At 46.5% G+C, this 72,089-nt stretch overlaps 1 protein-coding gene and 1 long non-coding RNA gene across 3 annotated transcripts; both read right to left on the bottom strand.

Annotated features, from left to right (window-relative positions):
- Window positions 1-38,270: 38,270 nt before the first annotated feature.
- On the bottom strand, window positions 38,271-38,923 carry LOC141042380 (uncharacterized). The gene is made up of 2 exons (XR_012204906.1): window positions 38,700-38,923; window positions 38,271-38,589 (listed from the first exon to the last, which is right to left on the bottom strand). It is a non-coding gene; the product is annotated as an uncharacterized lncRNA (long non-coding RNA).
- Window positions 38,924-39,690: 767 nt separating this feature from the next.
- Window positions 39,691-45,135, bottom strand: LOC109757362 (pentatricopeptide repeat-containing protein At1g10910, chloroplastic). 2 transcript variants are annotated; one of them, XM_020316181.4, is made up of 11 exons: window positions 44,702-45,135; window positions 44,473-44,557; window positions 44,142-44,405; window positions 43,725-44,027; window positions 42,307-42,411; window positions 42,110-42,209; window positions 41,537-41,856; window positions 41,138-41,314; window positions 40,925-41,053; window positions 40,302-40,691; window positions 39,691-40,216 (listed from the first exon to the last, which is right to left on the bottom strand). In XM_020316181.4, the coding sequence occupies exons 1-10, from the start codon at window positions 44,914-44,916 to the stop codon at window positions 40,467-40,469; spliced, it is 1,923 nt and encodes a 640-aa protein (XP_020171770.1). In that variant the 5' UTR covers window positions 44,917-45,135; the 3' UTR covers window positions 39,691-40,216; window positions 40,302-40,466. The 2 variants fall into 2 exon arrangements, with proteins under 2 accessions (XP_020171770.1, XP_040259827.1); XM_040403893.3 differs by having other exon boundaries at window positions 39,691-40,212.
- Window positions 45,136-72,089: the final 26,954 nt, after the last annotated feature.

Below are 72,089 nucleotides of genomic sequence, written 5' to 3'. Positions count from 1 at the left end.
CCCTCCTCCGATGTCCTTCGACAGCTAAAACCAAGTCGGACCCCCAATGAATGTCAGATCGTCCTCCCGGCTTCCCCTCATTGGATCTGATGTTTCAATTTTTTCTGAATTTTAAGGCACCTGTTTTAGGGCATCTAGAAAAGCAAACAAATGGTTACGGCTAATTTGGTACCAGCGGAATCAAAACCGGGGCAGCAAACCATAGCCGGGGGAATTTTCATGGCATATGAGATCCCCTTCCTCCACAGGGAGATTTCCCTAATTTCTTCTATATCATTTGAACGTTAGGGGACGAGGAGGCAACGCTCCAAGTCGCTAAGGGCATGTACAATGGTTCTATCTTAGAAATGCCACGTAGGATAAATGATGAGGTGTAGGAGAGAGAAATCATAAGAAAAGGGTTGTATTTTCTTAGGGCATGTACGATGGTTGATAAGATAGTCTTATCTTAAGTCTTGCATGTAATTTAAAGATGACAAAAAAAATGTCTACAGTGAGTCATTTCTTAGCCTTATCTTCAATAACTAGCTATTCCTAAAAATGCAGTGAGACATATTGTGATAAGAGATCATCTCTTGTCTTCTCTTAAGGGCATGTACAATGGTGCTATCTTATAATTGCCACGTAGGATAAATGATGAGGTGGAGGAGAGAGAACTCATAAGAAAAGGCTTGTCTTCGAAAAACTAGCGCATCGTTTGGTCGTTTGCAGCTGGGGGACTTTCTTGCGCAATCCTACTCGTTTCCCTCAGAGAGAAAATCCACGCATGGGCTTCTCTCATGTGATTGATGTCCACTTAGGGCATATACAATGGTTGATAAGATAGTCTTATCTTAAGTCTTGCATGTAATTTAGAGATGACAAAAAAACATTTCTACAGTGAGTCATCTCTTAGCCTTATCTTCAATAACTAGCTATTCCTAAAAACGGTGAGACATATTGTGCTAAGAGATCATCTCTTGTCTCTCTTAAATAAGGGCATGTACAATGGTTCTATCTTAGGAATGCTACGTAGGATAAATGATGATGTGGAGGAGAGAGAAATCATAAGAAAAGGGTTGTCTTCTCTTATTTAGGGCATGTACAATGGTTGATAAGACAGTCTTATCTTAAGTCTTGCATGTAATTGATGACAAACAAAATTGTGTACAATGGGTCATCTCTTAGCCTTATCTTCAACAACTAGCTATTCCTAAAAACGTGGTGAGACATATTGTGCTAAGAGATCATCTCTTGTCCATGTTTTTAGGAATAGCTAGTCGTTGAAGATAAGGCTAAGAGAAGACAAGAAGCATCTCCAACCATGTATGTGACACTAATTTTCTCACTGCTTATGTGGTACTGGTGGAGGGCTCGCCTTGGTGGCTTTTGGTAGTCTATGGGACGCAAGAGGACCACGACAATATTCTGTTCATGGAGGAACTATCCGCACGACGCCTGCTCTGTCCGGGCCCGTGGCTAGTCATTGGAGACTTTAACCTCATTTTGCAAGCATCAGACAAGAACAATGCAAACCTCGACAGCAGAATAATGAGCAAGTTTAGGAGATTCGTTGACTCCAATGGCCTCAAGGAGCTGTATTTGTATGGGTGCGCTTTCACCTGGAGCAATGAGCGAGAGGTTCCCACGCTCACGAAGATCGACAGAGCTTTTGTCTCGTTGGACTGGGAACTAGATCATCCTGACTGCATGCTGCAGGCCCTGTCCATAGCCACGTCTGACCACTGCCCACCTGCACCTCGCTTTGGACGCTCCCTTGCAGCTGCATTGGCGGTTTCGTTTCGAACTACTCTAGACTAAACTCGAATGTTTTGAGGAAGCAGTGGAGGAGGCTTGGACTTGCAACTCTAGCATCACGGATCCCTTCCTCAGGGTGGACATTTTACTGTGGAAAACCGCACATGATCTCATGGTTTGGGGACAGAGAAAGGCGGGTAACATCAAGCTGCAGATTGCTATAGCCAACTGGATCATTTTGCACCTGGATCGGGCTATGGATCATAGGGTTCTCTCTGCGGGTGAACATTGGCTGCGCAACACACCGAAGCTGACATCCCTGGGACTGGCGTCGCTAGAACGCACAATCACTAGAAAATGATCGCGGATTCGCTGGCTTGCTGAAGGAGACGCCGACACAAAATTGTTTCACCTGGTGGCTGATGTCGCTTGAAGCTATGTCGGTATTTTCCCAAAGAGGAAGGGATGATAAAGCACAGCGGCGGTAGGTATTTCCCTCAGAAATGAAACCAAGGTTATCGAACCAAGCAACACAACGTAAACAGCCGCTACACACAAATAACAACACCTCGCAACCCGACGTGTTAAAGGGGTTGTCAATCCCTTTCGGGGTACAGCGCCAGAAATTGCGTGTTGACGGGAGAAAATTGTAATAGATTAAAATAATAGATCGCAAATAAAATAAAGTGCAACAAAGTATTTTTGTATTTTTGGTTTAATAGATCTGAATAAAAAGTGCAAATAAAAAATATCGCAAAGCAAATATATGAGAAAGAAGACCCGGGGGCCGTAGGTTTCACTAGTGGCTTCTCTCGAGAAAAATAGCAAATGGTGGGTAAACAAATTACTGTTGGGAAATTGATAGAACTTCAAATAAATATGACGATATCCAGGCAATGATCATTACATAGGCATCACGTCCAAGATTAGTAGACCGACTCCTGCCTGCATCTACTACTATTACTCAACACATCGACCGCTATCAAATATGCATCTAGTGTATTAAGTTCATGGAAAAACAGACTAATGCAATAAGAACGATGACATGATGTAGACAAGACCCGTTTATCTATACGGCGGTAGATATAGATCTCGTCTTTTTATCCTTAGTAGCAACGATACATACATGTCGGTTCCCTTTCTGTCACTGGGATCGAGCACCGTAAGATCGAACCCACTATTGGGCACCTCTTCCCATTGCAAGATAAATAGATCAAGTTGGCCAAACAAAACCCAAATATCGGAGAAGAAATACGAGGCTATAAGAGATCATGCATATAAGAGATCAAAGAAACTCAAATAACTCATGGATATAAAAAGATAACTCGAAGTTCATCGGATCCCAACAAACACACCGCAAAGGAGTTACATCATATGGATCTCCAAGAGACCATTGTATTGAGAATTCAGTGAGAGAGAGAGAGAGCCATCGAGCAACTAACTACGGACCCGAAGGTCTACAGGGAACTACTCACGCATCATCGGAGAGGCACCAATGGAGGTGGTGAACCCCATCTGAGATGGTGTCTAGATTGGATCTGGTGGTTCTGGACTCTGCGCGGCTGGATGAATATTTCGACGACTCCCCTAGGGTTCTCGTATTTTTGGGGTATTTATAGAGCAAAGAGGCGGTCCGGGGGCAGCCGAGGTGGGCACAACCCACCAGGGCATGCCTGGGCCTCCTGGCGCACCCTGGTGGGTTGTGCCCCCCTCGGGGCACCCCCCAGGTGCAACCAGGGCCCATTGCCTTCCTTCTGGCCCATAAAAAATCATCATGGAGTTTCATGGCATTTGGACTTCATCTGATATTGATTTCCTGTGATGTAAAAAACATGGAAAAAAACAGCAACTGGCACTTGGCACTATGTCAATAGGTTAGTACCAAAAAATGATATAAGATGACTATAAAATGATTAGAAAACATCCAAGATTGATAATAAAACAACATGGAACAATCAAAAATTAAAGATACGTTGGAGACGTATCAGCATACCCAAGCTTAACTCCTACTCATCCTCGAGTAGGTAAGTGATAAAAACAGATTTTTTGATGTGGAGTGTTGTTCATCATGTCATATCATATTATTTTCTTTATAGCATGGACATTTGGACTTTTATGTGATTCAAAGCAATAGTCTAGTTTTGACATAATAATTTAGATACTCAAGCATATCAACAACCAACCACGTCTTTCAAAATATCAACGCTAAAATAAGTTATCCCTAGCCCATCATGCTCAAACATTGTCCATTCATGAAACACACTCGAATATTAACTAAACCCAATACTTAAGTACGATCATATTGCCTCCTAGTTGGTGCTTTTTATGAGAGAAGATGGAGACTCAAATTTCAAAATAAAAATTGCATAAATTAAAAGAAAGGCCCTTCGCAGAGGGAAGTAGGGATTTGTAGAGGTGCCAGAGCTCAAAGCGAAAGATTAGAGATAAAAAAACATTTTGGGAGGTGTATCCATCCCACCAACGAAAACGACTCAGAGTTCCAAACAGTTTCCATGCTAGATATGCCATAGGTGGTTCCCAAACAGAAAATAAAGTTTATTCCTTTTTCCACCATTCTTTCACTTTCCATGGCTAACCGTATACACAGGTGCCCTCCATACCAACACTTTTCAAAGAATTTATTATTTGACAACATAAAGTAAATTCATTTTTTTTTGCATTTCGGGACTGGGCATCCCTAAGACCCTTGCCTTACTTTCGTGCAATGACAAGTGAATAAACACTCATCTTGAGAATAACACATCCAGCATGGAAATTATTAGCCACCCGTTACCGTTCTGCGAGGGAAACAAACACACAAAAGAGAAGTTTATTTTGAAAATTAGAGATGGCACATGAAAATTTGCTTAGAATGACAAAAGAATACCGCATATAGGTAGATATAGTGGACTCATGTGGCAAAACTGGTTTAAAGGATTTTGGATGCACAAGTAGAGGTCATACTTAGTGCAAAGTGAAGGCTAGCAAAAGATTGGGAAGCGACCAACCAAGAAACGAATAATGTCATAAGCAAGCATTAAGCATAACTAACACCGAATAATGCACCACAAGTAGGATATAATTTTCATTGCATGATTATTGACTTTCGCGCATGCATAGGGAATCACAAACCTTAACACCAATATTCCTACTAGAGCACAATTACTCATCAACATAACTCACATATCACATCATCATATCTCAAAACTATTACTAAGAATCAAGTTTATTTTGTCCAATGATCTTCATGACATTTTTTCTTTATTTATTTATCCTTCTTGGATATCTATCACTTTGGGACTAATTTTCATGTGTTGCTTTTCACAAGCGCAAACAAATATAAGTGAAGATCATGAGCATAGCAAATTTTCTTTCTCTCAAAATAATTTCAGTGAAGCAAGAGAGAATTTCTTCAAAATTTTACCAACTCTCAAATAAATCTAAGTGAAGCAAGAGAGCATTTCTTCAAAAATAACAAAGCACACCGTACTAAAAAATATATAAGTGAAGCAGTAGAGCAAGTCATAGCTCATAAAAGATTTAAGTGAAGCATAGAGAGCAATTCTAACAAGTCATGATATAATTTTGGCTCTCTCAAATAGGTGTGTCCAGCAAGGATTGATGACTTAAACCACAAAATAAAACAAGCAAAGACACATATCATACAACACGCTCCAAGCAAAACACATATCATGTGACGAATAAAAATATAGCCTCGAGTAAAATACCGATGGTTGTTGGAAGAAAGCGGGGATGCCACTCGGGGGCATCCCCAAACTTGGTTGGTTGCTCATTTTTGGATAATAGCTTGGGGTGCCGGGGCATCCCCAAGCTTAGGCTCTTACATCCTTCCTTCATCCATCGTAAGATAACCCAAAACTTGAAAACTTCAATCACAGAAAACTCAACAAAACCTTCGTGAGATCCGTTAGTGTAAGAAAAATAAACCACTACTATAAGTGCTGTATCAAACCAATTCTTATTTTGTTTATGTATTATATCTACTGTATTCCAACTTTTCTATGGAAAAAAATAAATCAAAGAAAAACCATAGAGCCATCAAAATAATCACACAACACAAATAAAACAGAATCTGTCAAAACAGAACAGTCTGTATCAATCTGATTTGTTCGAATACTTCTGGAACTCCAACAATTCTGAAAAACTTGGAAAACCTGGATAATTTGTATATTGATTTTCTGCAAAAAGAATTAGCATTTTATCACGTTCTGGTGAATTTTAACAATTATTTTTGTGAGCACAAAGTTTCTGTCTTTTTCAGCAAGATCAAACAACTATCACCCAAGAAGATCCTATTGGTTCTACTTGGCACAAACACTAATTAAAACATTAAAAAACACAATCATAATAGTAGCATAATTGTGCTAACACTCAAGAACAGAAAGCAAAAAACCAAAAATAAATTTTATTCATTGGGTTGCCTCCCAACAAGCGCTATAGTTTTATGCCCTTAAATAGGCATAAAGCAAGGATCTAAGTTTTGTCATCCTTCTTCTTATTAATTTTCTTAGGGGTATTTTTATAAGGAGGTTTTGTAAACACAACATAAAACATGTTATCCATAGAAACTTTAGCATTCCTTAGTTGGTTTTCATCATAACCCCTTTGATTTCCCGCAACAATCCAAGAATAGTGTTGATTAACATTATTAAAAACTTGTTGGATTATTTCTAGAACGGGGACCTCCTTTTTAAGATTCTCATCAAAGATATTATTTCCCCAAGCAAATGCCTTAGTGCATAGTCACTATTGTAAAGAATTTCATCTATCACGGGTTTTTCATGATTCATACCATAAAAGTCAAAGATTTCCCTAGCTTCCCGAATTATGTAGTCAAACTCGTTCATAAGAACGAGAGTGGCCAACTTTTTGGCTCTAGGATTGTTTATTTTGGGAAGCTCAAAAAACAATCTTTGCGAAGTAGGATGAGTGCGGATAAATTTACTTTCAAGTTTCAGAACTAGTGCTGAAATAGCATCCGCATAAGATCTAGTAGTTTTAAGTATAGGAGCATCATCAAGACTTAGATTCCCAACACAATTAAAAAATTCTTGGATACGTTCTTTTCCCATAACGTTCCCTTGCCCCAAGATAAAAGTTTTATCATCCAGATTGCCCATACGTCCAATCTTAGGAGTCAGGCCATCATCTGTCGGTGCCATACCGAAATCACTCATGATTGCAAGCAAAGGATAGATCTGACCAGAAAACGGCGAACGGAAAAAGAGAGGCGAATAAAACGGCAATTTTTTGTGAAGTGGGGGAGAGGAAAACGAGTGGAAAATGGCGAATAATGTAAATTGCAAGGAGATGAGATTTGTGATTAGGAACCTGGTTATGTTGAAGATCCTCCTCGGCAACGGCACCAGAAATTCCTTTTGATGTCACTTGAAGCTAAGTCGGTATTTCCCCAAAGAGGAAGGGATGATGCAGCATAGCGGCGGTAGGTATTTCCCTCAGAAATGAAACCAAGGTTATCGAACCAGTAGGAGAACCAAGCAACACAACGTAAACAGCCCCTGCACACAAATAACAACACCTCGCAACCCAACGTGTTAAAGGGGTTGTCAATCCCTTTCGGGGTACGGCGCCAGAAATTGCGTGTTGACGGGAGAAAATTGTAATAGATTAAAATAATATATCACAAATAAAATAAAGTGCAGCAAAGTATTTTTGTATTTTTGGTTTAATAGATCTGAATAAAAAGTGCAAATAAAATAGATCGCAAAGCAAATATATGAGAAAGAAGACCCGGGGGCCGTAGGTTTCACTAGTGGCTTCTCTCGAGAAAAATAGCAAACGGTGGGTAAACAAATTAATGTTGGGCAATTGATAGAACTTCAAATAATTATGACGATATCCAGGCAATGATCATTACACAGACATCACGTCCAAGATTAGTAGTCCGACTCCTGCCTAGATCTACTATTATTAGTCCACACATCGACCGCTATCCAGCATGCATCTAGTGTATTAAGTTCATGGAAAAACGGACTAATGCAATAAGAACGATGACATGATGCAGACAAGATCCGTTTATCTATATGGCGGTAGATATAGATCTCGTCTTTTTATCCTTAGTAGCAACGATACATACGTGTCGGTTCCCTTTCTGTCACTGGGGTCAAGCATCGTACGATCGAACCCACTACCGGGCACCTCTTCCCATTGCAAGATAAATATATCAAGTTGGCCAAACAAAACCCAAATATCGAAGAAGAAATACGAGGCTATAAGAGATCATGCATATAAGAGATCAAAGAAACTAAAATAACTTTCATGGATACAAAAAGATATAACTGATCATAAACTCGAAGTTCATCAGATCCCAACAAACACACCACAAATGAGTTACATCATATGGATCTCCAAGAGACCATTGTATTGAGAATTCAGCAAGAGAGAGAGAGAGCCATCTAGCTACTAACTACGGATCCGAAGGTCTACAAGGAACTACTCACGCATCATCGGAGAGGCACCAATGGAGGTGGTGAACCCCATCCGAGATGGTGTCTAGATTGGATTTGGTGGTTCTGGACTCTACGGCGGCTGGATGAATATTTCGACGACTCCCCTAGGGTTCTAATATTTTTGGGGTATTTATAGAGCAAAGAGGTGGTCCGAGGGGCACCCGAGGTGGGCACAACCCACCAGGGCGCGCCTGGGCCTCCTGGCGCGCCCTGGTGGGTTGTGCCCCCATCAGGGAACCCCCCAGGTGCAACCAGGGCCCATTGTCTTCCTTCTGGCCCATAAAAAATCACCATGGAGTTTCGTGGCATTTGGACTTCATCTGATATTGATTTCCTGCGATGTAAAAAACATGGGAAAAAGCGCAACTGGCACTTGGCATTATGTCAATAGGTTAGTACAAAAAATGATATAAAATGACTATAAAATGAATATAAAACATCCAAGATTGATAATAAAACAGCATGGAACAATCAAAAATTAAATATACGTTGGAGACGTATGAGCGGCCAATGGCTGGAAACTGCGGAACTTCATACTGGCACTACACCATGGATATGTGGTCATCATAGAGCAAAGTGCCAAGGAAGAGGCCTTCTATGCTGCTTACAAAGAGCTTCTTGGCACGTGCCATTCTAGAGAACATTCCATCGACTTGGATTTTCTTGGAATTACCCCGCTGGACCTTTGCGAACTGGGCGAGATATACACCGAGGAGGAGGTGTTTGTTGTGGTTAAAACCGTGCCGGCTGACCGCGCGCCCGGGCCGGACGAGTTTATTGGATTGTTCTTCCACAGAGCTTGGAATATCATCAAAGGAGACGGGATGGCTGCTATTCACAAATTACAGCTTGGAAATGGACGTGGCTTTGGTAGATGAAATCAGGCGATTATCACCCTTATACCGAAGAAGCAGGATGCTTGCCGTATCGGAGACTTTCGGACGATTAGCCTACTCCATAGTTGTTGGGGAACACGGTAATTTCAATAATTTCCTACGATCACGCAAGATCTATCTAGGAGAAGCATAGCAACGAGCAGGGAGAGTGTGTCCATGTACCCTCGTAGACCGAAAGCGGAAGCATTTTATCAACGCGGTTGATGTAGTCGTACATCTTCATGATCCGACCGATCCTAGCACCGAACGTACGGCACCTCCGTGTTCAGCACATGTTCAGCTCGATGACGTCCCTCGTACTCTTGATCCAGTTGAGGCCGAGGGAGATTTCCGTCAGCACGACGGCATGGCGACGGTGATGATGAAGTTACCAGCGCAGGGCTTCGCCTAAGCACTACAACGATATGACCGAGGTGTGTAACTGTGGAGGGGGGCACCGCACACGACTAAGACAAATCTTGGAGTGCCTTTGGGGTGCCCCCTGCCCACGTATATAAAGGAGGGAGGAAGAGGAGGCCGGCCCTTGAGGGGGCGCGCCAAGGGGGGAGTCCTACTTGGACTCCCAGTCCAACTAGGATTCGGCCCCCCCTTTCCTATTCCAACAAGGAGAAGGAAGGGAAGGAGGAAGAGGGGAGAAGGAAGGAGGGGGCGCCGCCCCCTCCTAGTCCAATTCGGACCAGCCCAAGGGGGGGCGCACAGCGACCCCTTGAGGCCCTTCTCTCCTTTCCCGTATTGCCCATTAAGGCTCACTACTTCCCCCGGCGAATTCCCGTAACTCTCCGGTACTCTGAAAAATACCCGAATCACTCGTAAACTTTCCGATGTCCGAATATAGCCTTCCAATATATCGATCTTTACCTCTCGACCATTTCGAGACTCCTCTTCATGTCCGTGATCTCATCCAGGACTCTGAACAAACTTCGGTCATCAAATCACATAACTCATAATACAAATCATCATCGAACGTTAAGCGTGCGGACCCTACGTGTTCGAGAACTATGTAGAGATGACCGAGACACATCTCCGATCAATAACCAATAGCAGAACCTTGATGCTCATATTGGCGCCTACATATTCTACGAAGATCTTTATCGGTCAAACCGCATAACAACATACGTTGTTCCCTTTGTCATCGGTATATTACTTGCCCGAGATTCGATCGTCGGTATCATCATACCTAGTTCAATCTCGTTACCGGCAAGTCTCTTTACTCGTTCCGTAATGCATCATCCCGCAACTAACTCATTAGTCACATTGCTTGCAAGGCTCATAATGATGTGCATTACCGAGGGGGCCCAGAGATACCTCTCCGATACACGGAGTGACAAATCCTAATCTCGATCTATGCCAACCCAACAAACACCTTTGGAGACACTTGTAGAGCAACTTTATAATCACCCTGTTATGTTGTGACGTTTGATAGCACACAAGGTGTTCCTCCGGTATTCGGGAGTTGCATAATCTCATAGTCCGAGGAACATGTATAAGTCATGAAGAAAGCAATAGCAATAAAACTAAACGATCATTATGCCAAGCTAACGGATGGGTCTTGTCCATCACATCATTCTCTAATGATGTGATCATGTTCATCAAATGACAGCACATGTCTATGGTCAGGAAACATAACCATCTTTGACAAACAAGCTAGTCAAGTAGAGGTGTACTAGGGACACTCTGTTTTTGTCTATGTATTCACACATGTACTAAGTTTCCGGTTAATACAATTCTAGCATGAATAGTAAACATTTATCATGATATAAGGAAATAAATAATAACTTTATTATTGCCTCTAGGGCATATTTCCTTCGGTCTCCCACTTGCACTAGAGTCAATAATCTAGTTCACAACGCCATGTGATTTAACACCAATAGTTCACATCGTCATGTGATTTAACTCTCTATAGTTCACATCGCCATGTGACCAATTCCCAAAGGGTTACTAGAGTCAATAATCTTGTTCAAATCGCCATGTGATTAACACCCAACTAGTACTAAGGTGTGATCATGTTTTGCTTGTGAGAGAAGTTTAGTCAACGGGTTTGCCACACTCAGATCTGTATGTATTCTGCAAATTTCTATGTCTACAATGCTCTGCACGGAGCTACTCTAGCTAAATGCTCCCACTTTCAATATGTATCCAGATCGAGACTCAGAGTCATCCAGATCGGTGTCAAAGCTTGCATCGACGTAACTCTTTACGACGAACTCTTTATCACCTCCATAACCGAGAAATATTTCCTTACTCCTCTAAGGATAATTTTTGACCAATGTCCAGTGATTTACTCCTAGATCACTATTGTACTCCCTTGCCAAACTCAGGGCAGGGTATACAATAGGTCTGGTACACAGCATGGCATACTTCGTAGAACCTATGGCTGAGGCATAGGGAATGACTTTCATTCTCTCTCTATCTTCTGCCGTGGTCGTGTTTTGAGTCTTACTCAACTTCACACCTTGCAACACAGGCAAGAACTCCTTCTTTGACTGTTCCATTTTGAACTACTTCAAAAACTTGTCAAGGTATGTACTCATTGAAAAAACTTATCATGTTTCTTGATCTATCTCTATAGATCTTGATGCTCAATATGTAAGCAGCTTCACTGAGGTCTTTCTTTGAAAAACTCCTTTGAAACACTCTTTTATGCTTTCCAGAAAAATTCTACATCATTTCCGATCAACAATATGTCATACACATATACTTATCAGAAAAGTTGTAGTGCTCCCACTCACTTTCTTGTAAATACAGGCTTTGCCGCAATTCTGTACAAAACTATATGCTTTGATCAACTCATCAAAGCGTATATTCCAACTCCGAGATGCTTGCACCAGTCCATAGATGGATCGCTGGAGCTTGCACATTTTGTTAGCACCTTTAGGATTGACAAAACCTTTTTTGGTTGCATCATATACAACTCTTCTTTAAGAAATCCATTAAGGAATGTAGTTTTGACATCCATTTGCCAGATTTCATAAAATGTGGCAATTTCTAACATGATTCGGACAGACTTAAGCATCGCTACGAGTGAGAAAATCTCATCGTAGTCAACACCTTGAACTTGTCAAAAACCTTTTTCGACAAGTCTAGCTTTGTAGATAGTAACACTACTATCAGCGTCTGTCTTCCTCTTGAAGATCCATTTATTTTCTACTGCTTGCCGATCATCAGGAAAGTCAACCAAAGTCCATACTTTGTTCTCATACATGGATCCCATCTCAGATTTCATGGCCTCAAGCCATTTTGTGGAATCTGGGCTCATCATCGCTTCCTCATAGTTCGTAATTGTCATGGTCTAGTAACATGATTTCCAGAACAGGATTACCATACCACTTTGGTGCAGAACGTATTCTGGTTGACCTAGAGGTTCGGTAGTGACTTGATCTGAAGTTTCATGATCATCATCATTAACTTCCTCACTAATCGGTGTAGGCATCACTGGAACTGATTTCTGTGCTGAACTACTTTCCAATTCAGGAGAAGGTACAATTACCTTATCAAGTTCTACTTTCCTCCCACTCACTTCTTTCGAGAGAAACTCCTTCTCTAGAAAGGATCCATTCTTAGCAACGAATATCTTGCCTTCGGATCTATGATAGAAGGTGTACCCAACAGTTACTTTTGGGTATCCTACGAAGACGCACTTCTCCGATTTGGGTTTGAGCTTATCAGGATGAAACTTTTTCACCTAAGCATCGCAATCCCGAACTTTAAGAAACGATAGCATAGGTTTCTTGCTAAACCACAGTTCATATGGTGTCATCTCAATGGATTTAGATGGTGCCCTTTTTAACGTGAATGCAGCTGTCTCTAATGTATAACTCCAAAACGATAGTGGTAAATCGGTAAGAGACATCATAGATCGCACCATATCTAATAAAGTACGGTTATGACGTACGGACACACCATTACGCTGTGGTGTTCCAGGTGGCGTGAGTTGCGAAACTATTCCACATTGTTTCAAATGAGGACCAAACTCGTAACTCAAATATTCGTCTCCGCGGTCAGATCGTAGAAACTTTTTCTTGTTACGATGATTTTCCACTTCACTCTGAAATTCTTTGAACTTTTCAAATATTTCAGACTTGTTTCATCAAGTAGATAAATCATCTGTGAAGGTCAGAAAATAACGATACCCACCGCGAGCCTCAACACTCATCGGACCGCATACATCAGTATGTATTATTTCCAATAAGTCAGTTGCTCGCTCCATTGTTCCGGAGAACGGAGTCTTAGTCATCTTGCCCATGAGGCATGGTTCGCAAGCATCAAGTGATTCATAATCAAGTGATTCCAAAAGCCCATCAGCATGCAGTTTCTTCATGCGCTTTGCACCAATATGACCTAAACGGCAGTGCCACAAATAAGTTACACTATCATTATTAACTTTGAATCTTTTGGCTTCAATATTATGAATATGTGTATCACTACGATCGAGATTCAGTAAACCATTTATATTGAGTGTATGACCATAGAAGGTTTTATTCATTTAAATAGAACAACAATTATTCTTTGACTTATGAATAACCGTATTGCAATAAACATGATCCAATCATATTCATGCTCAACGCAAACACCAAATAACATTTATTTTAGGTTCAACACTAATCCTGAAGGTAAAAGGAGTGTGCGATGGTGATCTTATCAACCTTGGAATCACTTCCAACACACATCATCACCTCGCCCTTAACTAGTCTCTGTTTATTTTGCAACTCCCGTTTCGAGTTACTACTCTTAGCAACTGAACCAGTATCAAATACCGAGGGGTTGCTATAAACACTAGTAAAGTACACATCAATAACATGTATATCAAATATACCTTTGTTCACTTTACCATCCTTCTTATCCGCCAAGTATCTAGGGCAGTTCCACTTCCAATGACCATTTCCTTTGTAGTAGAAGCACTTAGTTTCAGGCTTGGGTTTCTTCACGGGGATGAAAACTTGTTTGTCATTCTTCTTGAAGTTCCCTTTCTATCCCTTTGCCCTTTTCTTGAAACTAGTGGTCTTGTTAACCATCAACACTTGATGCTTTTCTTGATTTCTACCTTCGCCGATTTTAGCATCGCGAAGAGCTTGGGAATTGTTTTCGTTATCCCTTGCATATTATAGTTCATCACGAAGTTCTAGTAACTAGGTGATAGTGACTAGAGAACTTTGTCAATTACTATCTTATTTGGAAGATTAACTCCACTTGATTCAAACAATTGTAGTACCCAGACAATCTGAGCACATGCTCACTGGTTGAGCTATTCTCCTCCATCTTGTAGGCAAAGTACTTGTCAGAAGTCTCATACCTCTTGACACGGGCATGAGTATGAAATACCAATTTCAACTCTTGGAACATCTTATATGCTCCGTGGCGTTCAAAACATTTTTGAAGTCCCGGTTCTAAGCCGTAAAGCATGGTGCACTAAACTATCAAGTAGTCATCATACCGAGCTTGTCAAAACGTTCATAACGTCTGCATCTGCTCCTGCAATACTTCTGTCACCTAGCGGTGCATCAAGGGCATAATTTTTCTGCGCAGCAATGAGGAAAATCCTCAGATCACGGACCAAGTCCGCATCATTGCTAATATCATCTTTCAACTTATATTTCTCTAGGAACATACAAAAAATAAACGGGGAGCTACATCACGAGCTATTGATCTACGACATAGATATGCTAATACTACCAGGACTAGGTTCATCATAAATTAAAGTTCAATTAATCATATTACTTAAGAACTCCCACTTCGATAGACATCCCTCTAGTCATCTAAATAATCACGTGATCCATATCAACTAAACCATGTCCGATCATCACGTGAGATGGACTAGTTTTCAATGGTGAACATCATTATGTTGATCATATCTACTATAAAATTCACGCTCGACCTTTCGGTCTTAGTGTTCCGAGGCCATATCTGCATATGCTAGGCTCATCAAGTTTAACCCGAGTATTCTGCGTGTGCAAAACTGGCTTGCACCCGTTATATGTGAACGTAGAGCTTATCACACCCGATCATCACGTGGTGTCTCGGCACGAAGAACTGTCGCAACGGTGCATACTCAGGGAGAACACTTATACCTTGAAATTTTAGTAAGGGATCATCTCATAATGCTACCGTCGTACTAAGCAAAATAACATGCATAAAAGATAAACATCACATGCAATCAAAATATGTGACATGATATGTCCATCATCATCTTGTGTCTTTGATCTCCATCTCCAAAGTACCGTCATGATCTCCATCGTCACCGACATGACACCATGATTTCCATCATCTTGATCTCTATCAAGGTGTCGTCACATGGTCATCTCACCAACTATTGCTTTTGCAACTATTGCTATCGCATAGCGATAAAGTAAAGCAATCATATGGTGCTTGCATCTTATGCAATAAAGAGACAACCATAAGGCTACTGCCAGTTGCCGATAACTTAAACAAAACATGATCATCTGATAGAACAATTTATATCTCATCACGTCTTGACCATATCACATCACAACATGCCCTGCAAAAACAAGTTAGACGTCCTCTACTTTGTTGTTGCAAGTTTTACGTGGCTGCTACGGGCTTCTAGCAAGAACCGTTCTTACCTATGCATCAAAACCACAACGATTTTTCGTCAAGTGTGTTGTTTTAACCTTCAACAAGGACCGGGCGTAGTCGAACTCGATTCAACTAAAGCTGGAGAAACAGACACCCACTAGCCACCTGTGTGCGAAGCACGGCGGTAGAACCATTCTCATGAATGCGGCCATGTAATGTCGGTCTGGGCCGCTTCATCCAACAATACAGCCGAATCAAAGTATGACATGCTGGTAAGTAGTATGACTATTATCGCCCACAACTCTTTGTGTTCTACTCATGCATATAACATCTACGCATAGACCTGGCTCGGATGCCACTGTTGGGGAATGCAGTAATTTCAAAAAAATTCCTACGATCACGCAAGATCTATCTAGGAGAAGCATAGCAACGAGCGGGGAGAGTGTGTCCACGTACCCTTGTAGACCGAAAGCGGAAGCGTTTTATCAACGCGGTTGATGTAGTCGTACGTCTTCACGATCGGACCGATCCTAGCACCGAACGTACGGCACCTCCGTGTTGAGCACACGTTCAGCTCGATGACGTCCCTCGTACTTTTGATCCAGTTGAGGCCGAGGGAGAGTTCCGTCAGCACGACGGCGTGGCGACGGTGATGATGAAGTTACCGGCGCAGGGCTTCGCCTAAGCACTACAACGATATGACCGACGTGTGTAACTGTGGAGGGGGCACCGCACACGGCTAAGAAAAATCTTTGAGTGCCTTTGGGGTGCCCCCTGCCCACGTATATAAAGGATGGATGAAGAGGGGGCGCGCCAAGGGGAGAGTCCTACTTGGACTCCCGGTCCAAGTAGGATTCGGTCCCCCCTTTCCTATTCCAACTAGGAGAAGGAAGGTAAGGAGGAAGAGGGGAGAAGGAAGGAGGGGGGCGCCGCCCCCTCCTAGTCCAATTTGGACCAGCCCATGGGGGGCGCGTAGCCACCCCTTGAGGCCCTTCTCTCCTTTCCCGTATTGCCCATTAAGGCCCACTACTTCCCCCGGCGAATTCCCGTAACTCTTCGTACTCCGAAAAATACCCGAATCACTCGGAACCTTTCTGATGTCCGAATATAGCCTTCCAATATATCGATCTTTACCTCTCGACCATTTCGAGACTCCTCTTCATGTCCGTGATCTCCTCCGGGACTCCGAACAAAATTCGGTCATCAAATCACATAACTCATAATACAAATCGTCATCGAACGTTAAGCGTGCAGACCCTACGGGTTCGAGAACTATGTAGACATGACCGAGACACATCTCCGATCAATAACCAATAGAGGAACCTGGATGCTCATATTGGCTCCTACATATTCTACGAAGATCTTTATCGGTCAAACCGCATAACAACATACGTTGTTCCCTTTGTCATCAGTATGTTACTTGCCCGAGATTCGATCGTCGGTATCATCATACCTAGTTCAATCTCGTTACCGGCAAGTCTCTTTACTCGTTCCATAATGCATCATCCCGCAACTAACTCATTAGTCACATTGCTTGCAAGGCTCATAATGATGTGCATTACCGAGAGGGCCCATAGATACCTCTCCGATACACGGAGTGACAAATCCTAATCTCGATCTATGCCAACCCAACAAACACCTTTGGAGACACCTGTAGAGCATCTTTATAATCACCCAGTTACGTTGTGACATTTGATAGCTAACAAGATGTTCCTCCGGTATTCGGGAGTTGCATAATCTCATAGTTAGAGGAACATGTATAAGTCATGAAGAAAGCAATAGCAATAACTAAACGATCATTATGCCAAGCTAACGGATGGGTCTTGTCCATCACATCATTCTCTAATGATGTGATCCTGTTCATCAAATGACAACACATGTCTATGGTCAGGAAACATAACAATCTTTGACAAACAAGCTAGTTAAGTAGAGGCATACTAGGGACACTCTGTTTTTGTCTATGTATTCACACATGTACTAAGTTTCCGGTTAATACAATTCTAGCATGAATAATAAACATTTATCATGATATAAGAAAATAAATAATAACTTTATTATTGCCTCTAGGGCATATTTCCTTCAATAGTATCCCCAAGATCAATGCCAAGCTAATGGCCTCGAGACTTTGTCCATGTATGAGGATCTTGTCGGTATCAATCAATCGGCTTACATCCATGGAAGGAACATTCATGACAATTTCATGCTAGTGCGACAAGTGGCTAGAAACTTACATAGAAGGAAGGCTAAAGGAGTGATGGTGAAGCTAGATTTTACCGAGCATTTGACTCACTGTCTTGGTCCTTCTTGTTCGAGGTTTTGCGGGCAAAAGGATTCTTGGAGCGGTGGTGCTCTAGACTGGCGACCTTTCTGTCCACGGCAAGCTCCCGCGTCCTTGTGAATGGCTGCCCGGGAAGGAAATTTAGACATGTGAAAGGCTTGAGCCAGGGTGATCCGGCATCCCCCTTGCTATTCGTCATCGCAATGGATGCGCTCACAGCCTTGGTGACCAAGGCGCAAGCGTATGGAGCGATCAGCGCCATGCGAGGATGCTCTCCGTTCCAACGGCTGTCGATCTATGTTGACGATGTCATTCTTTTCATCTGGCCGACCATTGCGGACTTGAACTTCACCAGAGAAGCCTTACAGATGTTTGGCACAGCCTCAGGACTACATGTCAACTTCGCCAAATCTTCGGCGATCATGATTAGATCAAGCGAGGCTGACACGGCGAGGGTTTCCAATGCTCTGCGGTGGCATATGGATGTCTTTCCATGCAAGTACCTTGACATGCAACTATCTATCAAGCAACTCACACGCTCGGAGTGGCAACCGGTGGTGGATGATGTTCTCAACTTCTTGCCGGGATGGCAACGTGGATTGGTGACGAGGCCTGGCAGGTTAATCCTTGTGAACATCGTGATCAGAGCTAGACCCACACATCACCTTTTGGTTGCTGACGCCCCAAAGTGGGCCCTGGAACGTGTCGACAAGAGTTGTCGTGCATTCTTTTGGGCGGGCTCGGAGCACATTCATGGTGGCAAGTGCCTAGTCTCTTGGCAAAGGGTTTGTCATCCTAAGCAGCTTGGTGGTCTGGGAGTGTTGGACCTAAGTAAGCATGGATTGCCCTTAAGATTGAGGTGGGAATGGCTTAAGTGCACCGACGAGACTCGACCCTGGCAGGGCCTACCGCTTGCTATGGACACTCAGGTACAAGCTGCGTTCAATAGTCCCGTTCAATGGAAAGTGGCAAATGGCCGGCGTACATTATTTTGGAAGGACAGATGGATCGAGGGACAGTCTGTGGCTGACGTTGCGCCCTTGGTTCTCGCGCTAGTACGCACACAAATCATCAACAGGCGAACGGTCAGTGAAGCTCTGTCTTCTCATCGTTGGGCTGACGACATAACTGGAAGCCCTTCCGCGGATGCCATGATGCAGATCATTCACCTCTGGGAAATCATGATTGACGTTATCCTGGTGCCGATGCAGATTGATGCCCCCATCTGGAGATGGAATACTGGAGGCTCATACACTTCAAAATCAGCCTACAAGATGATGTGGCATGGTAGCATCCGTTTTGCACCAGCTATGGAGATTTGGAAATGTTGGGCGCCTTTGTCGTGCAAGCTATTCATGTGGTTGGCCACTCATTACAGACTATGGACAGCGGATCGACGCTTGCGTCACGGACTGCAAGACCAAATCTCACCCTGCTACATTTGTGACCAGGAGGAAGACTCAGTGGACCACATGTTGCTCCGTTGAGTCTTCGCTCGGCAAGTCTGGCACTGCTACTTCTTGAGAGCCAGAATCAACATCATGCTCGTGCCTACAACAAACGACTCCATTAGTTCTTGGTGGATGGAGACCCGCAAGAGGATGCCGAAGGAGAACAGAAATGGGTTTGACTCACTTATCATGATTGTTTGTTGGCGCCTTTGGAAGCATCACAACGGAATGGTCTTCGGCCTCAGGAGAGAGGTATCTACTGTAGCAACTTTCACCTCTCATGTGTTCGATGAGCTGCAAACTTGGGTTAGGGCGGGAGGTACCGGAGTCAATGTATTTTGTGAGTAGTCGAGTTTAGTGCTAGGAGTGGAGTCTTTTGGCCAGATGGTGGCCTAGAGTCTGGCGCCTGGGCTTTTTGTATCACTTTCTTGTACATATTTCTGCCTTCTATAAAGCTAAGATACGCGGTTGCATACTCTAAAAAAAAACTTACCCCATGGGCTCCGAGCCCTGAGTTTTGACGGGGATCCCCAAGACACTGGACAACCGAATGAGGCCTTACGGTATCCAGAAACCTTCTCTCTTTCATTCTAAGAGCATCTCCAGCCGCACCCCCAACCGCGCCCCAAGGGCCCTTTCTTGGCGCCGGCATCAAAAACGGCCCAGTCGCGCCCCCAGGAGCCCATTTTTTGCCGGTTTGGCCCGAAATTGGCACCGGCGGACCCAGGCCGTACCCGGCACGCTGGGGGGCTCCCAGGGGCGCCGGGGCAATCGGTTTTGGCGCGAACGAACGGCAGGCCCGCCGAGTCAGCGACCCCCGCCTCGTCGTCCTCACAATGCCTCGTTTCCCACGGGGAATCAATGCCAAGGCTGCCACCGGTCAGCCTTCCATTGATTTCTCACGGGCGGCGCGGTGCGGCGACGCGCCCCCTCCCGCCACGCGTACACACAACGCCACCCCTCGCCCGCTATATAAAGTAGCACTTCCCTCGCCGGGGACGCACCCGCCCGCAGCCCCCCTCCTCCCCGTGCACAGCCACCGCCGCCGAACTCTTACCGCCACCGCAGATGATGGGCGAGAGGTTCCCCGGTGACGGGGCGGCGGCCAATGGCTTCGGTCGCCGCTCGCTGCATGAGTGGGAAGCCCACCTCCTGCATGAAGCAAACATCCCGGCGCCTCCCGACATGCGCGCGCCGGGGCGGTGGAGGCTCAGCACCGGGGGCGTGCCCGTGCCCCCGCTGCCCGACGTCACGCGCCCCGACTACTTCAACGCCGAGGTCAAGCGTGCGCGGGTGTCGCTGACGGAGGAGCAGCGGGCCCGCCCGGAGTACGCCGCCGGCAACCACTAGGCGTGGGCAGCCTACTTCGAACACCGGCAGGCGGAGCGGCTGGCCTCAACCAACAATGCATCTGTGGTGAGGGGGACCAAGAACAGCGACGTCCGCCGCCTGTGGTGGGTCGCCCGGCTGCACGCTCCACGCCGTACTCGAGCACCTCGAGGGCGGCAACGAGCCGTCGTTCATGTACCCTGCCGCCCCGGCCCCCCACCGAAGCGGCGGCCAATGGATGTCCAGGAGGACCGGCTCCTCTTCCTCCTCCTCCTACTCCTCCGGGTCGCCAACACTCTACAGCGTCAAGGCCGAGCCCGCGGAGACGCCGCTCGGCCGGCGCACCTGCAGCGCCGGCATCGTCATCAACGAGGGCGGGGGCGTCTCCTCCTCGGCTCCTCCCCGCTTCGTCAAGCCGAAGATGGAGCCGGGGCTCGCCGTCGTCAAGACGGAGCCGGGGCTCGCTGCCATCAAGACGGAGGCGGGGTTCGTCGACACGGCGGCCATGAAGTTGGTGCGGGAGGACTATGTGCGGCTGGAGTTGGAGCGTCAGCGCCGCGCCCTAGAGGAGATCGCCGCTCAGCGCTGTGGCCGCAACGAGGGAGGCGTCGTCGTTCTCTACGACAGCGACAACGACGCGCCGCCACCGGTCCGCCAGGGCGACTCCAGGCAGGGGTCCAGCAGGGGCGGCCGCGTGAAGGAGGAGAAGGACGACGACGGCGGCAGCGACGGCGGCGACTTCACCGAGTTCAGCGAGTTCTTCCTGTAGTCGCGGCCTTTGTTTTTTTAAAGTAATTTTAAGTTTGCTATGTAAAAAAGTGTTTAAGTCACCGAATTTTATGCCCGTTTGCCGAATTATAGCCGAATTTCTTTTCAAAAAATAAAAAAGAAAGCCTCCTGAGGCGATCCTGGAGCCGGCAGCTGGGAACCCGATTGGCTTCAAGCCGATTTTAGCGCCGGGTCGCCCAGGCGGCGATTTTTTGAGCCCCTAGGGGGCCAGCGGCCGGTGATGCTCTAATATATAAAATCATTTTTAGGGCATCAAATTTTACATCGTCCAGGCGCACATACCGCCTCTGATCGCCTGTGATAATTTATGATTGTACAGGACGGCCGATGGTCCAGCAGAAGATAGCATCACACTCATGAGATATTTCTTCCTTCCTCAGGTGAGCTTGCATGAGATTACACCACGGGAGAAGAAGAGTGTTTTCTGGGTACAGCCGTGTCGGCATCAAGAAATTCAGGTGTGCGGACGAGATTGGTCTCATGTCTCACCATTTCAACGCCACCGAATGAATGGATGAGGTGAAGGATCCCGATGAGCCATCGGACCCCAAACGTCACCCGGGACATCACTCGGATATCCTTTGCCTTTTGACGATGGTGACAGTGACGTGTCATTTCCTTTTCAGCCGCCATCACCGTGAAGTACTGAGTGAGGGGTTATTTTTTAATTATTATTTTCTCTCATTTCTGTTCGTCTTTTCCCTTGGCAGTATTTTCCGGTTGGATAGCGTGACTACTGTTGCTTGCGTAAGTGGGAACCTTCACAGATTCCATGTCATAGAAAAAAGGAACCTCCACAGATGGACAAGGACCGGTAGTACAGTTTGTGGGTGAAATGAGACACAGATTTGTTAGCAATTGCATGATGATATATCTTCTTAGGACATCTCCAACGGACACCCGCAAATCACCCGATTCCGTTCAGACCGTGATGTCCAGACTACGGAAGCCATCCAACACGGTCATGTATCGATCCGCGCCGTGGTCCGGGCGTGTTTTTCCCCGGTCAACCGAAGACAAATGTGGGAGGCTTTGCGCGAGTCCTGGCACGCGAAACATCGCTCTCTGCCCCCCCCCCCACCACCACCATCGGCCCACCCAAAAGAAAGGTGGAGCCCGCGCTTTTGAAGCATCCCGCATCTTTCCGCATCAAAATCCCCCGCTCTCTTCTTCCACCCCCCACCCCCGCCGCCGCGTCACCGCCGCCGCATAGAACTTGTCGGAGATGGAGCCGGGGGAGGTAACGGAGGACCCCGAGCATCATGCTCGCCCGGAAGATCAGCTCGTCTACGTGGCAAAATCGCCGCGTCAAAGCGAAGGCCGTAAAGGAGGAGAATGTAACGCCCGGATAATTAAGCTACAGTAATTCTCTGCTAATGATGCCACGTCATCATGACTATGGTTGTTAAACACGCGTTGGTTCGAATCCGGTCCAAATTCAAAGTCAAGTCAAACTCAAACGTTTTCAAATGTCTAAAATAAAATGTTCATCATGTGGCAAATTATCATTTGTTAATATTGATGGTGAACCAACATTTTTTTTCAAAGTGGTTTAGTGCGCTAATCTAAAGAAAACAGAAAAGGTTAAAGAGAAGCAAAAGCAAAAGGGCCACATCCCCCCTGCCCACCTGGGCCTCAGCCTACTGGCCCACCCGCCACCTACCTAACCCTTCCCCCCCACTCCCTGCTAACCTAGCCCACTACCCACAGATCCCCTCCCCTCGATCCCCCACGTTCTCTCTCTCCCTCTCCCGATCCAATCTGGATCGGGATCGACCCCGCAGCGACCCTGACGACCACGCACCACCCCCGACCCCCATCGCCCTCGGTGCCTCGACCTGTCGGACCCCGTCACCGGACCGCTGCCGTCCTCCTCGACCTCCTCCTCGCGGCCTCGTCCCCTCTCCCTCGTGGCCCGACACCTGCTCGACACCGTTGACATCGCTGCCACCTCGCGCCATCGCCGGAGCCACCTCACCGGACGCCTCGTCCTCGTCCTCCTCCCCGCCGGCCCCCTCGACCCTCGCCCCTCCAACGCATGTGAGGAACCCGACCCCTTCGCCCTCTCTCTGCCTAGGTCGCCACGGTCACCGCCGTCCCCGCCCGCGGTCGATGCACTTCGGCCGCGCAGGTTGCGCGCTCACCGCGCCCCTCTCCTTGTCGCTCACGCTGGACCACCGCTCGCCCGCGCCCTGGTCGCATTTTGGCCGCGACCAGCGGCCACCCGCTGTCCCGCTCGCCACCAGCGCACCGCCGCTGCCCTGCTATCGCCGCCGCCGCGCTTCCCTTGCTCAACCCGCGCCGGCCACTGCCTCCGCAGCCGCCTGGCGCCTGCCTGCATTCTTCTCCCAGCGCCGCGCCGCCCCTGCCCTACAGCCCCGCTCGCCGCAGCCGCCGCTGGCGCCTCGACTCCCTCCGACGGCAGCCCCGCCCGCCTCTGCCGTCGCCGGTGGTGGGCACTCGCCGCGCCCGTTCGGGTGGCGCCCGTGCCCGTTTGCCGCTGCCCAGCGCCCGATTGGCCCCTAGGGCCAATGACGAATGGGCCCCGCCACACTGGGCCAATGACATGTGGGCCCAGCCCCGTCGGGGAGGCCTGAGAGGCGGTGGTTTACCCTGTGGCGGATGTCAGCGCCCCCCCCCCCAAAAGGAATTAAAATTAATTAAACAGATTAATTACTTAATTAACGAATTAATTAACTTAACTAATTTAGGTTAATTAACTTAATTTAATTAACCTGTCTAATTAACTAGCTAACTAAGTTAATTAGCTATCAGTTTATGACAGTGGGACCTCTCTGTCAGTTTGACTGGTCAACAGGTCAAAGTTGACTGCTGACATCACTCTTACCTCATGCTGACATCATTATTCATTTCTGTCGAATTTAATAATTAATAATAATTTCAGAATATTGTTAAAACTTTAATAATTCATAGAAAAATAACCGTAACTCGGATGAAAAAGTTTTATACATGAAAGTTGCTCAGAACGACGAGACGAATCCGAATACACGGTCCGTTCATCTATCGCATGCCCCTAGCATAGCGAACATGCAACCTTTCCCCTTCGTTTCATTTGTCCGAAAATGCCAGACTTCGGGAAAACTTTCCCGGATGCTACCCCCTTCGCCGGTATCGTGTAGTACCGCGTTAGGACACATCTAGCGCCGCGTTTCGTCATGTCATGCATAGTATTGCATCTGTTTGCTTGTATTTACTGTTTCTTCCCCCTCTTCTTTTCGGTAGACCCCGAGACCGCTGTTGATGCCGCTGTGATCGACTACGTCGACGACGACCCTTCTCCCCTTTCATCGGAGCTTCTAGGCAAGCCCCCCCCCCCTTTGATCATCCCAATATCGCCTATTCCATTCTCTCATGCTTGCATTAGATTTTGCTACTGTAATTGATTGCTCCTATTCTGATGCATAGCCTGCTTTTGTACCTGCTATTGTTACCTACCTGCTTATCCTAACTGCTTAGTATAGGTTGGTTAGAGATCCATCAGTGACCACCACCGTGTCCTGGTTGCCCTGCTTCATCATCGACGACTCGATCAACGTGATCGACGACCAGAGCCCGACACCTCACATCACATCACGCCCCTTTTGTTGCTCGACTCTGCAGAGCTACTATCGAGTGCCGAGGGTGATCCCTCATAACGCACTCCTGATGATAATTCTGTAGTGTAGCTATTCGGCCGTGGTCATCGAGGGTGATTTCCTCTTTCACCATTCCCGATATGGCTCTGTCGTGCAACACCTCAAGTGTGAACCTCGAGGGTGGTCCCTCTTACGTTCATCTTGATGATTACATTGAGTGGAATCCACCGGGGGTGATTCCTCGGGTTTTCCCCTTGATGTCTGGACACACGGTTACCTTGACTTTACTTGAGACCCTTGGGAAAGTCGGGCGGGCCCGGAGAGCACCCGCAAGATGGTTACGAGGCACGGCCGGGCCGGCAGGCCGCCCCCGAGTGGGCTGGGCTAGCCCTTGTCGTATTTCCTCGAGACGGGGCGACGGAGTCACATTATCGTGAGTCTCTGCTCGTCTCCGCAAACTAATAATACGCTATGGTTTGGGTATTTGTTCTGAATTGGCCTTTGTCCTTTACGCACCAACCACCACGCGAGAATAGTTATGGGCCTCGACGTCGCAGTATCAGCCGAAGCTTTATCAGACATCCAGTTCAGCATTGCGGCACGACTGGGCCGGCACCATCCTGTAGTGGTGGAGCCTGGACCCGCCCTGCACGTAACGACCCGGAGTGCTACAGGCGATGGGCCCAGACCCCGGAGTGCTTAGGATGTAGACCGGCGGGGACCTCTCTGCTGAGCCTAGGTAGGGCTACGACGTGTTGATCTTCCGAGGACGGGCATTGACCCAGAAAAGTGTGTCCGGCCAGAGTAATCAAGCGTGTTGGAAAACGTGGTGCACCCCTGCAGGGAAGATTATCTATTAATAGCCGTGTCCACGGTAACGGACGTTCAGACTTATATCCTGATCTTTTACAACTACAAATGGATACTTGAATTATGTGGCTCCAAGATTGCTTTCTCGCAGGGAGTCGAGGAAGGATCTCTGGGCATTAATTCTACAACATGCTTGTTAATTATAAACTGCTATTCTTTACTCTTCTACATGCTGCAAGATGCTTGGAGCTGCTTGAAGATGCTAGTCTTTGTTAGGCTAGGCCTTCCCCCCTTTTCTGGCTTTCTGCAGTTCAGTCCACAAATACAGCCATTCCATTTGATACCAATGCATACTTAGTATAGATCTGATGCTTGCGAGTACTTTGGATGAGTACTCACGGTTGCTTTGCTACCCCTTTTCACCCCTTCTTCCTTCTTTCCGGTTGTTGCAACCAGATGGTGGATCCCTGGAGCTAGATGCCACCACCGACGGATACTACTATGTGGAGACCGCCGACGACCAGGAGTAGTTAGGAGGTCCCAGGCAGGAGGCCTTGCCTCTTCGATCGTTGTTGTTTTTGTGCTTGCCTTCTTAAGGCATCCTTGTCTAACTTATGTTTGTACTCAGATATTGTTGCTTCCGCTGACTCCTGTGTATCGAGCTTCTGTATTCGAGCCCTCGAGGTCCCTGGCTTGTAATATGAAGCTTGTATTATTTTAATTTGTGTCTAGAGTTGTGTTGTGATATTTTCCTGTGAGTGCCTGATCTTGATTGTACACATTTGCGTGTATGATTAGTGTACGGTTGAATCGGGGGCGTCACAGAGAAGCTCAAGAAGCGGTTGGCCGCCGGTGTGCGTGGTGGTGGCGTTGGGCCTCGAGGTCGTGGTGGACGAGACGGTCATGGTAGCCGTCGCGGACGCCGCCAGATGGGCGCGCCCATAGTACAGACATTGTCGTGGTCGGAGCATTACAAGCCTCCGCACTACTATGCCTCCAAGCAGCTCGGAACCCCCGTGGTACGATGCCTTACATCGTCGACGTTAATGCGGCGCCGCTCTTCCCCGAGTATCTTCGCCGTAGCTCGTAGGGGCACGAACGGCGGGCGGGGAGCACATGGGTGCCCGCATGCTGCTCGCTGCAATGCCTAGAGCGGGGGAGCTGGCGTACGACGACCCGGACAGGGAGATGCTCGACATCATCCACGGCGGAGGCGAGGGAGGAGTAGGGCGCTATGAGGACGGGCAGGTGGAAGACTCGGATACCACCCAGTCTAGCAACTACCAGTAGCAGTAGTCCTACACCCAAACAACCACGCAGTAATCTTACACCCACACTGGCGATGGCACACATGAAAAACAACATTGCGCCGCTGGACATCAACAGTCAGAGGGGGGAGGAGCACGGCGAGGACGATGATCCAGATGATACAGGCGGCAACACGAAGAAAAAGGGTAGAGGAGAAAGCTTCAACATGCGGGAGGACGAGCAGTTGTGCGATGCATGGTCGGCACTAGCATTGATTCGATCCATGGCACGGAGCAAAAGGGCACAACCTTTTGGAGGAACATTCACATATGGTCCATGAACACATCATTACTCCAACGCGGTCATCCCCAACCGTGAATGGAAGTCCCTCAACATCGATGGTACACCATCCAACAGGTCATGTCCAAGTATTGCGGGCACTTGAAGCATCTCATCCCATGGTGACCTAGCAGTACAAATCACCGAGCAAATAAGTTTACCACTAGCTGGATATGATGAGTTTTGTTGATGAGTAGTCGGACATGTATTGTTTTGTTGCTCACTAGACGGATATGCATTGTCAATAATGTTTCACTTTGTAGCCTACTCGTGCTTGTGTGGTGTAGAAGAAGTCCTTCACCGTCATGCATTGTTGGTTGAAGTTGAATGGGCAACCAAAGTGGAACCTTTTCATTGCCAAGACCGCTGCCCAAGCCAACGAGGAAGAAACCGGTGACCCTATCGACCCAACACAAGAACCGCAGAAGAAGGTTAGAAGAAATTTACGAGGGAAGAAGTGGGAGGAGGAGAGGGCGAAGTGAGAAGGTGTGGTGACCAAGCTGATGGAGATGTTCGAGAACATCTCGGCGAAAAAGGAGAAGGCGTGCGTGAGGTCCTCGGAAAGGCGGAGAGGTTCAAACTGTTGATGAAGGCGACGGACAACAAGCTCAAGCTCGAAGAAAGGAGGACCATGATCGAAGAGAGAAAGGCCATGCTCGAGGAAAAGAAGGTGGAGATCGCCGCCAATGCAAAGGAGGCCAAGATGTTGACCTTGAATGTGGACTCTTTGGACGCCGACGCAAGAATCATCAAGCAATCCGTCTGCTACCAGATGCTGCTGCAGTAGAAAGATCATTTGGCGGCAGCCGACGGCGAGGACGCAGCGGAAGCGTACGCGTAGGCGGAGGCTGCCTACGCGGAGGCGACGGCACGACCTTGACCGGGGAGGAGCAGACGACTGGGATTGCCGGTGCGGCGGGGAAAAAATGCACGGACTGCCGGACTGGTATTTTTTGGATTCAAGCATGTAAAAACTAAGCATACTTGCCTATTTTTGGTTGTGATCAGGCATGCGGTCCGGTGCTGGTGTGATCCGGCATGCTGTGTGGATCAGAGCACATTTGAATTGAATTTACTGGTGGACATATACATAATAGCGTTGGATGGCGGCCTCCTGCATCCGTGCCCGCGGACTGGTCCCCTGTCCGCGGACGGATGTGGGAGGAAGTTTGCGGGTTGCCGTTGGAGATGCCCTTAGTACTCCCTCTATTCAGGTTTGTTGGACCCCTTCATATTTTGGTAATTTCTTGACCATCTAAATGACTAACAAAATAATAGTATGAAGTATGAAAAATGCATGAGAGCTCTCAGATGCCACACACCCCTATATGAATATAGTATTAAAAATATTAGTAAAATTTTACAAAAATATGAAATTTTGGGATATCAAACATGGGTGGTCATTCTACTCCCGTGTTTAGTTTCGTGAGTAATGGATGCCCGTGGTATACGGTCCTAAGATCCATCCAAACAGTTTTTTCTGTATATAGAATTTTTTTTACTTTTGTACCGAGAATACCACGTGCACTATTCCTCACAAAACTAAACACGAGAGTAGAATAGGCACCCATGTTTGATATTCCAAAATTCTAGATTTTTTTTGAAACTTTCTTTTTTTTAATACTATTTTCATATCGGTGTGTGTGATATCCGAATCACAAATCCTCATCCTATGAAGTATACGCTACATTACTAAGGTGAAGGCTGCAGTCGACGTAGAGGTGGCTCAATAAAGCCTAGCACAACTAGGGTAAGGGCATTTCCAATGTTGAACCCGCAAAATGGACACCACATTCATCTGTGGATCGGAGAGGACCAATGCGTTGACACGGATGCGGGAGCTAGCCATCCAAAACTATCCGCATATATTCGGTCCCAATATTTTTGAAAGTCCGCGTGTTCGCCGCATATATAGTCTAGAATAGTTCAAATGTTCAAATGCAGTAGTGGTTTTAATTTAAAAGGTTCAAATATTGCACCCCAACATTGCTGTCCCCTTTAATCGCCCACAGATGCTCAATCAGATATTTCTTTAGTTGCTCCTGAGTTGCTTGATGCCGAATATTTGATGCATTTGAATAAACTCTTCAAATGTGGCGGATTCTAGTCTGGAAGTTCGAAAGAATCACCCATGTTCTCAAATTCAAGAATTGCAGCAACATCCTCAGCCTCATCCTCCACGATCATATTGTGCATGATCACATAACAGGTCATCACCTTCCACAAAGTCTGTGGATCCCATTGTTTAGCAGGTCCACGAACAACTTAAAACATGTGTGCAAGACTCCAAATGCCCTCTCAACATCCTTTCTAGTTGCTTTTTGTTTTTATCACGGGCATTTCGCCGAATATTGCTGGGAGGATGAGCCATCAGAAAACTCAACATAGTACTCGTATATGTACTTCATATCCGAGTTCATTGCTACAACGAAGAATGGTCAAATTTATTTAGCACGGGCATTTAATGGAACAGTTGCGGGGCATGGTGAGTATCGCAGGAGTGGATGATTCATGTGCGGTGGTTAGAGGAGATGTGTGGAACGGCGGCGGAGGAGAACCGGCGTGGAGCCCGGGTGTACCGTTTGAGGTGACGGACTCGTCGAGTTTCGGCAGGGGTGTGGCGGGGCGGTCGGGTGGACGGGTGGTGGAGCAGCGACGAAGGCAAGAGAGGACGACGGAAGGAGAGAAAATGGAAGGATGAAGGCATGAGGTTCAAGAGTGATTTTGGTGTGGTTTTGGGTGGGCTGGAGGTGATGGAGTCCTAAATGGCTATTGTTCAGACTCCGCAAAGCCCCCTTCCAGTTTGTCTCGAATTTACGAGAAAAAGTGTGTTCAGACCATTTGGCAGACCAACATATTTTTCGTTGAATGGCTGAACACGTTTGAAGCACGCGGTCTGAAAGATTGCGGACGGTTTGAGAGCCTGATTTGATGATGCCCTAAAGAGGTACTGTATGAGTGTATAGGGCAGGAGACGGGAGAGGTTGAAAATCAGAAAGCATTCCAAGTGACAGAGGTCTTTCACTCCATTAATAATTATAGCAGAAGGGTAACGTATCCAGTCACTCCAGCCTCCGTGGATGGTTCATGATTAGATAACAGCATTAAGTTTGAATGTTGATGCATCAAGTGGCAGTAGGATAACTGAGCATGGATTCATCTGCATTTAGTTTGATGTCAGAGATTCATCCAGTAACTAGTCAGAGATTCAGGTAGCATGCGTACACCACCGTACGTTCCATAAGCATGTCCCTTTCATGGATGGGAATGGGATCGGTTGTCGAATTCCCCCACTTGAAGGCAGACAAGACAGGGCAACGAATAGAGATAGTATATGAAAGCAACTCACAAAAGAGCTAGTGGACGAAATGAGCAGGAAACTGAATCAAGGCAGTAGTAGAAACTTTAAAAATATCATGCCAACTCCAGTCGCACGACTCCAAACAGACGTTCGTCTTGTTCGAATTCTGTCTGTTTGGCCCAACGCACCAATCAACCCTAAAATGTCCATCTCGGCCGCGCGCCTCACCCACCCGCGAGCTCACGCTCTCGTTCCGCCGGTGCAGCCGCCGCTGCCAAGCTCGCCCGCGCCTGCCCGCCCTCGCGCCTGCTCGCCCTCGCCCGCTCGTCGTCGCCGCCCCGCCGCGACCTTACCGAGCTCGCCCGCTCTGCCCCGCACCGACCCGTGCCTCCGCCGCTGCCCGCACCCGCTGCTCCGCGCCCTGCCCCGCACCTACCCGTGGCCTACTGCGGCCTGCCGGGCGGCGCGCACGGCGCCACGCCCGCTCGCGCCCCGCCCCTCCCCGCACCTGCTCGCACCCCGCCCCGCCCCGCACCCGCTGCTTCACGCCACGCCGCGCCAGCCCTCCCGCGCGCCCTGCCCACCCGCTGCACTCGCCGCCGGGCCGCGTCCCGCGCCTGCTCCGTGTTGCTGCTGCTGCAGCCGCGCCTCGCCCCGACCGCGTCCCGCGCCCGCCCCGCCGCACTCGCCGCTCTGTGCCGCCCGCCGCGCCACCATGTCGTGCCCGCGCCCGGGTGCTGCAGCTGGCGCTCGCTTTCGAGCTCCTGTGCGTGGAGGTGGCTGCCGGCTGCAAAAGGGAGAGAGAGAGGGAGAGAGAAAAAGAGAGAGAGAGAGCCGGTAGGTGGGTAGCCGGGCCCATCTGGTTTCAATGACAGGTGGATCAGGGGTCACATGCAAAGAACACAGCCGGACAAGGACCACGCTGAGAATCGTCCGCTCGTGTCCGTTCCAGACGCAAATCCGGCCAAACGGACACTTTGCTCCTAGGATGGGCCGAGACGGACTAGAAACGGACGAATAGGGTCGCGCGTTGGGTCATCTCTCCGTTTAACCCCAAACGGACAGACCCTCGCGCGGTGGAGATGGCCTCACAAGTGGACGAGCTTTCATGGACCCCAGTAGCCCAGTACCCCGGTGGGTGATTGCAAATGCCTTTTCCCAGTATTACTACTACTGCTACTATTAATATTCTTCCCTTGCACTCTATACCTTCCCTATTGTGTTCTACTCCAGTACGTAACATGGCACAATCACTACTAGGCCAATTAACATAATTGTTCTCTATCAAGTATACTGTCAAGAAAGCAGATTTGATCATCTGCGATATAAGAGCAGCTTTAGTAGAGTTGTCCAAAAGTCGATCGTCAAAATCGATGCAGTGACGATCGCTAAAAAATAATATGCAGGCTCAAGGAGTGCGCAAAGTCAGAATCGCTAAAACACAGTCTTTATGTTTCTCTTCAGTTTCTACAGTGACGATCACTAAACCATGGTGGGCTTGTTCAGATAATAACATGTCAAGCGAAATTACAGCTTAGTTCGCTAACAATCATTGTTAGCCCCTCGTTGATTTTGTTCCAAGCTCCGCCAATGTCACATACTACCTCCGTCTCAAAGTAAGAGCATCTCCAGCCGCGTCCCCAACAAGGCCCCCCAAGGCCCTTTTTTATCGCCGGCGCCGAAAAATCAGCTCAGTCACGCCTTAAGAAGCCCACTTTTCGCCGGTTAGAACCGAATTTGGCGCCGGCGGACTCAGGCCTAGCCGGGCGCGCTGGGGGACGCCACGGGGCATCGGCGGAAACAGTTTTGGGGCGAAAACCTGGCGGGCCCGCCGAGTCAACGACTCGCGCGCGTTCGTCGTCCTCATCGTCTCGGTTTCCCGCGGGGAATCAATGCCAAGGCTGGCGAAGGCTGACAGGCGGTAGCCTTCCATTGATTCCTAACGGGCGGCGCAGTGATGGCGCGGCTACGCGCGCCCCGCCCCCTCCCGCCACGCGTACACATGTCTGCCGCCCGCTCGCCGACTATAAAAGTCGCCCCCTCCCTCGCCGGTGCTCGCATTCTCCTTCGCCAACAGTCTCTCTCTCGCCGCCGACGCCCCCATCTCGTCTCTCTCTCTCCCCGTCTCCAGCGACCGCGTCTACAACAGCCGATGGGAGAGCGATTCCCCGACGACGGAGCAGCGGCCAACGGCTTCGGCCGCCGCCACCTGCACAAGTGGGAGGCCTACCTCCTGCACGAGGCGAACTAGCCGGCGCCGCCTGACATGCGCGTGCCGGGGAGGTGGAGGCTCAACGCCGAAGGTGTCCCCCCGCAGCCGACCGCTTCCACGCCGAGATCGCGCGTGTTCAGGCCTCCCTGCCGGAGGAGGTGCAGGGCCTCCCGGAGTACGCCGCCAGCAACCACACGTACTGGGCAGTGTATATCCAACGCCGTCACGAGAAGCAGCTCGCCTCCACTAACAACGCGCCGGTGAGGGGGCGCCACAACACCGATGGCCGCTGCCTGTGGTGGGGTGCCCCCTGGCACACGCCCCACGCCGTCCTTGAGCACCTCGAGGGCGGCAAGGAGCCGCCGCTCGAGTACCCGGCGGCCCCGGTGTGACGCCCCCGATTCAATCGTACACTAATCATGCACGCAAACGTGTATGATCAAGATCAGGGACTCACGGGAAGATATCACAACACAACTCTAAAAACATAAATAAGTCATACAAGTATCATAATACAAGCCAGGGGCCTCGAGGGCTCGAATACAAGTGCTCGATCATAGACGGGTCAGCGGAAGCAACAATATCTGAGTACAGACATAAGTTAAACAAGTTTCCTTAAGAAGGCTAGCACAAACTGGCATACAGATCGAAAAAGGCGCAGGCCTCCTGCCTGGGATCCTCCTAAACTACTCCTGGCTGTCATCAGCGGCCTGCACGTAGTAGTAGGCACCTCCGATGTAGTAGGAGTCGTCGTCGACAGTGGCGTCTGGCTCCTGGGCTCCAGCATCTGGTTGCGACAACCAGGTAGAATGGAAAGGGGAAAAAGAGGGAGAAAAGCAACCGTGAGTACTCATCCAAAGTACTCGCAAGCAATGATCTACACTACATAGGCAGGGGTATCTGTGTAAAGGGGCAATATCGGTGGACTGAACTGCAGAATGCCAGAATAAGAGGGGGATAGCTAGTCCTGTCGAAGACTACGCTTTTGGCAGCCTCCATCTTGCAGCATGTAGAAGAGAGTAGATGGTAAGTTCACCAAGTAGCATCGCATAGCATAATCCTACCCTGCGATCCTCTCCTCGTTGCCCTGCGTGAGAGCGATCACCGGGTTATATCTGGCACTTGGAAGGGTGTATTTTATTAAATATCCGGTTCTAGTTGTCATAAGGTCAAGGTACAACTCCGGGTCGTCCTGTTACCGAGGATCACGGCTGTTCGAATAGATAAACTTCCCTGCAGGGGTGCACCACATTACCCAACACGCTCGATCCCCTTTGGCCGGACACACTTTCCTGGGTCATGCCCAGCCTCGGAAGATCAACACGTCGCAGCCCCACCTAAGCACAACAGAGAGGTCAGCACGCCGGTCTAAATCCTATGCGCGCAGGGGTCTGGGCCCATCGCCCATTGCACACCTGCACGTTGCGTGGGCGGCCGGAGAGCAGACCTAGCAACCTCTATTACAAAGGAAGTTGCGTTACGCGGTCCAACCCGGCGCGCGCCGCTCAGTCGCTGACGTCAAGAAGGCTTCGACTAATACCACGACGTCGAGTGCCCATAACTGTTCCCGCGTAGTTGGTTAGTGTGTATAGGCCAGTGGCCAGACTCAGATCAAATACCAAGATCTCGTTAAGCGTGTTAATTGAAGTATCCGCGAACGCCGACCAGGGCCAGGCCCACCTCTCTCCTAGGTGGTCTCAACCTGCCTGTCGCTCCGCCACAAAGTAACAGTCGGGGGCCGTCGGGAACCCAGGCCCACCTCTAACGGGACGGAGCCACCTGCCCCTTCAGCCCCCATCTCCGAACAGTATCATAAGTAATGTAACAGTATAAAGTATATAGCATATGCCCGTGATCACCTCCCGAAGTGATCACGGCCCAGTAGTATAGCATGGCAGACGGACAAGAGTGTAGGGCCACTGATGGAATATAGCATCCTATACTAAGCATTTAGGATTGCAGGTAAGGGTAACAACTGTAGCAACAATGACAGGCTATGCGGCAGAATAGGATTAACCGAAAGCAGTAACATGCTACACTACTCTAATGCAAGCACTATAGAGAAGGAATAGGCGATATCTGGTGATCAAGGGGGGGGGCTTGCCTGGTTGCTCTGGCAAGAAGGAGGGGTCGTCAACACCGTAGTCGATCGGGGGTCGCCGGTAGTCTCGGGGTCTACCGGAAAGAAGTAACGGAGGGGAACACAATAAATAACAGAGCAATCAAAGCATCACAAAGCGTAACATGGCAATACGCGGTACTAGAGGTGACCTAACGCGGTATTAGGTGATACCGGCGAAGGGGGGAAACATCCGGGAAAGTATCCCCGGTGTTTGACATTTTCGGACAAATGCAACGGAGGGGGATTGTTGCATGTTCGCTATGCTAGGGACGTGTGGTGGACGAACGGACTGCGTATACGGATTTGTCTCGTCGTTCTGAGCAACTTTCACGTACAAAGTATTTTCATCCGAGTTACGGATTATTTTATATTAATTTTCAAAGTTTTAATAGATATTCCAAAATTCTGGAATTATTATTAATTCAAAATTAATAGACAAATGCTATGTGCACATAGTGAAGTGTACACAACATTGTCTACATAGGCTGACATGTGGGGCATGTTGACTGAGTTGACCCAGTCAACATCTAACTAGTCAAAGGGTGAATAGTGCAGTGGGTCCCGCGTGCCATTCTCTTTGCTTTTATTGGATGATTTTAATTTTTTTAGGCAGCAGGGTCCACATGTCATTGGACCAAAGACTAATTAGGTGGGGGTGGGGGTTAAGTTAATGGGGATTAGCCCCCAAATTATTGGACCGGGCCCAGCGATAGTGGCCGGCGGCCACAGCCCGCACGCAGCCACTGGCCGAGGCCAGGGCGCGGCGAGGCCGGCTGGCCGGCGCAGCCGCGAGCGGGGCGCGGGAGGCAAAGCTGACGGGGAGGGGTGGTTGGGGCGTGGTTGCCGGCGCTAGCAGCGGGCGGCGACGTCAGGCGGGTAGCAGCGGGCATAGCGCGCGCGGGCGACGGCCTCCATCGAGCGGCGACGGGGGGAAAGCAGCAGGCAGCAGCGAGCCGGAAGGAGCAATGGCGGCAGCGGCGCACGGGCACGGGGAAGAGGTGGCGCGGCGACCGCGGGGCACAGGGAGCGATGGCCGGAGCGGGCAAACGCTAATGGCGAGCGCGGGAAGCGGAGCGCGGCTAGCAGGGGTCGGGTGCGGCTGCGGGGTAGGGGGAGAGGAGGCCGGAGTCCTCAACAAGCAGTTGTAGCGGCAGCGTCGGGGGCAGTAGGGGACGCGGCAAGGGGCAACAGAGCAGTAGTAGCGGTAGGCTAAGTAGCAGCGGCGGCTTCGGAGCCGCACAACACATCACAGCTCAACACACACGCACATACGCATGCGTACTCGGGAGCTCGGGGACGGCGGCTACGGTGACTAAACAACTTGGAAAGCGGGGGAATCGGTGGAGACGCTCACCGCGGAGCTGGGGGAGCAGACGGCGAGGCCGGGGGTGGTCGGAGCAGCGCGGATCGACGCCGAGAAGCAGTGGTCGGTGATGCGGAAGAAGAGGTCGATGCGCTCGATCCTTGATGACCCGACTCCAATCCGTGGATGTAGGCGATGAAGGTGACGATGGTGTTGCTCCTGGACATGGTGGTGCGATGGGGGACGGACGGTGGCCACGGGATCGACGGCAAGCTTGGCAGCGGTGGTTCGGCCATGTGTGCATGAGACAAAAACGACGCGAGGGAGAGAGGGAGGAGAGGCTAGGGTTCGTCCGCGGGGTCAGGGGCTCGGCCTTGTAGGTCATCGGGGAGCGGTGGATGCACGACGCGTGCACATCGGCGGTTCGAACGGGCGCGCTGCCTCCGCGGTGACAAGGATGAACAGGGGGTTGAGGATGACCTCCTGGTGGGCTGGGCCGGTACTGTAGCCAGCGGGCTCAAGTGCACAGTATGCACTTGGCCCTTTTCCTTATATGTTGCATGTATTATGCTCTAGCTACTGTTTTATATTTAACTGGTCCACCAAATCAATTTTGATATATATGAAACTTGTCACATAAATTATTTAGAATATTTTGGTGTTGCACAAAAAGTTTCAAGGCACTTGGAATAGTTTAAGTAATTTTTTGAAAAAGAAAAGGTCCATTAAATGGTTGTTGTTCCACTGTTTAATTCCTAGGGGCATTTTAACAACTTAAATAATGTTGGTTTCTACATGACAAATAGTTGGTGAATATTTGCAACATCTCGAACATTTTTTTTTAATGTTTGAAAACTTTATTGTTTAACTTTATTTTAAATTCGAATTCGAACAGGATTTGAATCATCGTGAGATTAACAACAGTAACCGAGGTGACGTGGCATCATTAGCATGTAATTACTGTAGCTTAATTATCCGGGCGTCACACCCGGCCCCGGTCACCCGCCGGAGCGGCAGCCCTTGGCTGCCGAGGCGCATGGCGGGCGGGTCCTCTTCCTCCTCCCGCTCCTCCGGTTCACCGGCGCTCGCCAGCGTCAAGCCCGAGCCCGTGGAGACGCCGCTCGGGCGGCGCACCCGCAGCGGCACCCTCGTCATCAACGAGGGCGGCCGGGGGCCCTCTGCTCCCTACTCCTGCCTCGTCAAGCCGAAGACGGAGCCGGGGCTCGTCGGCGTGAAGAAGGAGCACGAGGACATGGCCGACACCGACGAGGCCGCCCTCAAGTGGGCGCGGGAGGACTACGTCCGACTGGAGATGCAGCGCCGCTCCTTCGAGGAGATTGCCGCTTGGCGCCGCGACTGCGACGTGGGCGGCGTCATCGTCCTCGAGGACAGCGACGTGGGCGGCGCCATCGTCCTCGAGAATAGCGACGACGAGGCACCGCCGCCAACCAAACCCGTCCGCCAGGGTGACCCAGGGCAGGGGTGTAGCAAGGACAACGGCGGCGTGAAGGAGGAGGACGACGACGACGGCGGTGACTACAGCGCCTTCGGCAAGCTCTTCGGCGTGTAGGCGGCGCAGCGGGCAGCGCGACGTAGTAGTAGTTGTTTTGTTTTTCAAATTATGTTTTAGATATGTACAAAAATTAATGGAACCTCTAAATTTCGCCCAATTTTGTGTTGTGTTTGGCCGAATTTGGCCGAGCATGGTTTTAAAAAACGGCGTCTGGGGCAACCTTGGGACGGCGGCTGGAAAACCTACCGCCCCCACGCCGAAATTATCGCCGGGGGCGACGGCGCTATTTCAAGCCTCTAGGGGGCCGAACGGCTGGAGATGCTCTAAGTGTCTCAACTTTGTATTAACTTTAGTACAAACTTGTACTATAGTTGAGACATTTATTTTGAGACGGGGGAGTACAAGATACGATACTGTTTGCTTATCACCATCCTAAGATTTGAACAAATGTAAATGAAAAGGTGGAACAAATTGAGGTGCACAATAATCTTGTCATAATCCTTGAAATTTATTAAACTAACTTCCCAAATAAATATATCCGCTTTTTCTGCACCGAAAACCAGTCTGGGTTCGATGAACTTGATTTTATGGTGCTATTTGCAGGGAAGCAGAGAGCCACCGGTTGGTGATCACAATGTACTATCTGACAGAACAAACAAATACATGTCTCAAAGTTCAAAGCCAGGGTAAGCGACAACTTTCTTTCTTAAACCAGATAAAACAAATAAAATGCTAGAATGTATGTGGACTCACATTGATATGGCATTTTTTGTATTAATAGATCCTGTTAATTTACGGTCAGTAGTTCAATCATAGAGAACCCTCCATCCAGCTAACCGTGAATATAATATCTCAGTGAAAGGGACGTGTGAATAATAAAATATAGTCCGTCTCAACCTTGAAAGTTGACAAAATTGGCAGAAATGCCTTGTGGTGCTAGGCCTCCATGGGCTTCATGTTTCAATGCTTAGAAAATTCTGAAAAATAATCCACAGTATCATACGTTGACGGGCGATTTACATCAAAAACAAATTGATGAGTTTGAAACAGTGAACAGTGCAAATCAACGATTTTCACTTGTTGTGTAGCTCGCGAATCAAATGTATTTTCACATGAAATTTTACACACATGTAGTATACATCCATATGTCAATGTGGAAAAAAATCAGTTTGTTTTAGTCATTGATTTTTTTTTTATGTTTCAAAAAGAAAAAACAGCTCCATGGAGCCGAGTGCCAAAACACTGCACTCAGACAAAATGTGGACGCATCTCCTGACATCCAAATCATCCACCGGCCAGAATTAAGCTTTGCCAAAACAGACGACGAAGAAGTTTGAACCTCCATAAAAAACAAGTCTTAATACAAGATTAGAATCTACTGAAGGAACCCTCTAAGAAACGGAATCTAGTGAATAGGCACAGTTTCATTTCACCTCCTGTTGCCAGAATCCACAACAAAGTAAGCTGGCTTCTTGGAGCGTAGCAAAAGAAAAGAACACCCTATCCTCTTGTTTTTCCAGCAAAATTATGAAATCTCCAACTTACTTTCCTTTACGATTTCGAGACCGAAATCACTTTCTCTATCTGTATTTACCATTTTAAAGGAATATAAAATCCATTAGCTAAATCCAGACTAAATAAAAATCTGAACACTGGCAGTATCTGGTCAGTACAACAGGGCAGATTTTCCCCATTATGCATCCATTTCATAGAGTCAAAACATCCAAAGCAACCTGCTATCCCCTAAGAAAAACAAGTAATTTTGCTGATGCATGGTACCACATGTTGCGACACATGTTTAGTTTTTAATTATAATAGATAAAAATATATTGCGACTTCCTCTAAGTAATTAGTTGCCATGATTTCTCAAGCCAGATGCAACAAAAGAAGTTGCGAACTCCACAAGTCTTCTTCAGAACTGTCCTACCTAACACGTCTTACATTTACTGCCTCGGAAAACTCTGCCCTTTCCATGTTTCACTATGCTTTTACAGAAAAGCATGTACAGCAACACCGCAAAAGATTAAAAATCTTCAGTTCAGCTTTCCAGAACTAGGCACTTGTTTCCAGCAAGAACATAATGCCAATCGCACAACCACCAAATTTGAGCAACTTGCACAGATGAAGCTGTCAAGAAATGTAACTATTAACTTACTTCCGTTCCTCTTAGCCATCCCAAGATCCAATATTAACATCACTGCAAGCCCGGTTGTCATCCTCAATCCCAGTTGCAGTTCTAGTGAGTGACCTCGCTGAATTGAATAGCCTGGCTAAAATAGACGTGAAGTCAAGCTCAGACATTGCACATAGATATAATAGATAAATTTAAACTATATGCAGACATACACCGCATACCATAATCTGAAACTCAACAAAGTTTTGCTTGTAGCCTGGAAACATGAGGATGATAACTTGTAACCTGACAGACCCTTGTGAATTTGGTATCGTCGATCATCAAAAAACTATCTCCAGAACATTATATGATGAATCTGGACAACTTCGATTTGATTAAATTTTGTGTTAATCAATGAGCTTATTTGTTATCCTTGAAGCTGCTTGCTGCTTTGAAAGGATTTCTGCTATCAGTTGTTTTTGGCCAAAGAGTTGTGCATTTTTCAAAAGCAAGTTCCTTGATGATGAGTCCACAGAATAGCCTTGACCAGTCATCCAGTCCAAGAGGCATAACAATAGTTGCTTCTTATCGGGCTTCTGGATGTATCGCTGAATTGCTCTACCAAAGGTTTCCTGCATGTGGAACGATCACATTCACCATTGGAAGATATATGTCAGATTTAAGAATATCAAGTGTATGTAGATACAAAGTTGCAACATTGAAATTTTAGTTAACTTCTATCATCTGATTTTGGAGCATCCCCCTTGTCCTAGCCAGGTCTAAGATTTTACCAGTTTTCAGTTTCCAGCCATCCAGGGTTCAACTCCAAACTATACTTAGAAAGTACCAAGTACAAAACAGTCACCTGGCTTATACGCCATCCTGAATGGTTTAGGGATTTCATAACATCGTTAATCAAATTTATGTTGCCAGAGATCATGAATTGTGTAGCAAATTTCTCCAAAGAGCGTGGAGATATCGACTCTCCATTGTCCTGTTAACTCAGCATTTTTTTGTTAGTGAATACACGCAAAATAAACAATAGAGATACAGGTAGTAAATGCCAAAAGCATAATACCTTAATAACTATATAGGCATCCTTCAGAAGTCCTGCTGGAACTAAGATGCCTAAAACCTTCTCATGAAGAGATTTACAAACTGTTCTCTTACTATATCTCATCATATTATACACAGAAAACGCTTCAGAAGGAAAACCTGCTTCTCCTAGCTGCACCATTATCTCAGAACAAAGCTCCTGGACAAGGTTTATAGAAATTTTAGTTACTAACAGAATCGCAACAAATATGTGATGCCCCACACTCTGTTCTGCAAGCATGTCATAATTCCAATAAACCGAATTTACCAAGAATTTAACAATTGGCTTTATCCAGAATGTAGCTTAGTAAAGATATACTCCCTCTGTACATAAATATAAGACGTTTTAGAGACTTGTTCCAAGATACAAGAACCAAAATACCTCGTTCAGTTGATGGCCTTTCGTATGCATATCTACAATCGTCTTGTATGCTAGGTGATAGACCTTTGCCTTGCAGAAGTACCTTATTAAGGTATTAAATGTGATATCATCAGGTGATATATTCAACTCATCCATTTTCTTCAGCATTCTCATTACACTTTCCGTATCATATGTATTGCAGTAAGCACGAAGTGATGTGTTAAGCATAACAAGATCATATGTGGCATTCTGATCCTCAAATTCTTTTGCAAGCTTTTTTGCTTCTTCACGATAACCACCTCGATGCAATGCTGAAATCATGATACTAAATGCATAGCCATCTGCAGAAACCAGAGGATAAGGTCATCAGACAAGATCAAGAAGACTCAAATAGTAATAGCACCCCACTAAGAGATACAGAGAGTCAGAGTCATGCAATCAAATGAATAAGTTATAAGAGGCAGACAAAAGAAAATCAAATGCTTAAAACTGACCAACACAGTTTACTAATCAGGATCCAGGAACTGCATCGTTGCATTTAGAACGAGAAACTGATAGAGGTACTTCAGTGGGATTTCTGGTTAGATATCGTACCAGACTTGACACCTTTTCCTTTCATTTCATTAAACACCATTGTTGCTTCCCATATCTTTCCTCCTTTGGCAAGTGCATCAATCAATATGCAATATGCCATCTGTACACAGCATGCAATAAAGCATAATTACGGTCAATTTATAGGACCATACAAACTTAGATATGAGCAGTGTTGTGTGTGAGACCACATGTTTTACCTCATCCTGTGCAAAGCCTGAGGCTTCCAATTCAGTTAGCAACTCCTTAGCCTTCTCAAACAGACCACCTTTAGAATATACCTTCAACAAAGTGATCAGTATAACCTGCAAAGGAAATTTAATGAGAAGTTAGATTGACATCCGTAGCAGCACCATTTTCTTGAACATCCAAAGATAATTTCGAAATGTATAGAAGTTCAATTGCATGAGTACAGCATTCAACAGAGAATTAGATAGTAGGTACTCCCTCCAGTTCACAAAAATCTGTTATTTTGGACATAATTTAACGTGTTTGGAACATAGGAATATAAAATCAGGAATGCTACTACAATGACAATACTGTAGCAGATAAGTGATGCTATCATTACAGGAACACAGGCTGCACATGCCTATTTCTTGGACCAAGCCCACGGCAAACAAGTTATATCACATGGTATCATTATCTCTCTTTGCCTCCGGCTTCCGTGCAAAAATGATGTTGGACCCGATGTTTTAGTTCCCGTAAAATCAGAGGAATCCAATAGGGTTCCTCTGGTCTGCTACAGTGTTCATCTGGGTAAATTCCTTTGAAGTAAATACCACTAGATCAACTCCTATGGATTGGCTGTTTCTACACTTTTCCTATGTTCCTCTGGAAAAACTCCATTGCGAACGGGGCCTTGAGTCAAACTTCAAATATTTGACTAACAATATCCTTTTAAGCATTGACATTGGATACTTGGAATGACATGTGTGGTCTTGCCTCAGTACTTCCGTAGTATCATAATCCATTGGGTTTTATGAATATAAATTAGTGGTCACAGTTACATTTTGCAGACTGTGTCGACGTACAAAATAACAGCATTTTGTGGATGGGATTGGTCGTAGAGAGGCTATATTATAGAAGATACATGAGCACTAGTGCCCTCACTTTTAACCGAAGCCATCAAACTAGAAACCCTATTCAACAGATCATATGGAAAGCAGCAACAGAACATTTCAGCACCTAGACAGAGTATGCCCAAGTAATTCAAGAATAGGCATCGCAAATGTAGTGTCAGTTATGTATTTGTTATCACGCCGATGGAGAAACACTATTCACTGATATGCTACATGATGGAAGTTGTAAGTTATAATATAGTTGCACAAGATACCTTAACAAAGAAACATAAATGATGCAGTTGAAAACCCAAGTTGCATAGAAGTTTAAAGCACCATGAACATGACCTCTGAAAGCTACACCCCCAAGTGTCACCTAGAATTTCTCAATATCAACGCAAACCAATCGTCCAACTTGTCATAGGGATGCGTCATGTCTATTGAAAAACAGACTCAACACGGCAAGCTTAGAAATGAGACTGACAGGACCACAGACTTCAGCAGATCAGAAAGCATAGATCATAAAACGATTTAATAAGGGACAAGCAAAGAAAATAGACCTTATTTGGTGTTAAACCAGAAGACCTCAAATCTTTCATCAACAGCTCAGCTTTTTCATAATAAGAATTTACTGAATACGCATTCAACAGGGAACTGTAGTGAAACAGATTAGGACTATGGCCTTCATCCTTCAATTTCTTGAAGTATGCCTCAGCTTCCTCGCAGTAGTTATGAGATGCACATATTGCCAAGAGGGTACCATATATTACACTATCCATCTGAAGACCGCGTGAGTTGAGCTCATTGATCAACTCCATTGCCTTAGCGTAGCCGTGCTTCAACTTCATGCACCCTGACAGCAGCTGGAGGGTGGATAGGAAAAAAGAATGCAAAAGCTATTCATCCAAGCGAAAAGAGGTTGTGTGAAGCCTAAAACAAATGCTAGTATGGAAAGATGGGGGTTCAATGTCCCATACAGTACTGTAGGTGAAGAGATCAGGTGATAGACCTCCTCGTATCATCTCATCATAAAGCTTGAAGGTGCTGTCGGACCTCCCGTTCTTCACCAAGCACCCGAGAAGAGAATTACAAATAGAAACAGTGACTCTGGTCGACTGGTCCTGAATGGAACCGTACACTTGCAGAGCTTTCGCAGCATTACGGCTCAACCCCAGGTACTTGAAATAGCTGCTGTAAGACGCAATGTTGAGCATGTCATGCTCCTGCATCCACCCGAAGACCTGAAACAAAGTTGAGAATGACTCGTGTCTACTGACACTGGCATAATTCACGGTCGCCGATAACTACCTTAGAAAGCACATCCCATCGCCTGATTTCTCCATAGTGGCGCAAGATTATGTTGCAGTCCTGTGTCTGCAACACATCCTCGAGCCTGTAGCAGAGTTCGCAGGGTTTAGATTCAACTCTGGTTAGCAGTACGCAAGTGGGATAATCCAAAGGCTACAGCAGCTGAGCTTACTGTGGGCTGTGAGGAATCACTACAAGGACAGGAAACGAATGCTGCCGGTATGTGTACCTGGTTAGGGCGGCGACGGGGTCGGGGGCGGCCTTGACCTCAGCGACGGCGTTGCGCCGGGGGGACGGCCGCTGGGCTTTGGGGACTTTACGTGCTTCCAGTGCCTGATTGGCGGCGCGGACGAAAGGGAGGCTCCTCGTGCGGGAGCAGGACGCCGCAGCCGCTGGCGGGGAGAGGAAGCGGGAGGTGGCGAGCGGCAAGGACGCGGCTTCCATCTCGCCTGAGTCCGAGCGAGCCGAGCAGAGTGTCGTCTCGTTCGCCGGAGAACGGGAGGGTGGGGATGTGTTCGTCCACAACAATATCGTCTAAATTTCTCCATGGGCTCCATTCCTGGCGTGAACACTTTCGGCCCAGGAGTTTCAGTGGAATACAACTCTGAACGATGCCATCTCCGCAGCCCTGGCTACTACACCTTAAAAAAAAAACTACACCTTAAAAAAAAACGCTATCTCAGAAATCGACTTATTGATCACTGCCCGCTGCTTCTACCGGCAGCAGCAGCCCCTGGCCAACCGCCACGATTCCGTTTTGAATCCTTCTGGCCAAGGTTTCCATGTTTTGACGAGACTGTAGATAGAGTCTCGCAACGACCCACCCCACAACATGTGCTTTCACTCGTTTGAACATCAAAGCACACGGGTCGCTAGAGATTTAAGAATCTGGAGCAGATCATTGTTCAGTGATGCAAAACTGCAACTGCAGCTTGCCACGATGATTGTTCTCCGTCTGGATATCGTGCAAGAACACCGGACCCTCTCCGAGAGAGAATTCCACCTACGGAAGCTTCTGAAACTTCGTATCCTAGGTCTAGCGGCGGTAGAAAGAGCACGGAAGCACTACGTGTCTAGAATAACTTGGCTGCGAGCGGGCGACGCCCACACGGCCTTCTTCCAGGCCAAGATCAACTCCAGACGAAGGAAAAACTTCATCCACTCGCTACAAGGACCGGCTGGAGTTGCCATGGCGCATGCTGACAAAGAGGAGATAATCCACAACCATTTCCACCGATCCTTAGGATCTGTACATGGCCGGGCCACCACAGTAGATTGGAACTCCATCGACATGCCCAGGGTGCAAGGAGGCGGGCTCGACAACCCTTTCACCGAGGATGAAGTGTGGCAAGCAATCAAGCAATCGCCAGCGGAAAAATCTCCAGGACCGGATGGCTTCTCCGGCGTCTTCTTTAGGTCCTGCTGGCAAACACTTAAAGACGACATCATGGCAGCCTTCCATCAGTTCTACATCTCGTCGGGGGCTTGTTTTCAGATGCTCAACACGGCTATTGTAGTCCTGCTTCCAAAGAAAAATGGCGTAGCTGCAATCACAGACTATATGCACATCAATCTTATACACTCCATAGCAAAATTGTTCTCCAAAGTGCTCTCCCTTCGGCTAGCAACAGTGATCCAAACATTGATATCCCTGGCGTAGACGGCGTTCCTACGAACCAAATGCATCCACGACGGCTTCCTCTATGTGCAAAACTGCGTCAAATCCCTTCATGCAAAGAAAACTCCAGCGCTGCTTCTAAAGCTAGATATCTCAAAGGCATTCGACAATGTTTCATGGGAATACCTACTAGAGCTGCTTCAACAATTAGGTTTCAGCGCGCGATGGCGAGACTGGATTGCACTCCTCCTCTCCACCTCATCGTCGACCTTCCTTCTCAACGGCATTTTGGGGCCAAAGATAGACCACCGCAAGGGGCTACGACAAGGCAACCCTCTCTCGCCGTTCCTATTTATCCTGGCAATTGACCCACTTCATAGAGCGCTAAAGGCGGCGGCAGAGCAAGACCTGATCGCGTCGTTGCCGGGCTGTGAGATCAAACTTAGAGTCAGCCTCTACGCGGACGACGCGGTCATCTTTGCAAACCCGGTGCGGCATGAAATAGACACCATCATGGAAATCCTCAGAGAGTTCGAAAACACCACGGGCCTACATGTCAACCCGGCAAAGTCAACGGCAACACCGATCAGATGTGAAAACATTGATCCCTCTGAGGTCCTTTGTAGTTTCGGTGGATCCATCGCCCCTTTCCCCATCAAGTATTTAGGCCTACCAGTGACGACAACACGGCTTAGGATAGTGCATCTACAGTTTCTAGTAGATAGGATCAAGGCTAGACTAGCTGGATGGAAAGGCCGGCTACTCCCAATAGACAGCAGAAGAGTGCTGGTCAGAAGCATGCTTAGTGCAATGCCCACTTTTGCGCTCTCAGTTTTGCAGGTGCCGAAGAAACTGCTCAAGGAGATTGACAAATGTAGAAGAAGATTCCTTTGGAAGCAAGATGAAAAGATAACCGGTGGCAGCTGCCAGGTTAATTGGCCTATGGTGTGTGCACCAACGGAGAGGGGGGCTCGAAATTCTCGACCTGCAGAGCTTCAGCCGAGCCCTCAGGCTCCGATGGCTATGGATTGAATGGAAGGACCCGGACAGGCCATGGGTAGGCACACCACCGCCATGTGATGAAGACGACAGAGCCCTCTTCGCCGCAGCAACAACTGTGACAGTCGGCGATGGCAAGACGGCGGATTTTCTGGAAATATGCCTGGTTGGGACCGGGAATCCTTGCTCAGGGCTATCCAAGACTGCTCAAGCACTCCCGGCCGAAAAATAGGACAATTTATGAAGCGATGTGCAATACCACTTGGATTAGTGATCTCGCGCATGGTGATGTCAATCAGCTGCCGGAGTTCCTGCATATGCACCGAAGAATTCGAGAGGCCAACATCACACTCAATGGAAATGAGTGAGACCAAATCTGCTGGAACCTGGATGTTGGGGAACGTAGTAATTTCAAAAAAATTCCTACGCACACGCAAGATCTATCATGGTGATTCATAGCAACGAGAGGGGAGAGTGTTGTCCACGTACCCTCGTAGACCGAAAGCGGAAGCGTTATGACAATGCGGTTGATGTAGTCGTACGTCTTCACGATCCGACCGATCCTCGTACCGAAAGTACGACACCTCCGCGATCTGCACACGTTCAGCTCGGTGATGTCCCACAAACTCTTGATCCAGCTGAGTGTCGAGGGAGAGCTTCGTCAGCATGACGGCATGATGAGGTGATGACGAAGCTACCGGCACAGGGCTTCGCCTAAGCACTGCAACGATATGACTGAGGTGGATTATGGTGGAGGGGGGCACCGCACACGGCTAAGACAATGTCTGTTGTTGTGTTCTAGGGTACCCCCTGCCCCCGTATATAAAGGAGCAAGGGGGAGGCCGGCCGGCCCTTGGGCGCGCCAAGGAGGGGAGGAGTCCTCCTCCTAGTAGGAGTAGGACTCCCCTTTCCTAGTCCTACTAGGAGGGGGGAAGGGGAAAGGAAGGAGAGGGAGAGAGGGAGGGAAAGAGGGGGCGCCGCCCCCCTCCTTGTCCAATTCGGACTCCTCAAGGGGGGGCGGCCAGCCCTAAGGCCCCTCCTCTCTCTCTCTCACAAGGCCCATGTTGGCCCATTAGTTCCCCCGGGGGTTCCGATAACCCCTCGGCACTTCGATAATTATCTGGTGACCCCCGAAAGTCATCTGGTGTCCGAATATAGTCATCCAATATATCAATCTTTATGTCTCGACCATTTCGAGACTCCTCGTTATGTCTGTGATCACACCCGGGACTCCGAACTACCTTCGGTACATCAAAACACATAAACTCATAATACCAATCGTCACTGAACGTTAAGCGTGCGGACCCTACGGGTTCGAGAACTATGTAGACATGACCGAGACACGTCTCCGGTCAATAACCAATAGCGGAACCTGGATGTTCATATTGGATCCCACATATTCTACGAAGATCTTTATCGGTCAAATCGCATAACAACATACGTTGTTCCCTTTGTCATCGGTATGTTACTTGCCCGAGATTCGATCGTCGGTATCTCAATACCTAGTTCAATCTCGTTACTGGCAAGTCTCTTTACTCTTTCCGTAATGCATCATCCCGCAACTAACTCATTAGTCACATTGCCTGCAAGGCTTATAGTGATGTGCATTACCGAGAGGGCCCAAAGATACCTCTCCGATAATCGGAGTGACAAATCCTAATCTCGATCTATGGCAACTCAACAAGTACCATCAGAGACACCTATAGAGCACCTTTATAATCACCCAGTTACGTTGTGACGTTTGGTAGCACACAAAGTGTTCCTCCGGTAATCGGGAGTTGCATAATCTCATAGTCATAGGAACATGTATAAGTCATGAAGAAAGCAATAGCAATATACTAAATGATCAAGTGCTAAGCTAATGGAATGGGTCAAGTTAATCACATCATTCTCTAATGATGTGATCCCGTTAATCAAATGACAACTCATGTCTATGGCTAGGAAACTTAACCATCTTTGATTCAATGAGGTAGTCAAGTAGAGGCATACTAGTGACACTCTGTGTGTCTATGTATTCACACATGTACTAAGTTTCCGGTTAATACAATTCTAGCATGAATAATAAACATTTATCATGATATAAGGAAATATAAATAACAACTTTATTATTGCCTCTAGGGCATATTTCCTTCAGTCTCCCGCTTGCACTAGAGTCAATAATCTAGATTACACAGCAATGATTCAAACACCCATGGAGTCTTGGTGCTGATCATGTTTTGCTCGTGAGAGAGGCTTAGTCAACGGGTCTGCAACATTCAGATCCGTATGTATCTTGCAAATCTCTATGTCTCCCTCTTTGACTTGATCGCGGATGGAATTGAAGCGTCTCTTGATGTGCTTGGTTCTCTTGTGAAATCTGGATTCCTTTGCCAAGGCAATTGCACCAGTATTGTCACAAAAGATTTTCATTGGACCCGATGCACTAGGTATGACACCTAGATCGGATATGAACTCCTTTATCCAGACTCCTTCATTTGCTGCTTCTGAAGCAGCTATGTACTCCGCTTCACACGTAGATCCCGCCATGACGCTTTGTTTAGAACTGCACCAACTTACAGCTCCACCATTCAATATAAATACGTATCCGGTCTGTGACTTAGAGTCATCCGGATCAGTGTCAAAGCTTGCATCGACGTAACCATTTACGACGAGCTCTTTGTCACCTCCATAAACGAGAAACATATCCTTAGTCCTTTTCAGGTATTTCAGGATGTTCTTGACTGCTGTCCAGTGATCCACTCCTGGATTACTTTGGTACCTCCCTGCTAAACTAATAGCAAGGCACACATCAGGTCTGGTACACAGCATTGCATACATGATAGAACCTATGGCCGAAGCATAGGGAATGACTTTCATTTTCTCTCTATCTTCTGCAATGGTCGGGCATTGAGTCTGACTCAACTTCACACCTTGTAACACAGGCAAGAACCCTTTCTTTGCTTGATCCATTTTGAACTTCTTCAAAACTTTGTCAAGGTATGTGCTCTGTGAAAGTCCAATTAAGCGTCTTGATCTATCTCTATAGATCTTAATGCCCAATATATAAGCAACTTCACCGAGGTCTTTCGTTGAAAAACTCTTATTCAAGCATCCTTTTATGCTATCCAGAAATTCTATATCATTTCCAATGAACAATATGTCATCCACATATAATATTAGAAATGCTATAGAGCTCCCACTCACTTTCTTGTAAATACAGGCTTCTCCAAAAGTCTGTATAAAACCATATGCTTTGATCACACTATCAAAACGTTTATTCCAACTCCGAGATGCTTGCACCAGTCCATAAATGGATTGCTGGAGTTTGCACACTTTGTTAGCATCCTTTGGATTGATAAAACCTTCAGGTTGCATCATATATAACTCTTCTTCCAAAAATCCATTCAGGAATGCAGTCTTTACATCCATTTGCCAAATTTCATAATCATAAAATGCAGCAATTGCTAATATGATTCGGACGGACTTAAGCATCAGTACGGGTGAGAAAGTCTCATCGTAGTCAACTCCTTGAACTTGTCGAAAACCTATCGCAACAAGTCGAGCTTTGTAGACAGTAACATTACCGTCAGCGTCAGTCTTCTTCTTGAAGATCCATTTATTCTCGATGGCTTGCCGATCATCGGGCAAGTCAACCAAAGTCCACACTTTGTTCTCATACATGGATCCCATCTCAGATTTCATGGCCTCAAGCCATTTTGCGGAATCTGGGCTCATCATCACTTCCTCATAGTTCGTAGGTTCGTCATGGTCAAGTAACATGACCTCCAGAACTGGATTACCGTACCACTCTGGTGCGGATCTTACTCTGGTTGACCTACGAGGTTCGGTAGTAACTTGATCTGAAGTTACATGATCATCATCATTAGCTTCCTCACTAATTGGTGTAGGAGTCACAGGAACAGATTTCTGTCATGAACTACTTTCCAATAAGGGAGCAGGTACAGTTACCTCATCAAGTTCTACTTTCCTCCCACTCACTTCTTTCGAGAGAAACTCCTTCTCTAGAAAGGATCCATTCTGTGATAGAAGGTGTACCCAACATTCTCCTTTGGGTATCATATGAAGACACATTTCTCCGATTTGGGTTTGAGCTTATCAGGTTGAAGCTTTTTCACATAAGCATCACAGCCCCAAACTTTAAGAAACGACAACTTTGTTTCTTGCCAAACCACAGTTCATAAGAGACATAACCCCAAAACGATAGCGGTAAATCAGTAAGAGACATCATAGATCGCACCATATCTAATAAAGTGCGGTTAGGACGTTCGGACACACCATTACTGTGGTGTTCCGGGTGGCGTGAGTTGCGAAACTATTCCGCATTGTTTCAAATGAAGACCAAACTCGTAACTCAAATATTCTCCTCCACGATCAGATCGTAGAAACTTTATTTTCTTGTTACGATGATTTTCCACTTCACTCTGAAATTCTTTGAACCTTTCAAATGTTTCAGACTTATGATTCATCAAGTAGATATACCCATATCTTCTCAAATCATCTGTGAAGGTGAGAAAATAACGATACCCGCCGCGAGCCTCCATATTCATCGGATCACATACATCAGCATGTATGATTTCCAACAAATCTATTGCTTGCTCCATTGTTCCGGAGAACGGCGTTTTAGTCATCTTGCCCATGAGGCATGGTTCGCAAGTACCAAGTGATTCATAATCAAGTGATTCCAAAAGTCCATCAGAATGGAGTTTCTTCACGTGCTTTACACCAATATGACCTAAACGGCAGTGCCACAAATAAGTTGCACTATCATTATCAACTCTGCATCTTTTGGCTTCAATATTATGAATATGTGTGTCACTACTATCGAGATTCAATAAAAATAGTCCACTCTTCAAGGGTGCATGACCATAAAAGATATTACTCATATAAATAGAACAACCATTATTCTCTGATTTAAATGAATAACCGTCTCGCGTCAAACAAGATCCAGATATAATGTTCATGCTTAACGCTGGCACCAAATAATAATTATTCAGGTCTAAAACTAATCCCGAAGGTAGATGTAGAGGTAGCGTGCCGACTGCGATCACATCGACTTTGGAACCATTTCCCACGCGCATCGTCACCTCGTCCTTTGCCAATCTTCGCTTAATCCGTAGTCCCTGTTTTGAGTTGCAAATATTAGCAACAGAACAAGTATCAAATACCCAGGCACTACTGTGAGCATTAGTAAGGTACACATCAATAACATGTATATCACATATACCTTTGTTCACCTTGCCATCCTTCGTATCCGCAAATACTTGGGGTTGTTCCGCTTCCAGTGACCAGTCCCTTTTCAGTAGAAGCACTCAGTCTCAGGCTTAGGTCGAGACTTGGGCTTCTTCACTTGAGCAGCAACTTGCTTGCCGTTCTTCTTGAAGTTCCCCTTCTTCCCTTTACCCTTTTTCTTGAAACTGGTGGTCTTGTTGACCATCAACACTTGATGCTCTTTCTTGATTTCTACCTCCGCAGCCTTTAGCATTGCGAAGAGCTCGGGAATTGTCTTATCCATCCCTTGCATGTTATAGTTCATCACGAAGCTCTTGTAGCTTGGTGGCAGTGATTGAAGAATTCTGTCAATGACACTATCATCAGGAAGATTAACTCCCAGTTGAATCAAGTGATTATTATACCCTGACATTTTGAGTATATGTTCACTGACATAACTATTCTCCTCCATCTTGCAGCTATAGAACTTATTGGAGACTTCATATCTCTCAATCCGGGCATTTGCTTGAAATATTAACTTCAACTCCTGGAACATCTCATATGCTCCATGACGTTCAAAACATCGTTGAAGTCCCGGTTCTAAGCCATAAAGCATGGCACACTGAACTATCAAGTAGTCATCAGCTTTGCTTTGCCAGATGTTCATAACATCTGGTGTTGCTCCTACAGCAGGTTTGGCACCTAGTGGTGCTTCCAGGACGTAATTCTTCTATGCAGCAATGAGGATAATCCTCAAGTTACAGACCCATTCCGTGTAGTTGCTACCATCATATTTCAACTTAGCTTTCTCTAGGAACACATTAAAATTCAACGGAACAACAGCACGAGCCATCTATCTACAACAACATAGACATGCAAAATACTATCAGGTACTAAGTTCATGATAAATTAAAGTTCAATTAATCAAATTACTTAAGAACTCCCACTTAGATAGACATCCCTCTAATCATCTAAGTGATCATGTGATCCAAATCAACTAAATCATGTCCGATCATCATGTGAGATGGAGTAGTTTTCAATGGTGAACATAACTATGTTGATCATATCTACTATATGATTCACGCTCGACCTTTCGGTCTCAGTGTTCCGAGGCCATATCTGCATATGCTAGGCTCGTCAAGTTTAACCCGAGTATTCTGCGTGTGCAAAACTGGCTTGCACCCGTTGTATGTGAACGTAGAGCTTATCACACCCGATCATCACGTGGTGTCTCGGCACGACGAACTTTCGCAACGGTGCATACTCAGGGAGAACACTTGTACCTTCAAATTTAGTGAGAGATCATCTTATAATGCTACCGCCGAACTAAGCAAAATAAGATGCATAAAGGATAAACATCACATGCAATCAATATAAGTAATATGATATGGCCATCATCATCTTGTGCCTTTGATCTCCATCTCCAAAGCACCGTCATGATCACCATCGTCACCGGCTTGAAACCTTGATCTCCATCGAAGCATCGTTGTCGTCTCGCCAACTATTGCTTCTATGACTATCGCTACCGCTTAGTGATAAAGTAAAGCAATTACATGGCGATTGCATTTCATACAATAAAGCGCAACCATATGGCTCTTGCCAGTTGCCGATAACTCTGTTACAAAACATGATCATCTCATACAATAAAATTTAGCATCATGTCTTGACCATATCACATCACAACATGCCCTGCAAAAACAAGTTAGACGTCCCCTACTTTGTTGTTGCAAGTTTTACGTGGCTGCTACGGGCTGAGCAAGAACCGTTCTTACCTATGCATCAAAACCACAACGATTTTTCGTCAAGTACACTACAAAAAAAATACTCATTGGCCGGAGGAAACACGTGTTTGCTCATCGTTGGGACATGTGTCACTCATCCAATGGGCGAGATGCGCCTATAATACGTTGACACGTGGACCGGCCCAAAAGTGGCCCATAAGGATTAAATGGGCTGGCCCAACTAAAGGCCGACAAAATTTAGCGGGCCATAATGGGCCGGCCCAACAAATGGCCCACAAAATTTAGGGGCTATAATGGGCCGGGCCAACAAATGGCCCACAAGATTTAGCGGGCCATAATGGGCCAGCCCAGCTAAAGGCCCACAAGATTTTGCAGACCATAATGGGCCGGCCCAGCTAAAGGCCCAACATTCTCAGTTAAGGCCCGTACGGCTAGTGTCAAATCGGCCCGTTAACGGCCCGTCCTAAACTTGTCATCATCGCGGCCCATGGTCACTTCTGGCCCGTTAACAGTCTGCTAAGAATTTGGGCCAAATTATGGCCCGGTGTGTTTCCGGCCTGTTAAAGGTCCTGCTTCATTTGGGCCCATTTATAGGCCATTGAAACTTTTGGCCCATAGACGACCGTGAAGGATATGGGTCATATTCGGCCATGTCTGACATTCGGCCTGTTAGAGGCCCGCTATAGATTTGGGCCACTTTCAGCCTGTTGTGACTTTCGGCCTGTTAATGCCGGACGAAATCCATGGGCCATATGTGGCGCAACGCCACATCAGGCCTACTAACGGCCCATATAAAAATGACACTAATCAAGCCCGATTGAATTTTCGGCCTGTTAAAGGCCCGTGTAGTAGGTCGGCGCACTTACGGCCCGTCTGAATTTCGGCCCGTGGACGATCCGCATTGTAAATGGGCCACCATTTCGGCCTACTGAGACAAGTGGGTTATTTGGCACAATCAGGGCCCAATCTACCTTTCAGCCTATTAAAGGCCCATGTTTTTTATGGGCTCGAGATATTTACACATGTAAATGGCCTACTATTACTGAGGGCCCAAATTATATTTAGGCCTGTTAAAGGCCCACTATGGGCACATGCCTACCTGGAAAATATGAAAGCTTATGCTGATTTAGGCCCAGATATTTTTAGTGGGCTACATGCAAATTTTGGCCCAGAATCATTTTTAGCCCGATTGGAATGGGCCCGACGAATGTTGGCATGTTGGGCTCCTATGAAGCTTTCGGCCGAATACATTACTAAAATAAACCTACACTATACAAAAATAGCGTCGTAATTACTGCAGCCTTTGGCAGCATCATAAATGTTGTATCACAACAAAATAAATTCCAACCATACAACAAAAGGCCTGTTGGCATAAAGTTTACAATCCTTGCAGATAAAAGCACCATCAGATGTATAGAAGCACAGATCATTTGACCTGAGTGCTTATGTTTCAGGCTGTAGAATCTGATGGAGGAGCACAATCTTCCCCTTTTTTCCGCCATTGATCTTGAACAACGAAGCAAATGTCTGATAGTCTGGTTTCAAAACCATTCATATCTTCACGACATTTGTCAACCACTATTTTTGTTTCCGACACAACGTCCATTAGGGATTGGACTTGTGTCTGGAGCACAGATATATCACTCTGTCTAGCCGGAAGATTTTGTTCAGTAGGCGATTTGGACGAGGTTACCTTGACAACCAACCTAGAATTACGCAGGAAGGTGCTTTTTGCACTGTTAGTGGAGAGATATTGACGCACTGCAGCAAGAGGTGACATTGTGCCTGTGGTAGCCTCGTCACCTTCAGGTGGTTGTGGCTGTTCAATCATTTGTTCCATAGCTAGCTGAAAGTTTGAACTTGTAGATTAGTGTACCAGATAAGTTACTAATGAGACAAAAACAAACAAAGTAGGTTTCACGTTTATACATAACTTATTTTGGTGAACTACTGTAATACATTAGCATGTATTATAGTGCCAACTACATAATAAAATCACTTTCGGAACATATGTCCATGTAGCATGCCTACTGCATTGTCTATTTCCTCACATTCGTTGACATCTAAGGATAAAGAGACATGCTTTAAAGTAGGATGAACATAGTATGACATCATTCATATCATGGGCAAATAGATATAAAACAAACCGGCTATTCTATCATTGTGTGCGCACGTGAACATCACAACTAGATTACAGATGAAGACCAAAAGAATATCCTTCATCTCTTTTAAACCATGTAAGGTGAAATGATACGTTAAGACAACTGTGTATAAAAGTGAACAGAGTAACTGACATTGGCTGCAAACCAAGCAGTTAAATGAACACATCACAGTACCAATTAGTTCAAAGGCAGGAGGAGTAAGGACTTACAACAGCGGCCTGAACTGGTGTGCTCATGCCCTTCATCTTGCTGGTGTGGCAATCCTTGAAGATTTGCACTGCATTCGGTTCAGGTTCTTTTTGGTCCGCATGGGTTTTCCTCTGTATTTGGAACAAGTCAATATAGATACGATAATATGGCACAGAAAAAAGAAGGAACTAGCAGCTATTTACAAGAGCCTCGCAGTGTGCAATATAGCTACAAGATCCTGTTGTCTGTTGGAATTTCACTTTGGAACGGTTGGTCTTGTTCTTCAAACAGTTAGCCTAGAAGAAGATACACTTGTAAGGCACATACATAAATACAAGTTCAATATGTGGTCTGATCAAATACATATACCCTACCTGATACTTTGGATCAGACCAGTGTTTAACAAGGGCTGTCAGTCTTCATCTGTAATATATTCCACTAGAGATGTTTGGGCGATTCATTGTTAGCCTTGCCTTCAAAGTGAGATTTTCTAAGGTGGTACCGATACTGTCGCAGAGCAGACTGAAAAACATGAGTGCATGCTTGTTTAGTTGCATCATCTTTCGGATCCAACTTGAACCTCATCTGTTGAAAAAAGAATGTGAGTCTTATTAGGAGGAAGCTAGAAAGTATGGCACAGAGCAAGACAATATTACAAATTGTGATGAATAACATTACTTACGGATAAATGGTCAAGGAAGGTGTTAAATTGGGTATTGTCTTTCTCATTCCTGTACTGGATCCACGTTGGGAGGATACGTGCATGACACCTAACGGCAATGGCTGCCTCTGATACTAACTTGGCTGACTCTGTAGCATCACGTGGCCTTTTTAAACCTGCCTCAAAATGGATCTCCATTCTTCCTCCTTTATATTTTGTTAATCTGTGAAGCATTATCCCTGATGTCTGTTTCCGCTTGCGCCGTGGTGCTAGTTCAACAACGAATATGGAAAGTGTTAGTGCACATCAAACTGTGAGAGTACATATAAAGGATCATGCAACTGCAACTTGACTCGGTCAGGTACCGTCTTGGTGTTGATGCTCGTGAGGTTCATCTGATCTTGACAAGTCCTGTTGTGTCAGCAGTGCTTCGGAAGTAGTGTTAGGTGTGAATGCAGCTTGGGAACTGGCCAGTTCCAGAGCAAACGAATGAGTAACTCATTGAGATGCTGGTACAGTTGAAGCGAATGCTGCAGCTGGTGGAGCAGGTGATACTGTGTTTGTAGATTTAGCCAGTGGACTTGGACCTTCTACTGCACTATAAGTACCAGCAGAATCTCGAGGGCAGATCCTTTTCCGTTTCACCCAACGAGTAACACCATTACCTACTCTTTTTTGACTTTGCCATGTCAAGGCATACCCACAACACAAAAGAATAAAATCGCTCTTCAGAACTCATTGATGCATGATACAGACAAGCAATACTTTAATGTAAGACAACCGTATGAGGATGGAATATGTAAAAAAACAGGATGGCGTGACATATTGACAGCTACGATGTGTAAACTAAGCAGAAGGATTTTCAAGAAAATAGAAGCAATGCAAGCTAGACACCATATGAAAGATGCAACCAATATCACTCTGCCTAGTTAAAAGTGTATTGTCATAAATGGCATTCGAAAAATTAGAAGCAGTACAACGTAGAAATCAATGCAAGATGCAACCACTATCAAACTGCCATGTTAAAAGCGTCCAATCATGAATGACTGATGCGGGATACACAACAGCAGTACTTTGATGTAAGAACATGGTATGATTGATAGATGGAGTGTATTCTAGACACAGAAAGGCATGTCATATGCACATGTATAACGTATAAACTCAACAGGTGCAATTTAATCAAAATAGAAGAAATACAGACTAGACAACATATGCAACATGAAACCAATTATCACACTGTCAACTTAGAGCAAGCACCTGCGATGGTGGAGTACGGGAGATGAACTCATCATGTAGACTTGGGACTTCAACTTCATTAGCAGTGGCAGTGGCAAATCTAGAGAGTCTCTGTTTACGTCAGTCCGGAGGACCAACAACATCCCCTAACTTACTCTTTTCCTTCCTAATTTCTGATATTGCCTTATGAAGTCAAAACCAAAAGAAGATGAATAAAATTAGCTCTGCATAACTGGTTGATGCATGATACAGATGAACACTACTTTGATGTAAGGCAAGCGCATGATAGGAGGATGGAATATATACAAAAAGAAGACAACATTGCATATTCAGACGTACGATAGGAGGAGGGAATATGTATGAAAAACAGTAAGTAGAAGGCATTTCAACAAAATTAGAAGAAATGAAAGCTAGGCACCATATGAACATGCAACCAATATCACTCTATCACGTAAAAAGTGTCTCATCGTAAGTGCCATTTAAAGAAATTAGAAGCAGTACAAGCTAGAAGACAATGCAAGATGCAACCTACATCACACTCCCAAGTTAAATGTGTCTTATGGGTAAGTGATCGTTGCAGGTATAAGTTGTAAGCTACGCAGATGCAATTCAACAAAATCAGAAGCAATACAAACTAGACATCATATGGAACACGCAACCACATATAAACAGTTCCAAGTTAGAGCAAGCACCTGTGATGGTGGAGTAGGGGAGATGTGCTCATCATCTACACGTATGTTCTAGAAACAGGAACATGTGTCATATGCACATGCATTATGTGTAAAGTAAGCAGATGCAATTCAACAAAGTTAGAAGCAATACAAGCTAGACATCATACGCAACATGCAACCACATATAATAGTGCCAAGTTAGAGCAAGCACCTATGATGGTGGAGTAGGGGAGATGTGCTCATCATCTACACAACTACGTTGAATGTCCAGCCTTGTGTTGTCTTGCTAATCTTGTTGGTAGGATGGCGGAGTAGAATCTGTAGAGACCCTCTGTTTGAGTTGCTCCGAAGGAACACCATCATCCACTACCAGACTAATTTCCTTCAGCTGTATTGATTTTGTATTGTGAAGTCAAACCGATAAGAAAAAGGAATAAAATTCGCTCTTCAAAACTCATTCATGCATGATACTGACGAACACTACTCGGATGAAAGGCAAACACATGATACGAGGATGGAATATGTACGAAAAACAGGACGACATGACATATTCCCACCTATGATGTGGTAACTAAGCAGAAGGCATTTCAACAAATTAGAAGCACTGCAAGCTAGACACCATATGAAAGGTGCAACCAATATCACTCTGCCAAGTTCAAACTGTCTGGTGTTTCAACAAATTAGAAGCAGTACATGCTAGAAATCATATGCAAGACACAACCAATATCACAGTGGCGACTTAAAGGTGTCTTATCATAAGTGACTGATGCGGGATATGCAAGAACAGTAGTCTGATGTAAGAACATGGAGTGATCAGATATAGTGTTCTAGAAACAGGAACACGTGTCATATTCACATGCATTATGTGTAAAGTAAGCAGATGCAATTCAACAAAGTTAGAAGCAATACAAGCTAGACATCATACGCAACATGCAACCACATATAATAGTGCCAAGTTAGAGCAAGCACCCATGATGGTGGAGTAGGGGAGATGTGCTCATCATCTACACAGCTACGTTGACTGTCTAGCCTTGCGTCGTCTTGTGAATCTTGTTGGGAGGATGGCGGAGTAGAATCTGTAGAGACCCTCCGTTTCAGTTGCTCAGAAGGACCACCATCATCCAATGCCTTACCAATTTCCTTCCGCTTTATTGATTTTGCATTGTGAGGTCAAACCGACAAGAAAAAGGAATAAAATCCGCTCTTCAGAACTCATTCATGCATGATACTGACGAACACTACTCTGATGAAAGGCAAAGTCATGATACGAGGATGGAATATGTACGGACGGCTTGACATATTCACACATATGATGTGGTAACTAAGCAGAAGGCACTTCAAAAAATTAGAAGCACTGCAAGTTAGACATCATATGGAAGGTGCAATCAATATCACTCTTCAAAGTTAAAACTGTCTCGTCATAGGTGACGTTCATCAAACTAGAAGCACTACATGCTAGAAATCATATTCAAGACGCAAACCAATATCACACTACCAACTTAAAGGTGTCCCATCATATGTGACTGACGCATGATACACAAGAAGAGTAGTTTCATGTAAGAACATGGTGTGATAGACAGATATAATATGTACCAAAAACAGGAAAGCGTGTCATATTCACATGTATTATGTGTAAGCTAAGTAGATGCAGTTTACACTAATTAGGAGCAATACAATCTAGACACCATATGCAACACCTTGGATGGTGGAGTAGGGGAGCGGAGACTTGGAACTTGTAATGCACCAGCAGTACAAGGAGAATCCGTAAAGATGCTCCGTCTACGTTGCTGCAGAGGACCACCATCATCGCCTTTCTTACTCTTTTCCTTCCTCTTTTTTGATTTTGCCTTGTCAAGTCAAACCCACAAGAAAAAGGAATAAAATTTGCTCTTCAGAACTCATTGATGCATGATACCGACGAGCACTACTTTCATGTAAGACAGCCGCATGATGGGAGGATGGAATATGTATGAAAAACAGAGCGGCATGACATATTGACATGTATGATGTATAAAGTGTAAACTAAGCACAAGGTGTTTGAACTAGTTATAAGCAATGCAAGCTATAAACCATATGAAAGATGAAACCAATATCACTCTGCCAAATTAAAAGGGTGGCCTAACAAATGTATTTGACCAAATTAGAAGCAATACATCACAACAGGCTAGAAATAATATGCAATATGCAACGAATAAAGGTGTCTCATCGTAAGTGATTGATGCAGGATACAGAAGAGAGGTAGTTTCATGTAAGAACATGGTTAACACATAGATGTAGTGTGTACCAAAAATAGGAAGGCACGTCATATTCACAGGTATAATGTGTAAACTAAGCAGATGCAATTTACCCTAATTAGAAGCATTACAAGCTAGACACCGTATGCAACATGCAACCACATATCACACTGCGAAGTTAGAGCAAGCACCTGCGATGGTGGTGTAGGGGAAGTGCGGTCTTCAAGTACAGAGCTACGTTCAATATCTTCAATTAGGCTTGCTGTTTCTTGAGAATCATGCGGAGAGGATGAAACTGCACTCTTTATAAGAGTAGCGCGTCTCATACTAACCCACGAGCATGACTGTCTCATCATAAGCGATAGATGCAGGATACACAAGAACAGTAGTTTGATGTAAGAACATAGTGTGATAGGCAGATGTAGTATGTACCAAAAACAGGAAGGCGTGTCATATTCACATGTATAATGTGTAAGCTAAGGAGACGCAATTTAACAAATTAGGAGCAATACAGGCTAGGCACCATATGCAACATGCAACCAGATATCACACTGGCATGTTAGAGCCAACACCTGGGGTTGTGGAGTAGGGAGATGAGATTTGGAACTTGCACTGCAGTAGGAGTAGCAGGAGAATCTGCAGAGATCATCTGTTTCGGTTGCTCCAGAGGACCACCATCATTTCGTGCCTTTGTCCTTTTAGATTTTGCCTTGTCAAGTAAACACACAAGAAAAAAGAATGAAATTCGCACTTCCAAATTCGTTGATGCATGATACTGACGTACACAACGTTTATGTATGGCAACCACATTGTAGGAGGATGGAATATGTATGAAAAACACTAAGCAGAAGGCATTTCAACAAATTGGAAGCAATGCAATCTAGACACCATATGAAAGATCGAACCAAAATCACTTTACCAAGTTAGATGTGTCTCATTATAAGTGGCACTTAAACAAATTAGAGGCACTACATGTTTGAAATGATATGCAAGATGCAACCAATATTACATTGTCAACTTGAAGGTGTCTCGTCAGAAGTGATTGATGAGGGATACACAAGAAAAGTAGTTTGATTAAGAACATGGTTAATACAAAGACGTAATATGTACCAAAAATAGGAACGCATGTCATATTCACAGGTATAATGTGTTAACTAAGCAGATGCAATTTACCCTAATTAGAAGCATTACAAGGTAGACACCATATGAAACATGCAACCACATATCACACTGCCAAGTAAGAGCAAGCACCTGCGATGGTGGTGTGGGGGAATTGCGGTCATCAACTAGAGAGCTACGTTGACTACCTTCATTTACCCTTGCTGTTTCTTGAGAATCATGTGGGGAGGATGACACTACACTCTTTAAACGAGTAGCGCGTCTCACAGTAACCCACTCGGGTGACTGTCTCGTCATAAGTGATTGATGAGGGATACAAAAGAGCATTAGTTTGATGTACGAACATGGTTAATAGACATATATAGTATGTATCAAAAACAGGAAGGCATGTCATTATCAAAGGTATAATGTGTAAAGTAAGCTAATGCAATTTAACCAAATTGGAAGCAATACAAGCTAGACACCATATGCAACATGCAACCACATTTGACAGCGCGAAGTTAAAGCAAGCACCTGGGATGGTTGTGTGTGGCAATTGAAATCATAAACTGCAGAGCTACGTTTACTGTCTCCATCTGCTGGCACTGCACCCTTTAGAGTGTTGAGATGCTTACTGCTTATCTTCGAATTACACTGGAGCGACTTCTGTCTTTTCTTTTTTGTATTCATCAACACTGCGTCAGAGTCTGAAATACCCATGCATAAAAAAACAATAGTGTGAGTAAGGGTGAAGTGTGTGCACAAGTAGTATAGTGTAAAGGTAGCAGATAGCAGGTCAGTGAGAAATAAATGACGGGAGACATATGATAGCTCTATAACATGCATGGCACACGAAATTACTAGATTCTAGGTTTTTGAAATATGAGCACAGGGATGGCTGGGAAATGCAGATGCTCCTCCAGCACACCACAAGGTGTGGTCCTATGAAAATAACAGTCGACTGAAAACAAATAGGCCAGTCCATTTTTCTGCACCGTCCGATATACAAAGAACGGGCAGATAGCCTTCATCTACCTTCAGCCAGTCAGTGTTACGATCTTCCTCGAAACGCCAGCGACCACCGGCCCAGTCCCCTGCCTCCGCCCTCCCCTCGACCTCACCGCACCGCCGTGCTTGGCACCGCCCCGGCAATCCCTTCAAGCCCCGCCGACCTCCAGATCAGGCGCAAGCAGCTCCTGCGCCCCACACCCCTATGATAGACACCGATGCGCCGCTTCCCCGGCGAACAGGCGGACTAGGTGCTCCGCGCGCCTAAGCGGGTGCTGCTTCTTTTAACTGTGATTCGACTGACCCTGAATTGAAATCCAGGCGGGCTACTGACCACTAGCAAAGGTGAAATAGTAAATGGGAGGAAACCTTGTGCATTTAGTATCACGAAGAAGATGCAGTACGAAGCGCTCAACTAGTTTCTTTCGTGGGATGAATACGGTGTGAGCACAGACGTAAGATTTGCACGAATAAGGGAAGAGGAGTACCTCTTTCTGCTGGCAGTGTTGTGTCCTCCTTCTGTTTTTCCAACGATCTTCTTGTGGTTCGCTGGAAACGAGAAGTTGTGGAGGATGGTGGAGCCTTGGACGAACCCATGGCCAAGTTGTTGAGTGTGGTGCGGTGGTCGTCTGTCGGCGGCGGGGAACCAGATCCGAGGCGGCGAACGACAGCGTAGCGGGAACAACTCCGATGCTGTGGACGGTTGCGACAGTGGAGCGGCAGCGGTGAGGCGCAAGACGGCGTGGTCGAAGTGGTTCTGGTACGGCGCACGTCGGCGTGGGCATCGTGGAGGCAGCTCTGCCTCGGCTTCAGCTGCTAAGTCCTTGAGGGTGTTGCGGTTGCGGTTGCGTTGGACGACGACGTCGGGGTACCGGCTCCGGCCTGATGGAGGAGGGCGGCGGTGGATTGGGCGCGATGGGGTGGAGGACGGAGGAGGCTGGGGTTTCGCGGCTGGTGGAGAGGGCGTTTTGGCGCCCATGGGGTATGAATGGGGAAACGGAGGGAGGGGGAACTAAGGGTGAACAATGTTTCGGTTTGGGACGCGCTTGTTTGAAATTTGGGGAAAGTTACAAACTTTGCCCCCATCTAAAATTTCGGACAATTGCGGGTTGGGGGTAGGACAGTAATCTCAGGTGTCCCAAATGGTGGGCGGGATAGATTTCGGCGGAGCGCATGGGTGTTTACGCGCCCACGGCGTATGAATGCTTCTAGGAGGCGGTTGAGACTGGCATGTTGGTGAAGTTACAAACCTACCCCGGTTTAGACCTTTGGACATCGGGCCGATAGGCTACACGTGCCAGAGTCAGGATAGTAATTTCCTACCACCAAACATTAGTCTCGCACGGTTTCGGGTGACCAGAGGCTTATTTGGCGCTTCATTCAATATTTGGGAGCAGAAGCATTAACGTTTTCGGTTCTCTTGAATTGAACTTTCAAGATTTGTCAAACTTCACAAATCTTTACTCTTGAAAGTCCTAAAACTACGATTATTTTCGAATGGATGGGGTACATTTGAATATACATTGTACACGAGTATATATTAAAAAAATATGCAACTTACCTCAGTTCATGCATGGTTCCAGATATAATCTCCTTGGTTGCGAAAAAATAGTTAGACATGCGTATGAATATATAGCATGTTCAAAAGCACAACAAATATTGATGCCCCCTTTTAGATCTTATTTACAAATGCCATTATCTCGGGTTCAAATAGATGAATGCACTTCCTATGAATTCGAATCTTCGAAACCCCCTTTATGTTGAATTCAACATGTACTCTATTTCGTAGCTAGCAATTTGGAATGTATCCATGTAAGTGACAAATGTATAAAGTGCTTCACACTAACAACATGGAGTGCACTAATTAATGTTTATATACGAATTGCGAAAGCAATGCATATGTTAGAATTCAATAGAGTATGGGTGTCTGATAGACCAATTTTCGTTCATACGCAAATTGCAAAATTCATGATCTCATGCAAAAATAATAATGCCATTTATATTTTAATCTAATGCGTAGAACCGCCTTTTACACGTAGATGCACTATGCCTCGGCCCGTTCTCACAAACGTGCTATATATCTCTCTATCTAACGCATAAGTGCACACACTTTATATACATCGGCATTTCTCTTTCACACATGCTCACAATCTCTCCCGGGGTGTCTCACGCACACACTCTCTCTGTATCTCTCTCTCTCTCTCTCTCTCTCTCTCTCTCTTTCTGACTACTATGTACCACTCTTTTCACTAATCTCAGTTGGAAAACACCATTTCTCTCACATGCATATATACACACGCACGGTCTCTACTAGCCCTCTATACGCGCATATATGTGCCTACGTGTCTCCCGCATGCACATTATCTTTAGGCCTCTCTCGCACACATCCCCCCCCACAGACACACCTCTCTCTTAGTAGTTGGCAGATATGATTCCATCAGATCATTCGGTAGGATATCCCTGACTGTTAGGCTGGATGGTAATACGAGGCAAGGTTTTACCCAAGTTCGGACCCTTGCAGTTGAGGAAAAAGCCTACTCCTGGTACTGTATATTAGTGATAGGGGTGTGTACAAAGTACACGCGAATACCAGCATTCCGCGTGTGTGTATACTATCGACGAACTAGCCCCCAGGCTTCTATAACATACTCGGGGCCTAGGGTTACAAATCATATATAGTCGGCTTATCACTAGTAGGAGTAGAGTCCTCCACGACCCTGGTAGCTTCGTGTTGTACGCCGAGTCCTCCACATGGGTCTTCGTATAATGCGTCTCGGTCCAACCTATGTGGCGCAGGATGGAACCGACCCATGAGTTCTCATGTTGACCCATCACAACTAGAAATGATGTGCCCACCCCAACTAGAAATGATGTGCCCACCACACCACACACGCAATCGGCCACTAATACATGAAAGTTAATTGCATGGTGCATCCAAAAATATTTGTTCTGCATTGTGAATGTTTATATTTTCTCCTAAAATATTAGTCACAGGAAAGAGAAACGAAGGGCATATCTCTCCTTGTCTCCACCGGACACCCCCTCTTTCTACACCACTTTCACGTACGCACACAAACTATCTCTTGACCCTCTGAAAGTATGCATGCCCATGACACATTCATGCGTGATGGTCACTGTATTTCAAGCGAAAGCACTATACGGTCGGTGGACTTCAGAATATGCTCATTACGGTCACCGTATATATTCTTGTGGTGATCATACGGTATCTAGCTAACGATATGTCTCCGTATTTTGTTGATGACACTGACAGACATTGTATTTGATGCGTGCTCCGTATTTTGTTGACGACACTTACGGTCATTGTATTTTAAGCGAAAACACGATATGGTCACTGGACTTCAGAATAATCTCATCACGGTCAGCACATACATTTTGTGGTGCTAACCAACCTGTGATTGGATGGTTAGGAGGACAGTGGTTTCTCGAGCCCACCAGGGATAAAGTCCTGGTGCTCGCATTTATCCTGGGTTAATTTCAGTATTTTTCCAGCGATATGCGTTCAGTGGGAGGAGACGTTTCACTCAACTACGAGGCACCTATGGTGACTTCGTAAAATCTCAAGATCAGATGCTGGCTCACTCTCTCGAAGGTGCTCATAGGGGTAGGGTCTGCATGTGTGCGCTTATAGCGGTGAGTGCTTGCGCATATATATGAGCGCTTGCGTCTGTACCGTGTTAAAAAAATACATGTCGTGATTATACGGTCACTGGCTCACCCGTACAACTCCGTATTTTGTTGATGACACAATCAATTGACCAGTCAAACGTTCCACGTGGCGCAACTAGTTTTGCACCATCGGGGCGCGTAACCGTGGGGCCCACCTGTCAGCGCGTATATGAAAGAAATAAATGGTGGTTTGAGTGTGTACTATGTTAATAAAATACATTTTAGGGTGATCATACGGTCACTGGCTCACCATACAGCTCCGTAATTTGTTGATGACACGATCAATTGACCAGTCAAACGGTCCACATTCAGCAGCGCACATTACCATAGGGCCCGCCCGTCAACGCGTATATGAAGGACAGAAATGGTAATAAATTAGTGGTCGGTGGGGATTCGAAGTCGTGAGACCTCTAGTTGGCAGTCGCCGGTGGTGGGGCGGGGGCGCAGTGATTGGGCGGTGGCTTGGGGATCGCCGGAGAAAAAGCTCGGCGCGGGGGGAGGGGCCTAGAGGGATTGCCGGGGCGGCGGCGGGCCGGCGGTGGGGAGTGGTTTCGTGGCGGGCTGGGCGGCGTGGCCGTGCGGGCCGGCCGCGGGCGGCGGTGGACGGCGGTGGCTGGCGGCTCAGGGGGTGGAGGTTGAAGATAAACTGCAAGCCCTTGATTTCGTATCCAACGGCTGGAAAATCTACTGACCAGAGATAAAAAAGTCAGTCGGCTGACGTGTAGCCTCACCCCGCATGTACACATGCACGCACGCAACACTCGCACGAACACACGCACGCATGCAGGCGTGCAACACTGACACGTACACATAACGAACACATGCACACATGCAGGCGTGCAACACTGACACGTACACATGCACTCACGAACACACGCACGTACGCACACATGCATGCAACACTGAAACGTACACATGCATGCCCGCAACACTCGCACGCCTGCATGCACACCGGCGACACCGCACACGACGCAAGACACACGCTCAACCTATACGTGCATGCACCCTTTGTTAAGGACATGGATTGTTACGGGTATTAATCAATCTCATCTTTTTTTGCAAGGTTTAATCAATCTTGTCTGTGATAAGCAGAACATTGATGTTTGCAGCGGTCTTTATGAATCACAACGTATCGAACGGGCTATCAACGTATATATGAAAATTTTAAAATTCTCTTACATTATATAGTAGGCTTATCTAGATGAAATAGATGACGTCACACTCAATGAACAATCATCGGTTTATGAAATGCCCGCTTCTGACCGCCCTGGCCCATCAAAAGTTCCTCTGCCGTGCGCTGCCTGCGTTGGGTCACTGACATGCAGGCCATGTACCCAAAGAGCCCACACGTCAGTGGAAGAATGGCGCGGTGTCGTACGTCAGAGTCGAGGGCGCCACTTGATGCATGCCCGGCTGAACACGCCTCCTTGCCGCATTCAAATGCCTCCATGAAACCCGTGTGGAAGCCGAGAAACCCACTCTGGACACACGTCCATTCATGACCGGGCCGGCATTAAACGCAATGCCGGCCGAGCTCCTCCCGTCCGCCGTCTATTTAATCTCCTATTTAAACGAAGCCAAACACCGGCCAAGAATTGCACCCCTCCGCCGCTCCCCTATCTCCTCCTTCACCATTTTTCCACTCTTACAATGGCTTACAAAGAGTAGTTATCCCGCATCCAAGCCGGCTGGGTGGCCCGCCGAGCCCGCCGGATATGAGCTATGCAGCTTGCTGATCCACCTCCCTCCCCTCGCCCGACGGAGCCAGTTGCCGCCTCAAGCCGGCGCGTGGTTCAGCAACTCGCCGCTCCAGGCCAGCTCGACGAGGAGCAGTGCACGGGCGTCATCGCTGCCGTCCACGCCGCTGCCTTGTACCACGCCTCCCGTGTCTGCGACCGCGTCTCCCGTTTCTGTGGCCGAGACTCCCATGCCGGTGGCCGCAGCATGCAAGCAGAGACAGAAGCTGGGTGCGCGGAGAGCTACGAGTCGGCGGCCAGCGCCTCCGCGTCCACCGCCATCATCAAGGAGAAGTAGAACACGGGAGGCTGCCGCCGCTTGGGTCCCATGAAGCCCACCGCAGAGGCGACGCCGGCGTACACAGCAGGTGTCTTGCCGGATCGTTTTGTTGCGAGGACCTTCGTCGACCCCGCATGGGCTCCACGGAAGCGGAGAAGCCCCCCTCCACCATCATCTTCGACTTTGGCAGTGGGGAAGCGAGCGTCCTTTGCGCTGAAGCATATACCTCCGGGGCTCCCGGCAGTCCAGTGATTGTGCTGCCGGACATGAGTAACACAAATGGATCGGCGGGCGACCATTTAGGCCAGGTATTATATACCTGTGCTATCCAGAACTAGCAACGCTTAGTTGATTTGAATGTAATGAAATATGTCATGTTTGTATAAAAATCTGGTATTTTATATGAATTCTGTCATTGTTTATGAGAAATATCGCCGTGTTTGCATGAATTTCGTCCGGTTGGTTGAGTTGCTGTCAGAATGTGTGCGGCTACGGTTGGATGGCGTAATATGCGGGTCGCCGGTCGGTCTGCGGCCGGTTCGGGCGGCGTGGTGGGACAAAAAAAGCACAGCTCGTGCGAGCTCGTCTCCAACGTGCGCGCTGGAGGATACATGAGCACCCGAGCCATTCCTCGTTCATCGGTGGCAAAGGCACCGGTGGACAAAAGGGTCGCCAATATTTTGGCTACCCCGGGCAAAATCCAAACAACCCCTCCCAGCAGATTCAAATCCCTCGTTCGCCGTGAAATTTTGCCATGTGTCGTTTTCATGGACTAGCAACATGCCCGTGCATTGCAGGGAACATCAAGATGCATTTTTTTACAAAACACTTGTTTTGATTGACCCATGCAGGAGTAATCCCATGTGTAAAAACTAATGATATCTCGAGAATTTTATCGGAAAAATGGCATCTCGAGAATTTCATCGAAAAAATGATATCACTCCTATAAAAGACTCAGTTGGTGATGATGGTGTGTCTACCATCCGTCATTTCTGACCATTAGATCTACATCTAATGGCTGCGAGGTAAGTTGTGGCATTTTTGCAACAATAGCCCACTCCTCTGCTCCAATTTGGAGAAAACCCCTTATTATCTTGAAAGCAACCACATCCCTCCCTCGCCTCATCAAAACAACCTGAGAAATATATTTTTAGTGGTATATATGTATATCAAAACAAGAGTATTTTCTTTCAAGTTTGTGAACAAGTATTATTCTACTTTGGATCCGTTGCAACGCACGGGCACATTGCTAGATGATACGTCTCCGACGTATCTACTTTTCCGAACACTTTTGCCCTTGTTTTGGACTCTAACTTGCATGATTTGAATGGAACTAACCCGGATTGATGCTGTTTTCAGCAGAATTGCCATGGTGTTATTTTTGTGCAGAAACAAAAGTTCTCGGAATGACCTGAAACTTCACGAAGATTATTTTTGGAAATAATAAAAAATACTAGCGAAAGAATCAAGGCCAGGGGGCCCACACCCTGTCCACGAGGGTGGGAGGCGCGCCCCCTGCCTCGTGGGCCCCCTTGTGCTCCACCGACATCAACTCCAACTCTATATATTCACGTTCGGGGAGAAAAAAATCAGAGAGAAGGATTCATCGCATTTTACGATACGAAGCTGCCGCCAAGCCCTAAACTCTCTCGGGAGGGCTGATCTGGACTCCGTTCGGGGCTCCGGAGAGGGGAATCCGTCGCCATCGTCATCATCAACCATCCTCCATCACCAATTTCATGACGCTCACCGCCGTGCGTGAGTAATTCTATCGTAGGCTTGCTGGACGGTGATGGGTTGGATGAGATTTATCATGTAATCGAGTTAGTTTTGTTAGGGTTTGATCCCTAGTATCCACTATGTTCTGATATTTATGTTGCTATGACTTTGCTATGCTTAATGCTTGTCACTAGGGCCCGAGTGTCATGATTTCAGATCTGAACCTATTATGTTTTCATGAATATATGTGAGTTCTTGATCCTATCTTGCAAGTCTATAGTCACCTACTATGTGTTATGATCCGGCAACCCCGAAGTGACAATAATCGGGACCACTCCCGATGATGACCGTAGTTTGAGGAGTCATGTATTCACTATGTGTTGATGCTTTGGTCCGGTACTCTATTAAAAGGAGGCCTTAATATCCCTTAGGTTCCAATAGGACCCCGCTGCCACGGGAGGGTAGGACAAAAGATGTCATGCAAGTTCTTTTCCATAAGCACGTATGACTATATTCGGAATACATGCCTACATTACATTGATGAATTGGAGCTAGTTCTGTGTCACCCTATGTTATAACTGTTGCATGAATAATCGCATCCGGCATAATTCTCCATCACCGATCCAATGCCTACGAGCTTTTCACATATTGTTCTTAGCTTATGTACTTTTCCGCTGCTACTGTTACAATCACTACAAAACCCAAAAATATTACTTTTGCCACCGTTATCACTACTATCATACTACTTTGCTACTAAATACTTTGCTACAGATACTAAGTTATCCAGGTGTGGTTGAATTGACAACTCAACTGCTAATACTTGAGAATATTCTTTGGCTCCCCTTGTGTCGAATCAATAAATTTGGGTTGAATACTCTACCCTCAAAAACTGTTGCGATCCCCTATACTTGTGAGTTATCAAGACTATTTTCTGGCGCCGTTGCCGGGGAGCATAGCTCTATTCTTTGAGTCACTTGGGATTTATATCTGCTGATCACTATGAAGAACTTGAAAGACGAGAAAACCAAAATTTATCCCTCAACTACGAGGGGAGGTAAGGAACTGCCATCTAGCTCTGCACTTGATTCACCTTCTATTTTGAGTAAGCTTGCGACACCTAAACCTGCTTCTGCTATTAATTCTGATATGTCGCATGTTATTGATGATGCCACTTCTGCTATGCATGATACTTATGATGAAACTACTTCTATGCTTGATACTACTGTGCCACTTGGTGAATTTCTTGATGAACAACTTGCTAGGGCTAGAGAGAAGGAAATTATTAAAACTGATAATATTGATGAAAGTGATGATGAAGATTCTCCCCCTAGATATGAATTGCCAGTTGTGCCTGAGGGTTATGTTATGG

This window comes from Aegilops tauschii, chromosome 3, assembly GCF_002575655.3.
Source record: "Aegilops tauschii subsp. strangulata cultivar AL8/78 chromosome 3, Aet v6.0, whole genome shotgun sequence".
NCBI classification, from domain to species: Eukaryota; Viridiplantae; Streptophyta; class Magnoliopsida; order Poales; family Poaceae; genus Aegilops; species Aegilops tauschii.
This window is presented reverse-complemented; position numbering and strand designations above follow the sequence as displayed.

What these genes read in the sequence shown, in the direction of transcription:
- LOC109757362 (XM_020316181.4), bottom strand. Translation starts at nt 44,916, where the DNA reads ATGGAAGCCGCGTCCTTGCCGCTCGCCACCTCCCGCTTCCTCTCCCCG. An exon ending in GATGGGATGTGCTTTCTAAG is followed by an intron (nt 44,406 to 44,472) that starts GTAGTTATCGGC and finishes ACTTTGTTTCAG; the next exon opens with GTCTTCGGGTGGATGCAGGA. An exon ending in CTGGTTTAACACCAAATAAG is followed by an intron (nt 42,412 to 43,724) that starts GTCTATTTTCTT and finishes TTTCCTTTGCAG; the next exon opens with GTTATACTGATCACTTTGTT.